The sequence below is a fragment of the Centroberyx affinis genome, unplaced genomic scaffold (genome assembly GCF_046629955.1).
Source record: "Centroberyx affinis isolate AG114_WGS23_722 - 3 ecotype Tasmania unplaced genomic scaffold, CSIRO-AGI_Caff_v1 ptg000616l_1, whole genome shotgun sequence".
Taxonomy (NCBI): Eukaryota; Metazoa; Chordata; class Actinopteri; order Beryciformes; family Berycidae; genus Centroberyx; species Centroberyx affinis.
Genome location: NW_027279246.1, coordinates 19443 through 80390, shown reverse-complemented (window position 1 = coordinate 80390; position 60948 = coordinate 19443). Strand labels below are relative to the sequence as shown.

General features: G+C 39.5%; 2 protein-coding genes and 1 pseudogene across 2 annotated transcripts; 1 reads left to right on the top strand and 2 right to left on the bottom strand.

Moving 5' to 3' along the window:
* Positions 1-4823: 4823 nt before the first annotated feature.
* Positions 4824-6708, bottom strand: LOC139643471 (interferon-induced protein 44-like; annotated as a pseudogene).
* Positions 6709-16025: 9317 nt separating this feature from the next.
* On the top strand, positions 16026-21015 carry LOC139643470 (interferon-induced protein 44-like). Its single transcript, XM_071518619.1, has 9 exons — positions 16026-16066; positions 16956-17003; positions 17258-17293; positions 17446-17479; positions 17796-17994; positions 18784-18936; positions 19103-19274; positions 19774-19874; positions 20041-21015. The coding sequence occupies exons 2-9, from the start codon at positions 16958-16960 to the stop codon at positions 20200-20202; spliced, it is 903 nt and encodes a 300-aa protein (XP_071374720.1). The 5' UTR covers positions 16026-16066; positions 16956-16957; the 3' UTR covers positions 20203-21015.
* A 9218-nt stretch (positions 21016-30233) lies between these two features.
* LOC139643472 (interferon-induced protein 44-like) lies at positions 30234-32975 on the bottom strand. Its single transcript, XM_071518620.1, has 7 exons — positions 32946-32975; positions 32762-32795; positions 32247-32445; positions 31299-31451; positions 30961-31132; positions 30724-30824; positions 30234-30557 (listed from the first exon to the last, which is right to left on the bottom strand). The coding sequence occupies exons 2-7, from the start codon at positions 32770-32772 to the stop codon at positions 30396-30398; spliced, it is 798 nt and encodes a 265-aa protein (XP_071374721.1). The 5' UTR covers positions 32773-32795; positions 32946-32975; the 3' UTR covers positions 30234-30395.
* Positions 32976-60948: the final 27973 nt, after the last annotated feature.

Below are 60948 nucleotides of genomic sequence, written 5' to 3'. Positions count from 1 at the left end.
GGTATGTACTGCGCAAGATAGCGTGTCATGCCCAACAGCCAAAGAAGGGCTTCCCTGTCAGATGGTGCAGGCAGCTGTGTGACCGCTACTACCTTAGAGTCATCTGGTCGAACACCATCTGCACTGATGATGTGCCCCATGTACTTCACCTCATTCACCATATACTGTATCTTGTCTGGGTTGAACTTGATGTTCAGTCTCTTAGCTCGCTCCATGACCTGTTGCAAAATCTGGTCATGCTCTGCTTTGCTGGTGGCTGCGATTATCATGTCATCTGCTATTATGGAGACATCCTCAATGTCCCCGAAGCACTCTGAGTTCATCTGCTGGAACACTTCACTCGCTGATTTGATTCCGAAAGGAAGGCGGTTGAACCTTCCCCATGCGGTGTTGAATGTACAGAGCTCAGAGGACTCCTCATCCAACTTTATCTGCCAGTATCCATCCTTCTCATCAAGGATTGTGAAGATCTGCTTACCAGACAGCTTACTCTGCACATCCTCAGGGGTGGGTATGTTGTAGTGCTGGCGCAGTGTGGCTGTGTTGAGATGACTGGAGTTGAGACAGACCCTCAGAGTGTGATTCTTCTTCTCTGTCACCACTAGACTGTTGACCCATTTAGTCGGTTTTGTAACCTTACTGACCACACCCTGTTGTTCCAGATCAGCAATAATCTCTTTCAGCCGATCCTGTACTGCAAAGGGAAACTTTCTGCACCTGTGAACGACAGGAGGAACAGCAGGGTCTGTGTAGATGTGGTGAGTGCCAGGGAACTCACCAAGACCAGTGAAGACTGACTTGTAGCGCTTGAGCAGCTCTCCTTTGGTGCGTGGGGCAGAATGACTCGGTGTGTGCACCCTCCTGACGAGACCCAGCCGCACACAGGCTTTCCTGCCTAAGAGAGCTATGTCAGACGCATCAGTGATGAAAAAGTCCAGATGTGCTTGTTTACGCTGAGTTTGCACATGCAGTGTCACCAACCCCTTCGGGATGATGCGTTGCCCACCATAGGCCAGAAGAACAGTCTTAGTTGGCCTAAGGTCCATTTTCAATGGTAGTTGGTTTGCTATCGCTTGTGGCAGTACATCCGCTGAGGCCCCTGTATCCAACTTAAAACAGACATTCCTACCCCCTATACGCAGGTTTGTGTGCCATGCTTCATCGTCATCTGCGGTGAGGGATTCTGATCCTGCGTGTGAGACCACTCCTATGAATAATGTGTCCATTTCCTCGATGTCAGTGTCAACAGGAGCAACATCCTTGGTGGACTTGCACATGATCACAAAGTGGTTTCTTTTTCCACACTTGTTGCATTCAGCATTGTATGCAGGGCATCTCTTCGGCTTGTGAGCTTTCCCAATGAAATGCAATGACATGTTACAATGAAACAGCTGCTGCTCAGTAGGTGAGCGCATGGCCTGCTTTGTCTGTTGTCCCGATTGCACGTTAGATTTCCTGTATTGGCGACCTGTCTTCTCAACAGCATGCACAAACTGCTCCCCTGAGCTGCTAGCCGACATGGCCTTAGACTGAGCAGATGTTACTTCCTTAGCACGGCACACATCCACTGCTTTAGCCAAGGTCAGATCAGCAATGGAGAGTAGCCTCTCCCTCAATCCACTATCAGTGACACTGAATACTATTTTGTCCCTTAACATGAGATTCTCTGTGTCTCTGAACACACAATTATGTGCTTTCTGTCTCAGCTCAGTAATAAATTTGTCAATACCTGCCTGCTCATCAAACCTGTGTGCCCAGAACTGATGTCTCTCAAAGACTGTATTCTTCATTGGGGCAAAGTAGGCTTCAAAAGCCTTCATAACTTCATCCAACTTTGGCATCGCTGCATCCGCATAATCAATCTCCAGCATTGTATATCTCCAATGGCTCTTCCCCTATGCAGTGAAGCAAGATGGCAATCTTCCTTGCATCCGGTTTATCATTCAGCCCCGCGGCAACAAAGTACAAATTCAGTCTTTGTTCCCATTTCCACCAGTTCTCCGCTAGGTTACCAGTCATAGCGGCAGCGGAGGTGTCAATGATTGCATTGCTGCGGTACGGCCCAAACACAATAGCTCAAAATGTCCAACAGGTCCTCACCACACAAGGAAAGCACATCCACTTAGCATTAGCCACACTGCCGTCGAAGCTGCATTGTCATTGTCCGACAAGCCAAGTGTGGCTTTGTCAGTAGTTTTGCTGTGGTGTATTTACACATGTGTTGTGGTTTCTGTCACTCTCTAGTGGTTGGAAAATTGCTTAGCACAGCTTTAACGATGGCGGCTCATTTTTGGATGCCGGGACAGCGAGGAGACGAGGCCGCAAGGACAGCGGTGAGGATGCATTTTAGCCAGATGGAACGCACATGCAGTGACCGCTGGGTGCTGATGAGGAACGTGATAGGATGCAAGGTCACCTTGACATCACCCTCCCAGAACTTCATGCAGGCATCACTAACTGATAAAGCTGATAAATCACCTATATGCTTAGCAGAAGTGAGGGCCAGTAGAAAAAATGTTTTTAAAGACAGTAGCTTTAAACTTATGCCTCCTATGGGTTCAAATGGTGCTTCTGTCAAGGCAGAAAGGACCACTGCTAAATCCCAGCTAGGCATAAGACACTGACGCGCAGGCCTGCATCTACGTGCCCCCTTGAGGAAACGTGAAGCTAGTACATGGTTCCCAGGAGTGTCACCATCAATGCCCACATGGCAGGCCGAGATAGCGGCCAAATACACCTTAAGCGTTGATGGGGAGAGACCTTTATCAAACAACTCCTGTAGAAATAACAATATGGTTCCAATGGAGCATTGAAATGGATCATGTGAATGCTCTCTACACCATCTTTCAAATACAGCCCATTTATATGTATATAGAGACCTAGTGGAAGGAGCTCTTGTACTCTGAATAGTAGCTATTACTGAGAGTGGGATTCCTTGCTCTTCCAGGCTCTGCCTCTCAGGGGCGAGACCCATAGTCTCCATTTGTCTGGTTGTGGGTGCCAAATCGTCCCCATGGCCTGGGATAACATGTCTCTGCATACAGGTATCTCCCATGGGTGGCCTGACACCATTGATGTTATGTCCGAAAACCAAATCTGGCTGGGCCAGTAAGGGGCCACTAATATGGAGGTATTACTGGAGCAAAACATCTGAGCACCTGTGACAGTGGAATTTGTAGTTGTAGAAAATACTCACACATGTGTATCAGTAAATTTGAAGTCACAGAGAAAAATGCTTTAAGAGTTGCAAACTTGTAGAATTTTTTTCTCTCCCACAAATACCACACAACAGTTACACCTTCTCAAATTCTTCATTTACAGGTGCACAAATCCTATTCTACGAATCACAAATTAAGAAACTCATACGCTCACATTTTTGCTACAGTTGCTGCAGTGAATATGGTGCAAAACACATTCACACACCCGTATCAAATAATGTGGACAAAATTTGCACATCTGCAAATCAGTATGTGAATTCATGCAATGAGAGTTGCACACCTGTAGAATATTTTCTCCCAAATAATTTTTTCTTCTTGGATATTTTTCTAGCACAAACACAAGTCAATAACTACAACTGCTTGAATCTGGCTACGTCTAAGTCTAAGTCTAAGTCTAAGTCTAAGTCTACGTCTAAGTCTCATTGCATGAATTCACATACTGATTTGCAGATGTGCAAATTGTGTCCATGACTTCACATTATTTGATACGGGTGTGTGAATGTGTTTTGCACCATATTCACTGCAGCAACTGTAGCAAAAATGTGAGCATATGAGTTTCTTAATTTGTGATTCGTAGAATAAGATTTGTGCACCTATAAATGAAGAATTTGAGAAGGTGTAACTGTTGTGTGGTATTTGTGGGAGAGAAAACATTTCTACAAGTTTGCAACTCTTAAAGCATTTTTCTCTGTGACTTCAAATTTACTGATACACGTGTGAGTATTTTCTACAACTACAAATTCCACTGTTGCTCAGATGTTTCGCTCCAATAATACCTTCATACTACATGGGCCTCCTTGGTTTGCTTTCCAGCTGCTTTTCCTTGTAAACCAGCTTCATCTTCAAGGGAGCTGATGCACTTCTCAGCATTCTCAATCCTTTGCTGAGCGGCTTTAGAGTCTTCCTTCAACAGTTGAATTGCTTTGTCAAGATCATCACATCTCTTTTGGAAAGTCTCTCTAACGCTCTGCATTTCAGAGAGCAGGTGACGGGCCCAATCGGGAGTTCCATCTGTGGATACCATAAAAGTGATGACCATCTCCTAACTCGTACCCTTGTACACAACAATATTCAATTTGTAGCAGTTCTCAACATGGTGCATTCATTTAGAACAGTGATAAGGACTATGTCAGAGTTATGTGGTTATCTGAAATTAAATCAACACCCCTCCAGCCAATCAAAATCAAGTATTCATCCAGGCCATTTTATAATAAATGTTAATGGATGATATTTTGAGAGCTGACTTTTTGTCATGTCATGTTTCCTCCAGCAAGTTGCGCCACTTTTGAGGGAATTTTGAGATTATTTTGATGTCTCTGGTATGTGGCAGTTATAGGTCTACTGTTTTGAACCTGCATTTACATGTTTAATGTAACATCACCTTGCTACATTTTGTAGCAATATGCTTGACGTAACATTGTAGGCTCTTTTAAATAGCTGCTATTTCATGACTATTCATTTTAAATATCATTGCATTTTTAATTCCACTGCTTTTGACATTATTATCCCTATTGTAAGATATAAAATATTTTTTGCGGGGCCCCTTGAGTATTTTTGCCCCTCCGAGATGAAACCCTTGCTCTGCCACTGTTCTTAACTGTTTGAAAATCAAATGACCATGAATAGGTTTACATACTGTAGAAGAGGTCTTCTCCAAAGTCAATCATCTGTCTCAGTGCACACAGTATCAGTGAATCAATGTCGTCATCTAAGCAGATTTCTGAGCTGTAGTTCTTCACAGGAAAGATGCAGTTCACTGGAATACCCAGCTTTGAACTGAATTCCTCCATCTAAGATGAAAGTAACATTTCAGTTGACAAATTAACGTGAGGTGATGACCTAAGGAGTTTTTTTTTGTTTTGTTTTTTATCAAATACTGAGATCTTTTGACTGTACAGCTAAATTATATTATAACTGTGGTACAATCTATTACAAAACCACCTTCAGAGACTCACCTTTGTCTTCAGGAGCTTACTGTGATAGACATTTGTTATACTTTTATAGACCTCAGGACAGGCTTTATCAATTTTGGTGAGAATAACCAGTTGGGGAATCCCTGCAGATACAGAACAGAAACCTACTCAGTCCTTTAAGCATACTGTTTTTCAGACAGTTTGGTTTGGTTTAACATTCACAGAAACCAATGTGGCACCAAGACTACACACACAAAGCAGTAAACACCCTGATGTTTGCTCTTACCCATGTTACTGGCTGCTACTCTGATGTCCATCATCTTCCCAACGACTTCATCACTCAATTGAGATACTGTGTCAGCAGGTATGACACACACCAGAACATGAACTTTGTCATCCAGATTGGGGCAACTGTTGTAGCCTTGGCTGTCCTTTGACAGTGTAGATAGAGAATTGAACTGGAAAAGAATACAAACTCCAGTTAAATAATGATACTCGCATGTAAACAGAGTTTTTGTTATGTATTTTTCTGTGAGCAAAAACTATTACATGCAAGACAGATCACAGAACTGGATTATTTGCCTGAATGATGTCAAACAGAGTTGAAAAAATGCAGTAATTTTACCTTGTAACCATCTCTCATACGTCCCTTCATGGCCAGTCTGATGTCTTCCACACGGACTCCTTTGTTAGCGTCTTTCTCAAGACCCATGATGTCATTGAAGATGAAAGGGTAAAAGGTCCTGGGGTTTCCTTTTTGGATTTTGTAGGTTGTGTACTGTAAAACACATATGGAGGAAATTGTTGTTTTTATCACAATGCTGCCATCTATTGACTGGTGGCCTTAGACAGTTTGTAATTTGCACAAGAATACTATTTGCATCACTGCTATGAGTTGATTCAGTGTACTGTAATTATCTTTGGTGGTGCATGATGCATCGTAGTCAATTATCATAGATAATGTTTTGTCAAGTTCCATGCAGGTTTGCCAAGTTTCTGCATGAAATACATAATGAAATAGGGATGGCTGTTGCTTAGTTAATCCACATAATCAAAAGTTATTCATACATTTTTGGTGAAACTGTCACCAGCAAAGCTGCACCTGTCATTCTGCCTTGCATGACACTGTTGACAGAGTTAAGGAAACTGGACTTTCCAGCACCAACTGGCCCATGAAGCAGAATTCTGAGATGTTTGACCTCTTCGTTGTGAGGTTGGTAATCCTTCACATACTGTAGGTCTCTCTCTTTGTCACTGTTCAATAAAGAAAAGACTTAGATTAGATGTACTTTTACAAATGGTGCATATATTTAATGGTTGGTTCTCAGTTGTCACAGACAACAACTGGTAAGTTAACCAGGATGTTACTGACAGTGAAAATGTACGTGAATATGTATGTGAATATGTATATTGTAGCCTTATTAACCTAGAACAAAGAGTAAATAAAGCCAACAAGGCAAGAAACATCAAATTATTCTTGTGCAGTTTCATTTTGTGTTAAGATACAGAAGTACAACATTAATGGCACAGTGGCATCACACAGACTATATGTTTACACGTACTTACCCCCATTGCATTTTCCTCCATTGTTCACTTAAAGCTGACATGACGTAAGTAATATTTTATTGGGTTAGGATTATAGGGTTATCTTCTTGGAATTTCCTGTGAATGATATCAATCAAAATTCAATTTTGAACAATGCTCCCACATCCACATCCTCCACTGCGGAGTGAGTATCAGTTTGTCTTTATGTATGTAATTAGTGTTTGTTTAAAAACCAAATAATATTAACAAGACAAAATAATATAAAATATGAATGGAATAAATAAATACACAAATACAAATTAGAAATAAGAGGATGTGAGGCAAGTAAGTAATGCAGGTTAATGTACATAGTAAATAAGAGATAGGATGTGACATGGGTAAAAAATAAACAAACAAATGTTCTTCACTCAATGGCAGGCTTCACTGGTCATATCCCTTTTCACACAGAAGCCTAGATGATATAAATTAGGAAAACATGCACAGGCAGCTGCTGTTGTGGTGTGTATTGGGTAGCTATACGAAATTGTATGCTACTTTTCCTTATATATATAATAATGTTATCACCTACTGGAGAAGGATTGAAAAGTGATGGCATGTCTAGTGAATCGTCCTGTCCAGCGAAGAATATCTTGGAAAGATCAACTTGAACATAATTTGCACATGATTGCAATATGTTACCATTTGTTAATGAGGTAGGCATTAGGCCTATATGCGCTTTCACAACTGGGCACAATATCATTCTATTATCCATTATTCTTGTGTAAACTATAATCCTATGTGTGTGTAAGTGTAGGGTTATCGTATACTGTAGGCTATCTTTAAATAAATTACTTCCAAATGGTCTACAAATTATAGGCCCTAAAACGCATGTTCTGTCAATAAAAACGGTGTCTCGCCTGCACGTTGCTAGATGCAGTGAAATATTGTTGTTCATGATTTAAAGATTCTACCTATGAGAGCCTATGTCTGCATGTATCTCAGCTCAAAATAAGAACTCCAACGTGAATCTGTCAATTCACTGCTATTTTTCTTCTTCAGGAAGAGCTGCAGCAAGTCACACATTTGTGGAATACCCACATTATCCGCAACAGCAGAAATACAGTAGCTCCAAGTGGACGTCCACTTTTCATGTACACCGTCCCTCGCCTATTTGGAGGACAAGACCACCTGAAAGTGGTCTCTCAGCAAGCAGTGGAGGCTTGTAAAGAAGAATGCCTTCAGAGAGGACCATATCCTTGCGATGAAACAGTATTCAACTTGTGTTGCCTTACAATGGCAGAAAATTTCTTACACTCACCCACCGCAGCAGATGAAGCCACAGAGCTGTATCTTTTCCTGAGGGCACACATACTTAAAGACTTATAAATTATCCCAAGAGCTCTGGAGCAGATACATCTGCTGGCCCAGCATAAGAGGAAAAAGAAAGTTAGGCTACAACAAAGAAAGCAGATTGCATCACCCTGGAGACCGTTGTGGATCTACCTGGATAGGATGAAATACGTAAAGACTGCATGGACCAGTTGGTTGCCTGCTGCCTCCAAGTGGTTGATGCTGGCCATTAATTTGGCTCCCCCTGGCCACACTCTACAGTACCTGAGGTATAACGATGTCATGGGCCTTTTCCAAGAGTGATTCTGAGATTTGTCATTCCAGTGTGCTAAGCAACTCACTTCTTTTTCAAGTTGGAGGGGTTTGATGGCCCTGCATGGTCTGAGAGGCCGATACCTCTGGTCACTGAGGTGTAAAAATATGTTAAGGTTTGACTTAAGGATCCTCTAAGGAAGAAGTATGTAGGAATAAGACAACTGTTCTGTAAAGGTATTTATACACGTGCAAGAGTGTGTTGGTCTCGTTATGTTTTCCAAGACACTGTGTGATTTGTGCTTCAGGAGAGAAAAGACCCATAATTTGAAGGCTCTCCCTCATCTTCCTCAGATAACTTGGGTTATTAACCCTTAAGTTTTGTTTTCAGAAATATAAAACACAAAAACATGAAATATATCAGTGAGACATTTCTGGGTGTTTTTTTTTACTGCTACTATGGACATTGGTCAACTCTTGAATTGCTCATGGATAGTTTTGCACATTATTGTTTTTAACTGGGATGAAAATATTCATGATAACCAGTAACCACCTCACTTTGTGGCAGATTTATCTGTTTTATTTTTGCACAATCTGCTGCTTAAGAGTTTATTAAAATATAAGGCATTTATCTAAAAATAAAAAAAAATATTTCTAAGATCAAGTAATTGGTTCTTTTTCATTTATGGATGACAAAAGAGGGATTTGATCATCTGTGTCCGGGAACCCACCCGTATAAGTTTAACTGGGCAATGCTAAATGTCAAGTGCTAAAAATATTGCATCACTATACAGCAAACCATGACATCTGGCACAAATTCAACGCCACACCATTGTGGAAATAATCAAAATCACCTCTGTAATAGCTAAATTACAGTATAGAATATAATTAGATTCACTCCAGGCCTATATTGCACGCAAATGCAAATGTTTTAATCTTTATTGAAATACTGTCTGAATATATGTGTAAAAACTAAAAATGACATTTTCATCAAGACAAGAAATGACACTGAATATTAATTTGAAAAAAAGTGCAACTGTTTATTTTCAGTTAACTGTAATGACAAAATGCTGAACAGTCATCACACGATATGAACAGTGAAGCCTGCCATCAGTGAATCTGGCAAAGATCATCTGGAACTCCTCATATGTTTGAGCATAAATGCATTATGTTTCCATTCCATTTCCATAAAACTCATTAACAGGTAGAAAAGTTAAAAAAAAAAAGCAATAGTAGTACAATACACAATTAGTGAGCACCTCCAAAGAACACACACACACACACACACACATACACATATGCACACACACACACACACACTAGTGTTGTACACATAGCTGTCTGTGGTTACTGAACAAAAATCATAACTCCTTAAGAGGTAAAAAAAATTTGAAAGGAACAGGCCTGCTAACAAACGTAAACAGAAAATTGCAAATAAAAAGCTGTGTGGATTTCTTCAGTTATGAACATTATGTGCACCTCCTGCACCCAAGCACACACAGGTACTTTACTTCTTCAACTTACTTGCAAAATATTAACAGGTAAAACCTTGAAATGTCCAAGAGTACCCTCACAATAAAACAAAATAACCAGGCAAATGCTGCATTTCTCACCACAAATTTGTTCAACATATCTCAAGATCTTATTTTCAGGAGTGCATTAATCCCCCCCCCCCCCCCCCCCCCCAGTTGTGCCTCTGCTTTGGCTGATCATACATTCATTAATGGAATTCTTGAGTGCCTTGATTGTAAAATTTTTGCCACCCTAGATAACATGCCTCCACCCATAAATACATTTAACTCCTCCTTTCCTTCTTCATATTACATAGGCTTTACCTTTTGTTTATACTTTGAATGGACCCAATCAATACTCTTCAGTGTTAGGGTAGTACTGGGAGGATGAACGTATCTCTGCTTAAACTATGCTGAATTCATAGGAGTTTTTAGCGACCAGTATACTGTCCATTTCAACACGTAGTTCTGGGTAGGAAGCGTATGTCCATGGTAGTTCCAGAACTGGCCCACAGGTATGCGCTACTGGTCGTCGTGCCAGTCCCTCTATGGGTGTGAACAGGACCTCAATCTTGTTAACACAAATAACATCCGACCCTGTAACAAACCTTAACATCCTCCTGAGGCCTGCATCATCCAGTCCTCTGATGTACTCTTGCAGAAATCGAAAGCTCTGGTTCTCTGCTTGAGTTGTAGGAGATGCATCCAACAACTTCAAAAGCTTTCTTGTTGTTGGCTTTTTATCCTCATACATTCTCTGAACATCTTGTGGCCTGACAAAAGTTTGTTTTAGGATGTGGCTAGCAACTGACATTTTTTCCACTGCATATCTTGGTTTTTGGATTAACTGCTTGTGTGCCACTTTTAGAAGAATGTCTTTCAGATTCTCTTGTGTTGGAACCGTTGTAACACCCATGCAATCCAAAAGATCAAGTAGCTCATCCCTGTCCTCACCTGAAAGATCTTCTTTTAAGGCGGTGGTAACCAGATCCCTCTCTGACTGACTCATGTACGGGAGAAGAGATTCAAACAACATATCAGTCGAGACTTCATGCTCCCCACAAATTAGTGCCACTGTACAAACTGGGGCAAGGCGAGAGGGGAAGTATCCATGGTCTTGAAATCCCTTGACCAGAATTCCGCCAGAATTCCGCCGATGGATTTCCACTCTTCTTCCTGCCATTTGGGAGACAGTGATGGAACTCTCAGTTCTTCCCCTTCAGCTGCGTGGTCCATGAACTCTGTCCAGAATGCAGCATACACATCTCTTGATACGCTATCTGCATCAGCTCCTTTTTCATCTATGTACGTGTATTTCAGGGGATGTTTGAGTAGTGCTGGATCCTTGAACTGGCTAATCATCTCATCCAGGAGACTGACCCTGTGAAGTTTTATGATGACACATACAACTTCATATGAAGCAGTAGTGCTGTTTGCTTCATCACCTGCAGATGCTGTGTCTGCAGTACTGAGTGCTTTGTCTGTCGGGGGAAGGGTAACGTAAATCATCATCAACCCCCTTCCCATCTTTTGACAAAAAGACAACAGTTTCAGTGAGTTGCTCATCTCCTTCATTTGTTTCTCTGTGTTGTGCATTATTGTTCACATCTGATTCTTCATCATCATCTGTCAGGCACTTACTATAAACATCGAACAAAAAGTTCGGAACTTTGTGTTTGGTAGATTATTTCTCTGTTGTAACAATGCTTCTTGGCAATACATTTTATACCGTTGGAAAGCCTGTCTATTTCCCTTTTAAATGGTGCCTCATTTGTAAGGAACATGCATTTGTGGGATGAGCAGCACAGCTGAGTATGTGGGTTGCGCTCATGAAAAATTTGCCAAATCTTCTCTGCCAATGCCAAACAGCTTATTCTGCTGTTGCTATTGACTCTTGTTTTGAGCTTCCGGTACCCCCAGGTGCTGACAATCAGGTACCTGATTGGCACCTGCACTGGAATCTGAACATGTGGAGGAACGTTATGTTCAGCGATGAGTCCAGATTCTGCCTACGGAAGTTGGATCGTAGGGTCAAAGTGTGGAGAAGACGGGGAGAACGCTATGGTGATTGCTGCACCGATAGAGTAACACCTTTATGTGGAGGCAGTGTGATGGTGTGGGGCGGCATCTCCATCACTGGAAAAACGAGGCTTGTCATCATTGGAGGCGATCTCAATGCAGAGAGATATCGAGATGAGATTCTGCAACCGGTGGCGATCCCATATCTCCACAGTCTGGGACCGAACTCCATCCTCCAAGATGACAACGCTCGCCCCCACAGAGCGGGGTTTATCAGAGACTACCTCCAGAATTTGGGAGTAGAGAGAATGGAATGGCCTGCCAACAGTCCTGACCTCAACCCAACTGAACACTTATGGGATCAGCTTGGGCGTGCTGTTCGTGCTAGAGTGACCAACACAACCACGTTGGCTGACTTGCGACAAATCCTGGTTGAGGAGTGGAATGCCATCCCACAGCAGTGTGTGACCAGGCTGGTGACCAGCATGAGGAGGAGGTGCCAGGCTGTTGTGGCTGTGTATGGTTCTTCCACATGCTACTGAGGCTCCTGACTGTTTGTTAAATGAATAAATTGTAAAATTGCCAATATGTCTTGTTTCTTCCTTGTTACTGATAGACTTCAATCATCCAATCCACCAAACAAGAGTCAATAGCAACAGCAGAATAAGCTGTTTGGCATTGGCAGAGAAGATTTGGCAAATTTTACATGAGCGCAACCCACATACTCAGCTGTGCTGCTCATCCCACAAATGCATGTTCCTTACAAATGAGGCACCATTTAAAAGGGAAATAAACAGGCTTTCCAATGGTATAAAATGTATTGCCAAGAAGCATTGTTACAACAGAGAAATAATCTACCAAACACAAAGTTCCAAACTTTTTGTGCGATGTTTATATAAAATCTTAACACTCCCAGTGTTAAGATAAAATCTTAACACTCCCATTCTTAGTGCCATGTACAGTTCCCCAACTGTGATATCTTCATCAAGTACAGTTTCCTCCTGATAGTCTAATATATCATGACTAAATGTCTCAAACCTTCCAAATTTAGATTTTCCATTTGGGAAGAAAAGCTCTTTAGCATACTGTACTATGTCAGTTTTCTTTGATTCTTTAGGTACATCAAGGGTCCTTGTTCCTCCTCCCCGGCGTTTTCTCACTTGTTTACCTTCGTGAATCCACCCCAACTCAACTTTTCTAGTTTTTTTTTCAGCCCCTTTGTTGTTTCTCAGATGGCTTCTTGTTCGCTTTGAAGCAGGAGTCTCCTCATGGTCAGAATTCTCACTATCTTTCCCACCGATGCCCATCTTTTTCTTTAGTTTTTCAAGCAGTGAATGTTTTTTGGGTTCTTTTGCACCTTTGTCTTTGTCCAAACAGAAGCGCCTTGCTGCAATCCGATCTCCATATGTTGGGATGTAGCCAGCCAGAGTGTCAACATCCATAAGTTCAATGATTGTGGCATCAATCTGTGAGCCTAGTCCTCACCATAATATAGTAGGAGCAAGCTACTACTAAGGTGTGTGTGTGCGTGTGTGTGTGTAGGAGAGAGAGATAGAAGGACAGACAGACAGAGAGAGAGAGAGAGAGAGAGAGAGAGAAAGAGAGATGTGGGAGGTATATAAATAAAGACATATTAAGCGATAAATAGCCCCTGGCCTTAATGCTGCTAGTCTGGAAAAGATTGCCCTGCTTCATGACTGTGCTTGGTTTTACAGTTTTTGATTATTTGACTGGATTACTTTTTATTTTGTCAGCAAATACTGGCTGGAGTAACAGGACTTTTACATCACCAACAGCACAATCAAAGCTACTTTCAGTTGTTAGGTCGGGTTGATTTTTTTTACCCCATTTTAGTTAGGATAACCTATGAATGTGCAGCCAGCGCAGCATGGTTCTGATTAGGCATGTTAGGCACGCCAACCATTAAAAAGAGAAATGATCTGTGCCAAAATAACATAGACTTAGGTTCTGACAACATTGGGCAAAGCAGCAAACACCTTGTCTTCCTCTGTTTGAAACGTCAGTAATGTTAGCAAACTATGGTAGCGTAGCCGACATCATTATCCTGCTGGGCATGATCTGATACCGCTGGCAGAGTTGGGAGCTTGTCTAGTTGGTTCTACTCAACCACATTATGTTTTGAAGTGTAATTCACTCTCCACTAGTTCGTCGAAATGATGCGACATAAGCTGCTAGCGAAATAGGCTAATGTTGATTGATAAACATGCTAGCACAAGCTCGCGTGTTGGCCATCATTTGTCCAAAAACAACACTTACATGTTCTTGTTCCATTCGTGAGAGACACTCTTCAGGTACACCGCAATTTCGTAAAAATATCAACAGTGGGGTATCCGTGTTTTGGGCCATGGTGATGTCTCAGACCGTTCCGGTGAGCCAAGTGCCCGTTCATGGGGAATCCACCACTGATCACTGGATCATGGAAGGTGGATCACGAGAAAACTTGGTATCACGAGAAAACTGTATCTCGTTATAACTAGAAAAGTTGGTATCTCGTTATAACGAGAAAGGTTTCTTGTTATAACGAGATAAGTTGGTATGTCATTATAACGAGAAAAGTTTCTCGTTATAATGAGATAAGTTGGTATGTCATAATAACGAGAAAAGATGTCATTATAACATGAAAATATCTCGTTATAACGAGAAAAGTTTCTCGTTGTAACGAGACACTGAGACGATTTTTTTTTTCCCACTGTGGCATCAATACGCTGCCATAATTTCCTTTCAAAAATGTTTTTCTTTTCCTATTCTTATCTTTTCCTACACTGTATTGGTTTTTATACACCAAATTATTTTAATCTGTTTTCTTTTAAAACCTGAGGATTTTATGACTTGTCTGTTTTATTTTTATTTTGCTGCCTTTGTGAAGCACTTTGTAACATGGATTTTGAAAAGTGCTCTATAAATAAAGATTATTATATTATTATTTAAACAAAGTGCTTTGATGGAAGACCAGGCAGTGCTTATTATCACAGTGCAATATATTCTCGTGTTGTTTTTTTTTACTTTGTTATATTTTGTTATACCTTGTTGTGTATGAAAAGCTATTTTCTTAGTTTGCATCTTCCTGAGCTCATGAGCACACTGCAGATTCAGCGTCTTGCTCAAGGACACTTCAGCAGGGTGGATTCTTGCTGACACAGTGGTTTGAACCTGGGTCCTCTGGTTGAGGGTGGTCTCCCTCCGCAATACACTAGACTGCTACCTCAGAAGAGACCAGTTTCAAAGAAATCACATGACAGAAAGGAAACTGAAAGGATATAAATAGTAGTTAATGAATGAATGAGCCTAGAATAAACATCAGAGTGTTTATTGCTTTGTGTGTGCAGTCTAGGGACATGATTACACTGTTACAGCAAGATAAGATCTGATTTTAAGGCTAACCCAACCTATTTTATTAGTGTGTGTGTATGTGTGTGTGTGTGTGTGTGTGTGTGTGTGTGTGTGTGTTTGTGTGTTAGTCAGTTTAATTCAAAACCAACAGATGAGGAATAAAACTGAAATTGTCTGAGACAATTGAACACAGCTCACAGTTTAACAACAATTCAGAGTTTAACAGAATGATACACTATACTGCTATTAAAATGACACTTTCTTGACTGAAGAATCAAGAGCAGGTGCAAAGAAGAAGAAGCAAGAGCAAACAAAAAAAGGGCATGTAAATGCTATGAACTAAACTGTCACTTAGGGCACAGATCAGTCCATTACTTCCAAACACTGATCAATACTTTGCTGCCCTCCAGTGGCAAGCTGGAGCTGTGTTACCAGTTCCCTGAAGAACACATCTCAGAGAAAAGGGAATGTAAAATATCTGCACAGCCTGTGAAATGATTTGCACAAATGAATGATGATTTGTAACTGCATCAGTACAAAGTAATTCATTTGTATTTTAATAAATTGGGCACATAATGATATTTTCAGGTAAAAGGTTGGACTCAATGATTCAGCGCTTCGAGAGGAGTCTACATGTGTCATTTTTTGCTTATGAAAAAAACATTCAGTGTTAAGTGCACAACCAATGCCTTTGTAATTCACCAGTCTGGAGGCATTTTGTTGTGCATCATACTCAACTTAATGGGTGTCAATGGGGACATGGCTGATAGTGGTCTACAAGAAACTGTGCTTGATTTCCTTGAAGTCACATGGTTTATTATAGTGAAAGTAAAAGTGCAGAGAAAGTGGGAGGGTATAAAAGGCTCACTTTCTCTTATCAGCATCATTACTTGAAGCTCCACTTTGTTCCAGCACCACAACAGCAGAGGTATGGATTTTCTATGATGTTTATGCTCAGGCTTGGTGGGAAAATAGAGTATGTGCTATTGTGATTGTGAAACTTTAATATTTTGTGTGTTTTACAATGTATTTCATTTTAATTTTAAGAATTAACTGACACTCAACAGGACAAGATCAAATGATGTTTTAGGTTGCATCTTTTTTGATATTTTAATTTTCAGTTCTGTGTCAGGTGGGTCTTTGAAAGTTAAATGGGACTTCAGCACCTCTGAGAAATCCTCTTTTTTAAGTTTTGTTTTTTTTTAGTTATTTTTCTGATGTTGAACACATTTTATTCAGTTTGATTAGGTTTACTTTTAGTTTCAGTATTAGTATGATTTACCCAGTATCTTTGTAAGAGGCATATTTTATGTACTTTATCAGTTAATTCATATAGGTGGACGATATTCAGTTTTTGTGTCTTCCATCCATATTTTTTTTCTTTTGATCAAAATATTTAAAGTGACAACATAGTGTTGACTTTTATTTCATTTTATTTAGTGAGTTTTAGTTAGCTTTGAAGATTATACTTGCATTTTCCTTTCAACTTGAACACACTTTAGTTATATTGTTTTTGCTATTTCAGTTTTTACACCCAGACTCCACTAAATATTAAACTAAAAACTTAATTTTAGTTTTAGTTTGGTATCATAAGCTTGGACTAAACAAACACAAATATTGTTGCAGCATACTGAGTAAATTTTATTGCAAGTTGAAACAATTGTGGGCTTTTATGAGACTACAAATTTTCTATCAAGGTATTCAGTCTTAAAATTATGCACATATACAGTAGTTGGTTTTAGGCAATGAATAAACTGTTCAAGTATTGGTCCAAAGTATTTCACGTTTACACATTCCATCATTTTCTTACTTTATAGCAATGGGAGGAGGAGATTCCCGACCAGCAACCCCCCCTCCCCCACCTAGTAAGATATGCAAAAACATTTTGTAGGACATTGTTCAAAATTCAATAATGATTATATTTTTATTAACAGAAAATGACAAATGCTTGCATGGTGTTGATCTTGTTCTTTGAAATATTGCTTGATACTATATTGCACATAGTTGCCTGTCAAGAGATCGTTGGGAGAAAACACTGTGACGCTGTTGTTCAAAACAGTCTGTGAAATGATTCCAAGGATTACACGTTTACATATTCTCTAACTATCTTACTTTCTAGAACCTTACCGACCTCCAACCCCGCCACCTTCTCCTAGTAAGATATGCAAAAACACTTTGTAGAACATTGTTCAAAATTCAATTATGATTATCATTGACAGAAAACAACAAATGCTTGCATGATGTTGACAAAGTTATTTCTTTACCTAAACATTGCTTATGTCTTAACATGTGAAATTTACTTATCAGCTTTTAAACAACCATGGAGGAGAATGCAATGGGGGTGAGTAAGTGTAAATTTAACAAAGTCTGTGTGGTGCCACTGTGCCCTTAATGTGTGTTTCTGTGTCTTAACACAAAACTGAATCTGCACAAGGTAAATTGTTGTTTATTGCCTTGTTGGCTTTATTTATTGTTTGTTGTAGATCAAAAAGGCTACAATAAATACATTTTTACTGTCTCAATAATATCCTGGTTAACTAAACAGTTGTTGTCTGGGACAACTGAGAACCAACCATAAAATGTGCACCATTTGTAAAATTGAAAGTAAACATATTTTAAGTCTAAACTCTAATCTAAGTCTTTTCTTTACTGAGCAGTGAGAAAGAGGGACACCTGAAGTATGTGAAGGATTACCAACCTCACAACGAAGAGGTCCAACATCTCAGAATCCTGCTTCATGGGCCAGTTGGGGCTGGCAAGTCCAGTTTCATCAACTCTGTCAATAATATCATGCAAGGCAGAATGACAAATGCAGCTTTGGCAGATTCAACATCTGGTGACAGTTTCACCAAAAAAGTAAGATATGATTAAATAAAATAAGATGTAGGCCTACTTTGTTCTCATGGAGAAATTTGTCTTGGGACTCATGATCCATGTGAAGTATGATGATGAATGAAGATGTGAAGTACACAGCATACTTCACATCATACATGCAATCATGCATACATACATCATCATACAATCAAACATGTACAATTTGACATACTTATTGCAATGGGGGCCTAATTGTAAAAACTATTCAGGTAGCCTTGTGCTAGCGTTAGCCTGGTAGCATTTTTGCACATTAGCATAAGCTTTTGTAATAATGTGTTTGCAAATAAGTTTGGTAGTAGCCATAAGCCCGCACAAATGGGGCATCTGTGTAATTGTGTGACTAAAGGCTGGGACACATTACACGTTTTTGAAGCCCGATTTGACAGCGATTTGAGATCGGGTAAAGTCGGCGGTAGTCCAGGGTAGTCGCATTGTTTAGTCGCACCTGTAATTGTTATGTGTGTGGAAGTGAAAGACTTAAATCTCTCTCCTATGATCCCAATCTGCAACGTTACAATTAGATCAAACATGTTTGATTTTATCGGGGCTCGTCTTTGCATGATCACTAGAAGACTCGAATTTGGCGAAACCATCTGTGATAGCTGACTACCATGCATTGTGCACCACCAAAGATAATTACAGTACACTGAATCAGCTCGTAGCACTGATGCAACTAGTATCATTGAGCAAATTACAAACTGTGTAAGGCCACCAGTCAATAGATGGCAGCATTGTGAAAAAACAACACTTTTCTCCATATGTGTTTTATAGTACACAACCTACAAAATCCAAAAAGGAAACCCCAGAACCTTTTACCCTTTCATCTTCAATGACATCATGGGTCTTGAGAAAGACACTAACAAAGGAGTCCGCCCAGAAGACATCAAACTGGCCATGAAGGGACATGTGAAAGACAATTACAAGGTAAAAGTACTGCATTCTTTCAACTCTGTTTGACATCATTCAGTCAAATGATCCAGTTCTGTGATCTGTCCTGCATGATTTGTTTTTGTTCACAGAAAAATACATAAGAAAAACTCTGTTTACATGCAAGTAGCATTATTTTACTGGAGTTTGCATTCTTTTCCAGTTCAATCCTGTATCTACACTGTCAGAAGGAGACCAAGGCTACAACAGTTGCCCCACTGTGGATGACAAAGTTCATGCTCTGGTGTGTGTCATACCTGCTGACATAATAACTCTACTGAGTAATGAAGTCATACAGAAGATGAGGGACATCAGACTAGCAGCCAGTGACATGGGTAAGAGCAAACATCAGGTTGTTTATTGCTTTGTGTGTTCAGTCTAGGGCTGCAACTAATGATTATTTTCATTGTCGATTAATCTGTCGATTATTTTCTCGATTAATCGATTAGTTGTTTGGTCTATAAAATGTCAGAAAATGGTGAAAAATGTAGATCAGTGTTTCCCAAAGCCCAAGATGACGTCCTCAAATGTCTTTTTTTGTCCACAACCCAAAGATATTCAGTTTACTGTCATAGAGGAGTAAAGAAACCAGAAAATATTCACATTTAAGAAGCTGGAATCAGAGAATTTTGACTTATTTTTCTTAAAAAATTACTCAAACCGATTAATCGATTATCAAAATAGTTGCCGATTAATTTAATAGTTGACAACTAATCGATTAATCGTTGCAGCTCTAGTGCAGTCTTGGTGCCACATTGGGTTCTGTGAATGTTACCAAATACTGAAAAACATTATGCTTAAAGGACTGAGTAGGTTTCTGTTCTGTATCTGCAGGGATTCCCCAACTGGCTATTCTCACCAAAATTGATAAAGCCTGTCCTGAGGTCAATAAAAGTATAAAAAATGTCTATCACAGTAAGCTCCTGAAGACAAAGGTGAGTATCTGAAGGTGATTTTGTGATAGATTGTATAATATAATATAATATAATAATAATAATATAATAATATTTACAGTCAAAAGATCTCAGTATTTGAGGAAAGAAACCTGCTGAGGTCAACACCTTGCATTAAGTCAACTGAAATGTGTTTCTTTCACCTTAGATGGAGGAATTCAGTACAAAGCTGGGTATCCCGATGAACTGCATCTTTCCTGTGAAGAACTACAGCTCAGAAATCTGCTTAGAGGACGACATTGACTCACTGACACTGTGTGCACTGAGACAGATGATTGACTTTGGAGAAGACTTCCTCAACACTATGTAAACCTATTCATGGTCATTTGAGTTTCAAACATTTAGTGTATGGCAATATGTACACAGTGAATCTTTCTTGACTGCAGCATGAAAAAATGTCAACAGCTCAATTGCATAATAAAATGCTGTTATATAGAGCTTTCAGTAAAATATCCTTTTGAGAGATTCAGCAGTATTTCTATGAAAAAAAACCAATCTGTTGTTTTGTTTTTTTATTGTTATCTGTTGTACTTATATATATTGTATATAGGCTATGTAGTGGACATTGTACGTAATACATCATGTGATCTCATGCCACTAGGTTCTTAGGTGAGAATTTGTTTCATCATTTTATCTTGTGTAGCACTTTCTGTACCCTTCTCCTATAGGTAGTGCCTTGTGTTCGTGAATTTAATTCCCTAGTTTGATTTAGTTAAACCCTTATGCCTATTTTCCTTTTGTTTTTAGAGTGTATTTTAATATCAATAATCAAAACTATGCCCTAACTTATTTTAAGGCTTCGCTGTGGTTATGCTTATAACTAACAGAAAACACAGAACAACTATGTCCCCACAAGTTAACTCAAAATGTATTAACTAAAAAGAAAAATGAAAAGGTCAAGAAATAAAGAACAGTACACCCAGGAAATAGCAGTCTACTGACGTTTCATGAAATTAAACAGGTTTGTATCCACACAAATGAATTTCTCTATGTCCCTTTATATTCCTACTATCTCTGTATTTTACCTGTTAATGTACCTCTTGTTTATCCATAAATACCATAAAGCAATGCCACAACATAAAATGAATTCCTATGGTACCTTCTACTGACACAATAACCTGTTGGGCCCACACACACACACTCACACACAAGCCGGCAACCAGAAAAGGGAAATTAAAGAAAACAAACCCCCTGTTGCAGGCCTGGTCGATGCTGGGGAACGTGGTGGTCAAAAACAGTTGAAGCCGTTTCACTCTAACTGAGCAAAAATAAAAGTTGAGTACTCACAATAGCAGAGTTCGAGTCACAGAGTCTGTATGTCGCACAGAGCCGGTCCTGACCTCCCTGGGGCCCGAAGCAAAATTCTGCTAAGGGGCCCCCCTACCTGACCCGTGAGCCATGTAAACCATTTGCCATTGCCACACAGTCACACCTGACACCCCAGTGCTCCCACTACTAGGGATGGGCGGTATCCAATTTTTGACACCGTTAAACCTTCCCCAAATTTTCCCGCGGTATACGGTATTACCGTCTGATTAAAAATCACATTGTAGGGCTTGGAGGGAGCCGCCAATTCCAAATGATGAATTTATGTAGTCGCTGCTATACCGTTTCCCGCCACAAGGTGGCTGCAGTGCACTTCAACTGTGATTTTCACACGACAAACATGTTATAGCGACTATCATTCATCTTCGAAGAATTGTCGAATAGTTCCCAGTGAATATTGAATAGTATTTTTGCTTGAAATGCCCATCCCAACCCGAAATGCTGCCAAATTGCAGCAGTTGCATTCTTTTTAGGGACCAACTCGCTTGCGCTCGCCATCTTTTTTTCTAATTCTCCCTTCTGAGGAGAAGCTGTCACATGACGCGCGATTATGATCGCTTCTACCTAGTTTGTCTTTTTTGACAGGTTATTTATTTGACAAATTACATTGTTTACAAAAAGTTCTGTCATCACTTTCATAGCATCTTCAACCACACAGACAGTGGTGCTGGATAAACACTCTTAAGGCGTTTATTATATATATGCGCACATTGGGCAGCAGAATTTTTTCTATGACGGTAATGAAACGGACACGTTGCTATTTTCAAATACCCCAGGATACCGTATTACCGTATTACCGCCCAACCCTACCCACTACAATCCAACAATTAAGCATAGCACCTGTAAATTATAGATAACAATAGCCTACTATTATTAATTTTATCAGCTGCATCAGGCCCATTCAAACTGGCTCCCCCAGATTTCCTTTATACATTTTCAAATATAAAATACTATTTATACTATGGCTTGGCTGAATACTTGATGGTTATTATTTACTGAGAAATGTGCATCCATATTGCCCAGTATGCCCAGCTAATCAACATTTTAAATTCAATATTTAATCAATAGTCAATGTCAATCCATTGCTTTCCACCTTGCATTAGTCCAGAGTTGTAACTAAACCTTGACTGAGAGACTAGATAATCATTGTCGTGTTTTAAAATGATGTGCGCCTATGAGGAGTGCCATCACGCCCATATACTGTCTGGACTGGTCCCCACAGAGGTTGCTGCTGGAAAGCGCGAGTTTCATTTTGTGCACGCGCATATGAACTCATGCTCATGCGCGATGCGGTTATCTTTTCCGAGCAGCAGTCTATAAACACCGTTGCCCGTTGCCGTTTATCAAACGGAATAAATAGTTGTATTTCACTCTCACTTTTGCCAGGCACAAAGTCACAGAACAGCCCTGGAAGTGGCTGGCAAGCAAGACACAGACAGACCAAGAGATGCACTGCCCAGCTAGGTTAGCAAGACAGCCAGACTAGAGAGAGGTGCACTGCAAGCAGCACATCAACTTAACGTTACTGTTATTTGCCGGGACATGATTACACTGTTACAGCAAGATAAGATCTGATTTTAAGGCTAAACCAACCTATTTTATTAGTGTGTGTGTGTGTGTGTGTGTGTGTGTGTGTGTGTGTGTGTGTGTGTGTGTGTGCTAGTCAGTTTAATTCAAAAGCAACAGATGAGGAATAAAACTGAAATTGTCTGAGAAACACAGTTCACAGTTTCACAACAATTCAGAGTTTAACAGAATGATATACTACCATGCAAATGAGTAGAAAGAATAGAGAATAGAAAACATCAGGCTATGCCGTCATCAATCTACAGGACCAAAAGACAGACAGCAGCATTCACCAGCTACCTACTCTAGCTTTCAGGGTGAGTGAGTGTAGGCAAGTCATTGGGGTTATCAAATGCTGTGAATACAGGAGGTGCAGCTCTCCTGACTGTTGCATCCTTAGATTCTGTCAGTATCATCTCCAGTCTTACCTTTGCATATTTACACTCCTCTGCAAGGTTAGATATAGGGAGTTCCAGAATTCCTTTCCCATACAAAGCTACACTATTAAAACAGATTAAGATTTCCTGACATATGAGCTGACCAGCCTCTATAACTTCTCCACCTTTGATAAGGGCATCTCATATCCCACTATCAAGGACCATATTAGCCGAGGCAATAGTCCAAATTGCAAACACCACAACTTTAGCTTTCCTGGTAACCTTAATCTCTCTATGTCCTCAATGCCTCCAACTAGCTGCAGCTTTATCTCCCTGTCACTCAGATTTGTATCATAGCCCAATTTATAGGTTATCATTGAATTTATTCAATTCTATACAAGGAGCTGCTGTTATGGTATGTCATATCATCCATGGGTACATATAGATTATATAACTACACTATCAACCATGATGCCTTTCCCCCTACCACCCACTTTGATGCCCTAATAATTACTTCCATTGCCATAGTGAAAGCTAAGGGGGAAATGGTACACCCTGCCATAATTCCTGTCTCAAGTGTTGTGAAACACATCTGAATATCTTGAAAATATTCTCCAACTACATTATTAATGCTACTTGGAACCCTAAAGAAATCGAAAGCCTCCCACAATATATTATGTGGTACAGAGCCAAATGTTATTAGCAAGGTCCAAAAATCAGACCCATTCAAATTTAACAAATTTATATGGATCTTTATAAAATGCAATCCTTCTTCTGTTTTTCCTTCAATTTTCTGCACTCCTTAAAACTGCTAAATGATTCCCTAATGTTGTCTGAAGGACACTGATGCCCTCTTTCTCACTATCACTCCATTGCCTCCTAAGCTGCCTTCTTTCTTGGATAAGTCTGTCAATCTCCTGCTGTTGCCTAGACTTAACTGGTTCTGAAACTACTGTCTTCCTTTTCTCAAAAATACCAAACCTTGCTATCCCGTAATCAATAATAATGTCACGGGGTCAGACCAGTTATCCTCTGATTCTAATTGATCTCTTTTTCCTTCCCTGTCCTGTAGTGTGTATGTAATGCGGGTATGTGAGTGCTTGTCTATGTGGTGTGTATCTAGGTCCTTCTGTGTTCATCTCCGCCCATCTAGAAGAAGCCACACCTCACCCTCAGTTACCAGCTGTTCTTGATTTCCCATTACATCTCAGGTGTATACAGTATATACCTGACTTTGAGCTTAGTTCTCTGCTGGATTTTCTAGTGTGATTTTGGACTAGCTGTCTCGTTAATTTTTTACTGTTTTTGTCAGTTTGTATTTTCTGCTATTCTGCCTGCCTTGATTTTTGGATTTGTATTTTGTCTCGTCCTGTTGGCTTGGATTCCTGGGCCCTCATTTATCAAGAGTGCGTAAGTACAAATATGTGTGTAAACCATGCGTACGACCATTCCCAGCAAGCAATTTTGCGTTTAAGACGTCTAAAAGCCGTCTATAGGTAGACCTGACGTCTAGGCTAAAACTCGGCTACATTTGGGCTGTCAGTGAAAGTTTAGTAGACGTCTAACCATAGCCCAGGTATAGCCTAGCCATCAATTAGACCGCTATTAAACGACTATATATATACGTCTCATAGACAAAATAGCAAGCCAATCTCGCGTTTAAAAAACGTCTAATAGGCGTCTATACATAGACCTGACGTCTAGGCTAAAACATGGTTAAATATGGGCTGTCAGTGAAAGTTTAGTAGACGTCCAACCATAGCCCAAGTATATAGCCATCAAGTAGACGGCTATTGAACAACTACATATATAAGTCTAATAGACAACAAAATAATGGCTAAAGGATTATTTTTACTCAAATATAACATGTTCTGATAATAAATGTCAATCCATCCAACAAACAAGATAAATATATAAAGCATTTATTACAAAAATTACATACAGGAACATTTTAAACAACTTAACATATTAAAACATGACAAATATATAAGTAATTCATTACAAAAACTACAATCATGGAACATTTTAAACAACAACACAACTGCTAGGCAGGCTAACACTAACAGGCACGTTTTGAACGGCCACTGCACTAGTTTTAGGAAATACACAAACAGATGCAACTTGAACACACATCGTCTGCTGCTGTGAAATGTGCATGAATATTGTGCCAGCACATGTGCTTTCTAGGTAGCATGTTAAGCTAACCACACTATGGCTTACTCACTGCTAACTGCTAAAAATGGCACGGTTCCTGCACATGATAACAAATAATGTAGATACATCATGAACACATGACAAGACGAAAACACAGCGACTTACAAGATAAACCAAATAAGCCGTAAACGTGGCGTGAACTGCTCAGTTCTGCTCTGCCTCTGACTGCTTCTTCAACCGGGCGGAGCATTACGCCTCCTAACTGTCAAGTCTCGCGTTGTCAGTCGTCATGTCTCTCAAGCAGTGCAGCTGCCCTCTAGCGGTCGAGAATCGTAATTGCATTTTGAATTTACTTGTAAAATGAAAGAAAGTCAAATACGGAGAATGGTGTATATGAATGTGTAACAGCAAAAAATAATGCTAATTCAAAGGTTAATACTAACTTCGCCGGATGGGCTTAAGCAGGCTATATAGCCGGTCCAATTCAGAGCTAAATCATGGCTACACATAGACCATTTCAATGAAATGATACTAATCTCAGTTTGTTTTCATAGTTGACTTGCTAACATGATCTGATGCCATGCACCTCACAAGTTGAGTGGGCGAAAACTACCAATTTTAACACTATTTTGGCTAGAAGTGGGATACACATAGCCCCTGATCAGGGCTACAGCCAAGCCGTTGAAATGACGGCAATTGATAGCCTGGATTTCGCCGGATGGGCTTAAGCAGGCTATATAGCCGGTCCAATTCAGAGATAAATCGTGGCTACACATAGACCATGTCAATGAAATGAAACTAAACACCTTGTATTTATTATTGACATTGCAAACATGATGAGATATTATCAATCTCACAAGCTGCCTAGGCAAAAACTACAATTAAAAAGTTTTGGCTAGAAGTGAGCTACAAATGGACTACAAATAGCCGGCCAATTGGGAGCTAAATCGTGGCTACGCATAGACCATGTCAAAGAAATGAAACTAAACACCTTGTAATCACTGCTGACTTTGCTTACGTGGTGGAATATCATACATCTCACAAGCTGCGTTGGCAAAAACTAAATCTAACCAATTTCAAGATCATTTTGGCTAGAAGTGGGTTGCACATAGCCGGACTAAATCGGGGCTTTATCTAGCCGAGACGTTGAAATGACGTATATTGCTTGCTGGGAGAACAACAGTGTGATGAGGCGAACAGAGCTCCCGCACATGTCTACCATAGTCTATGTCTAGTTTAATACGTCCATGCTGTCTACACGGGACAGTTTACCTTTCAAGGTAGCTGGATTCGCGAGATCACGATCACGCGAGAATCCATCTTGCCAGGCTTCAAGTTATGCGTTTGTGGCCGAACCGCAGTGGTGCGGACCAATCAGCGTCCTATGAGGGCATCTACGGGCGTGGTTTAGGTGTGGAGCGAGAAGCGACTGTTCATTCACAACAATGCCGTTGATAAACTGAATATTGCACTTCTGTATTTCCATGGGATATCCAAACATGAATATCGACAGCTACTCATCAGAAACACTTTTTTCAGACAAAGCATGCCAAGCAGCCGCTTCAGAGAAATCCAGTGAGTGTGTGTTGTCTGGGTCGGAGGAATAGAGGAGAGAAAATGAGTGAGTAAAGCACGTACCCAAACGGATTTAATGGACAGAGCTCATTATAAATGTATAAATATTTGACATTTAACGAATGTTCTCCATATTGGTTATTTCCTGATATTTAATACTATATAACACTGTAAGATAGGCTATAGTAAACGTGAGATAAGTGTGTGCATAATAGCGTATTCCAGGAATTCCATACAGTAAATTCACAACAATTTAACAATTCTGTCATGTTTTTTTTTAAATACCTTATAGTTTGGTACTTTTTATCATGTAATTGCACGGTTCTTTTTGCCATTTGCTTACTCAAGTGCGTTTGGAGAGGTGCCTATACTATTTTAGATGATAAAATATTGCCTGCGCCTCCGTTTCCCCCTGTATATATTGTATTTTAGAAATAAATACACAGACACTGATTTCGTTGTGTTGCTTTTATTGCAAAGATGAATTTTTGAAGCATTTTCCCCCTTATTTTAGGCTACATTAGGTCCTTTGATCAGCTGATGCGGTCTCTTGGCGTCTTTGAGTCACCTTATTCCTTTTGGTTTCAATAATAAGTATTCATCATGGACTGATGAGTAATCATAAACATTCCAATGACAATTTTCTGTCTATTTTAACTTTTATTTAGGCTACAAAAGCTAACTGGGCTATATAAAAAAAAAACGTGTATAGCGATTCCTTAAATAACAGAAATAATCACTTGTATGAATATTTGGCTATGCAGCTAGATCTATGTGAGAGCATTGTTGCTGCGTCGAGAAGCGATGAAGGCTGCTGCTGATAAAGGCAAGCGATCTGGGAAGGACGGCAGATTTACTTGTTCCAGGATCTCCCGGTGGAGCTGCAACATCAACGCAACATAATAAAAGACTTGCGGATGAGGCTGTGTACAGCAAAACTTCGATATGGTGTTCTGTATCCTGCAAAACTTATCGTGATTATAGGTGAAGAGAGCCTTACATTTGAAGACCACAAGGAAGCTGTTAAGGGACTAAAAGAGAAACGTCCTGATTTATTCAGTGACTGTTCAGTGACGTGAAATCTCCTGTCATATGTCAAAGGAGACTAAGTAGACCTAGGTCCTATAGCAATCTGGTTGCCTGAGTATGTATGATTTTGTTGATTTGGAAATGAATAGAAATTAGTTTGAAGTCTGATTATAGGCTACTTTATATTTGGCTAAGATTGATTTACAGTATTTTGTAGCCTAAAAAATATTGTTTGAAGCTATGAATAAGATTATCTGTAAGATAGTCTTATTGTCTTGCAATTATGAACTGGCCCTTTTCTTCACAGATGGAGATGGACACCTATCTATGTCAATGTGTGTTTTTTTGGTTACATTGGCCTTAGGCTATGTTCTCTTTGTTTTGGTGTGTGCATGTATTCTTTTTTTTTTCAGAAAGCAACTCTCAATCATCTTCTGTCATCTCTTTTAACTCTAATTTAGCTATGGGTAGGCCTGCCATAGCATTTATGTTGTGTCTGTATGGTTCCTGGTAGTGTTAATATGATTACTTGGAATGTGAATGGGATACAGAATAAGTTGAAGAGTTGTATCAAAATCTTGACACATTTGAATTCTCTAGTGTGACATTGCTATGCAACAAGAAACCCACCTGAATTAACGTGAATCTCAAAAACCGAGAACCATGCGCACAGCCATTATATCACTTATACAAAAACCAGGAAAAGATCTCATGGAAATAAGCAATTGGCGTCCACTAAGTATTCTCAACAATGATAATAAGATATTTGCAAAAATCCTGCTTTATGTTTAACTAAGGTTATACCATCTTTGATTAATTTACCAGGTTGGTTTCGTCCAGGGATGCTTATCTTCAAGTAACTTGAGAAGATTATATCATATTATTCACAAAGCTAGCTCTTTCCACTGTCCAGCAATAGCAGTATCGCTGGATGCGGAAAAAGCGCTTGATAGGATTGAGTGGCCCTTTCTCTTTTATGTCCTATCCAAATATGGCTTTGGTCCCAATATCTTAAAGTGGTCAAATCTTTGTACAATGGCTCTATGTCCTCTGTAAAAACTAATGGTATGATATCTGACCCTTTTTGTCTCTCTCTTTCCACATGTCAAGGTGTCCCGTTTTCCCAATACTCTTTATGTTGGTCCTTGAGCCTCTTGCAAGTGCCATTCGTGCCAAGCAAAGTATAACTGGAATTGAAATTGAACTGAATTCAAGATTAGTCTAGGCTGATGAAATTTTACTCATTGTGTAAATGTTCCAAATCTATACCAGATACACTTAGTGTTATTAGCTCATTCAGTTAAGTTCTCAGGTTACAAAATAAACTGGAGCAAGTGTGAAGTAATACCACTGAATTGCAATACATTTTACGCAGATCTTGGTAATGCACCGTTTGTATGGAAGCCTAAAGGAATGAAATATTTAGGTATTATATTTAGGCCTAAGGCCCCAATCTCCAAAATCTATGAACTAAACGCTCCATGGTCACTGAGGACTAAAAGAGATGACTTTACGAGATGGACATTGCTCCCTACGTCCTTGTGGGGCGTTCCTCCCTAGGTTGTCATTCATTATGTCAGCCTTACCCTTTCAATTTCCTCCTGGTTGGCTCAAGTTAAAAACCTTGTTTTCTTCCATTTTATGGAGCAATAAGAAGCCGAGAATAAGCATCAAGAAATTTTATATGTCCAGATATAAGGCTGGCTTTGGTGTACCTGATGTCTATCAATATTATCTTTCATGTAATGCTAGATATCCCATCACATGGGGATATAAGACAGAAATACTGATAGTATTGTTGGGAATGGCTGGAGTAATGATAGCTAATCTAAACAATGGCATTTCTTTGGAGTCTATGTGGTATTATCCAAAACCCCCTGCAAATCTTGATAACCCAATTATTAATTTCTGTTGTAGAATTGCAAAGATGGTACATAAAAAGTTGGGAATATTAGTTGTCAGCTCTCTCCCCTCGTGCCCTTTTTGGCACAATCCTCTGTTTATTAGAAAATGTATTATGGCAGCGATCTAAGATTCATTTTTTAGGTGATGTAATTAGGGATGGTAAACTATTACCATATAGCAGCATAAAATACATATATAATCTAAATGCCCCTTCCTTCTTGCCTTACCAGCAATCACAATCTATCCTAAAGTCTAAAATCTATAAAGGTATGCCTATTGCATCAGACAAAGAAATGGATGTAAAATTACAGGAAGTTACTGTTGGGAGAGGTGCAGTTTCTAACCTTTATAAGGTACTTATTATGTACAATGTCCACTACATAGCCTATATACTAAATAGAGAAAATATTGCTGAATCTCTCAAAAGGATATTTTACTGAAAGCTCTATATAACAGCATTTTATTATGCAATTGAGCTGTTGACATTTTTTCATGCTGCAGTCAAGAAAGATTCACTGTGTACATATTGCCATACACTAAATGTTTGAAACTCAAATGACCATGAATAGGTTTACATAGTGTTGAGGAAGTCTTCTCCAAAGTCAATCATCTGTCTCAGTGCACACAGTGTCAGTGAGTCAATGTCGTCATCTAAGCAGATTTCTGAGCTGTAGTTCTTCACAGGAAAGATGCAGTTCATTGGGATACCCAGCTTTGTACTGAATTCCTCCATCTAAGTTGAAAGAAACAACATTTCAGTTGACAACTTAATGCAAGGTGTTGACCTCAGCAGGTTTCTTTCCTCAAATACTGAGATCTTTTGACTGTAAATATCAATTATATTATTATTATTATATTATATTATACAATATATCACAAAACCACCTTCAGAGACTCACCTTTGTCTTCAGGAGCTTACTGTGATAGACATTTTTTATACTTTTATTGACCTCAGGACAGGCTTTATCAATTTTGGTGAGAATAGCCAGTTGGGGAATCCCTGCAGATACAGAACAGAAACCTACTCAGTCCTTTAAGCATAATGTTTTTCAGACAATTTGGTAACATTCACAGAATCCAATGTGGCACCAAGACTGCACACACAAAGCAATAAACACTCTGATGTTTGCTCTTACCCATGTCACTGGCTGCTAGTCTGATGTCCCTCATCTTCTGTATGACTTCATTACTCAGTAGAGTTATTATGTCAGCAGGTATGACACACACCAGAGCATGAACTTTGTCATCCACAGTGGGGCAACTGTTGTAGCCTTGGTCTTCGTCTGACAGTGTAGATACAGGATTGAACTGGAAAAGAATGCAAACTCCAGTAAAATAATGCTACTTGCATGTAAACAGAGTTTTTCTTATGTATTTTTATGTGAACAAAAAAAAATCATGCAGGACAGATCACAGAACTGGATCATTTGACTGAATGATGTCAAACAGAGTTGAAAGAATGCAGTACTTTTACCTTGTAATTGTCTTTCACATGTCCCTTCATGGCCAGTTTGATGTCTTCTGGGCGGACTCCTTTGTTAGTGTCTTTCTCAAGACCCATGATGTCATTGAAGATGAAAGGGTAAAAGGTTCTGGGGTTTCCTTTTTGGATTTTGTAGGTTGTGTACTATAAAACACATATGGAGAAAAGTGTTGTTTTTATCACAATGCTGCCATCTATTGACTGGTGGCCTTACACAGTTTGTAATTTGCTCAATGATACTAGTTGCATCAGTGCTACGAGCTGATTCAGTGTACTGTAATTATCTTTGGTGGTGCACAATGCATGGTAGTCAGCTATCACAGATGGTTTCGCCAAATTCGAGTCTTCTAGTGATCATGCAAAGACGAGCCCCGATAAAATCAAACATGTTTGATCTAATTGTAACGTTGCAGATTGGGATCATAGGAGAGAGATTTAAGTCTTTCACTTCCACACACATAACAATTACAGGTGCGACTAAACAATGCGACTACCCTGGACTACCGCCGACTTTACCCGATCTCAAATCGTTGTCAAATCAGGCTTCAAAAACGTGTAATGTGTCCCAGCCTTTAGTCACACAATTACACAGATGCCCCATTAGTGTGGGCTTTAAGTATGGCTACTACCAAACTTATTTGCAAACACATTATTACAAAAGCTTATGCTAATGTGCAAAAATGCTACCAGGCTAACGCTAGCACAAGGCTACCTGAATACTTTTTACAATTAGGCCCCCATTGCAATATGTATGTCAAATTGTACATGTTTGATTGTATGATGATGTATGTATGCATGATTGCATGTATGATGTGAAGTATGCTGTGTACTTCACATCTTCATTCATCATCATACTTCACATGGATCATGAGTCCCAAGACAAATTTCTCCATGAGAACAAAGTAGGCCTACATCTTATTTTATTTAATCATATCTTACTTTTTTGGTGAAACTGTCACCAGATGTTGAATCTGCCAAAGCTGCATTTGTCATTCTGCCTTGCATGATATTATTGACAGAGTTGATGAAACTGGACTTGCCAGCCCCAACTGGCCCATGAAGCAGGATTCTGAGATGTTGGGCCTCTTCGTTGTGAGGTTGGTAATCCTTCACATACTTCAGGTGTCCCTCTTTCTCACTGCTCAGTAAAGAAAAGACTTAGATTAGAGCTTAGACTTAAAATATGTTTACTTTCAATTTTACAAATGGTGCATATTTTATGGTTGGTTCTCAGTTGTCCCAGACAACAACTGTTTAGTTAACCAGGATATTATTGAGACAGTAAAAATGTATTTATTGTAGCCTTTTTAATCTACAACAAACAATAAATAAAGCCAACAAGGCAATAAACAACAATTTATCTTGTGCAGATTCAGTTTTGTGTTAAGAAACAGAAATACACATTAAGGGCACAGTGGCACCACACAGACTTTGTTAAATTTACACTTACTCACCCCCATTGCATTTTCCTCCATGGTTGTTTAAAAGCTGATAAGTAAATTTCACATGTTAAGACAAGCAATGTTTAGGTAAAGAAATAACTTTGTCAACATCATGCAAGCATTTGTTGTTTTCTGTCAATGATAATCATAATTGAATTTTGAACAATGTTCTACCAAGTGTTTTTGCATATCTTACTAGGAGAAGGTGGCGGGGTTGGAGGTCGGTAAGGTTCTAGAAAGTAAGATAGTTAGAGAATATTTAAACGTGTAATCCTTGGAATCATTTCACAGACTGTTTTGAACAACAGCGTCACAGTGTTTTCTCCCAACGATCTCTTGACAGGCAACTATGTGCAATATAGTATCAAGCAATATTTCAAAGCACAAGATCAACACCATGCAAGCATTTGTCATTTTCTGTTAATAAAAACATAATCATTATTGAATTTTGAACAATGTCCTACAAAATGTTTTTGCATATCTTACTAGGTCGGGGTCTGTGGGCAGGTTTGGAACCTCGTCCTCCCATTGCTATAAAGTAAGAAAATTATTGAATGTGTAAATGTGAAATACTTTGGACCAATACTTGAACAGTTTATTCATTGCCTAAAACCAAGTACTGTATATGTGCATAACTTTGAGACTGAATACCTTGATAGAAAAGAGATGATATCTTTTATATCATTGTAGGCTCATAAAAGTCCACAATGGATTGTTTCAACTTGCAATTAAATTTACTCAGTATGCTGCAACAATATTTGTGTTTGTTTATGTTTGTTTAGCCCAAGCTTATGATACCAAACTAAAACTAAAATGAAGTTTTTAGTTTAATATTTAGTGGTGTAGCACCCAATAATGTAATAATTTCCTGAAAATGTAATAACGCCTGAAAATGTAATAAAATTTGCACTTAACTTGATTGAAAATGTAATAAAACCCAATAATGTAATAACTTGACCAATAATGTAATAAAATGTCCTCACTGATATTGTAATAACATTTTACCGATAATGTAATACCTTTCAATATAATGAAACCCAATAATGTAATAACTTGACCAATAATGTAATAAAATGTCCTGACTGATATTGTAATAACATTTTTACCGATAATGTAATACCTTTCAGGTGGGTCTTTTTTTTTTTCAAAACTGATGATGTTCATTTTCAGTCCAGAGTTCTACACTGTAAAAACTCATAGTGCAATTTAGTGAAATCAACTCATCTTTATCCATTAACACAATGTATATAGATGTGTTTGTCAATTTCAACTTAAAAGTGCTAGTTATGAGCTTCATGACTTAAAATCATGAGTTCACATCTTGTGACTTAAAATTGTGAGTTGAAAGAACAGAAAAAAAAACAGAATTTATCCAAGCACACCATGCAAACCTATCTGACATTCAGGTACTAGCCCTGACCGAAACCTGGATCCGTCCAGAGAACACAGCCACACCAGCTGCGCTTTCAGCTGACTCCACTTTCTCCCACACACCCCGTTCCGTTGGGCGTGGAGGTGGCACAGGTGCCCTTATTTCCAAAGACTGGAAATTCACTAAGCTTTCTCCTCTAAGCAATAACTCATCCTTTGAATACCATGCAATCATGGTTACCGCTCCTGTCAAACTATTTGTGGTTATCATATATCGCCCACCAGGGCTACTGGGGAACTTTGTTGTTGAACTGGACATGCTACTCTCAGCCATTCCTGAAGATGGCACCCCACTGATTGTCATGGGGGACATGAATATCTATCTTGACAAACCCCAAGCAGCTGACTTCCTTTCACTAACTGTCCTCATTTGACCTCAAACTGGTCTCCACCGCTCCCACACACAAAGCGGGCAATACTCTTGATCTGATTGTGACTCGAAACTGTTCCACGGCAAATCTGACTGTCACCCCCTTACATCTGTCAGACCACTTCTTTGTCCAATTCATGGTTTCCTTGCCGGAACATCCTCACGTTCCGCCACAAATGGTCTCCTTCAGACGGAACCTCCGGTCCCTCACACCGGCTCGGCTCTCCGATGAGGTCTCGGCTACCATGCCCCCTCATAAAGAGTTCTCCTCACTCCATGTCAATGAGGCTACAGACACACTCTGCTCCTCACTAGCCGTCTCTCTAGACAATCTCTGCCCACTCTCATCCAAACCTGCTCGTAAAACCCCCACTAGCCCATGGCTCACTGGTGTCATCAGAGAGCAACGGGCGGGACTCAGAGCAGCTGAGAGAAAATGGCGCAAATCCAGTGATCCCACTGACCTCACTGACTATCAAACTCTCTTATCGGCATTCTCCTCCCATCTAAAAAGTGCCAAGACCACTTACTATCAGGAGAAAATCATCAGCGCCAAGGACGCTCGGAAATTATTTTCAGCTTTTAATTCACTCCTCAAACCTCCACCACCTCCACCCTCAAGCTTGCTCACGGCTGACCTCTTTGCATCCTTCTTTACTGATAAGGTTTCTACCATCAGTAATCAGTTCTCTAAGCCTGACCAACTCAGTATGCTGCCACCAGCTAACAGGACCTCACTCCTGTCCTTTTCCCATCTCACTGAGGAGCAAGTCTCCAAACTTCTGCTTGACTCTCGTCCCACTACCTGTCCGTTGGAACCCATACCCTCCAACCTCCTGCAGGCCATCTCGCCCACACTTATCCCTGCAGTCACGCACATCATCAACTCCTTACTTACAACGGGTGTGTTCCCCACTGCTTTTAAGCAAGCGCGGGTTAGCCCGCTGCTAAAGAAACCTACACTCAGCCCATCTCAGGTTGATAATTACAGGCCGGTTTCACTACTCACCTTCCTTTCCAAAACACTTGAGTGTGCGGTCTTTAATCAAGTCTCTGAATTCCTTTCTGAGAACAACCTGTATGATCCTAACCAGTCTGGCTTCAAACGTGGACACTCTACAGAGACTGCGCTCTTGTCTGTAGTGGAAACACTGCGATCAGCTAGAGCTGCCGGTCAGTCCTCTGTCCTACTGCTACTTGACCTATCGGCCGCCTTTGACACGGTTAACCACCAAATCCTCCTCTCCACACTCGCTGAGCTTGGCTTCTCAGGATCTGCTCTCTGCTGGTTTGAGTCCTACCTCTCAGGGAGATCCTTTAGAGTGTCTTGGAGAGGGGAAGTGTCTAAATCCCACTGCTTGTCCACAGGGGTACCTCAAGGGTCAGTGTTTGGATCCCTTCTCTTTTCAATATACACCACCTCACTGGGTGCAGTGATCCGCTCACATGGCTTCTCATACCATTCATATGCTGACGATACCCAGCTCCTCCTATTGTTTCCGCCAGACGACCCCACAGTCTCGGCATGCCTCGCCGATATCTCGGCTTGGATGAAGGAACGCCACCTTCAGCTTAACTTGTCAAAGACTGAGCTCCTTGTCATCCCAGCCATTCCCTCTGTACAACAACAGATCAGTATCCAGCTCGAATCAACTCAGCTCATGCCCACAAAGTCTGCCAGAAACCTGGGTGTCATGATTGATGACCAACTAACCTTCAAGGAGCATGTGGCTTCTGTTGCTCGGTCATGCCGATTTGCTCTGTACAATATCAGGAAGAGCATGCAGCACAACTCCTGGTACAGGCTCTTGTAATATCACGTCTTGACTACTGCAACTCCTTACTGGCAGGGCTCCCGGCATGTACGTTCAAACCTCTGCAGATGATCCAGAACGCGGCGGCGCGTCTGGTCTTCAACCAGCCCAAAAGAGCACATGTCACTCCGCTGTTCATATCCCTCCACTGGCTCCCAGTTGCTGCCCGCATCAAGTTCAAGTCCTTGATGCTCGCCTACAAAACAATAACCAAAATGGCTCCGACCTACCTGAACTCCCTCATTCAGGTCTATGCTCCCTCCCGCTCACTACGCTCTGCCAAGGAGCGGCGCCTGATGCTGCCACCACAGCAAGGCCCTAAATCTCTAGCCAGACTCTTCTCTTCTGTGGTTCCCCGGTGGTGGAACGAGTTACCAAACTCCATTCGATCCGCAGAGTCCCTCTCAATATTTAAGAAAAGGCTGAAGACCCAGCTCTTTAGCGAATACCTTCTCACCTAATGGCCCGGGTAACCAAAAAAAAAAAAAAAAAAAATGTTGATTCTATGCACTCTATGCATTGCCTCATAGCACTGCCTTGTAGCACTGCCTTGTAGCACCTATGTCCTGTTGGACCAGGACTTAGCTTTATAGCACTGCCTCGTAGCACCTATGTCCTGTTGGACCAGAACTTAGCTTTCTAGCACTTACTCTCGTTGTTCTCTCCTAACTAGAACCTTGCTTGTGTTGTATGAAAATCTCACGTGTAAGTCGCTTTGGATAAAAGCGTCTGCCAAATGTGAAATTGTAAATTGTAAATTGTAACACTTTATAAAGCATTCACTAAACTCAACACTGTTAGTTTATTAGCAGACTTCCTTCCCAGTATGCATTGCATTTGGTTTAACTCTCCAGAAACTCTTCCTTCTTCTGGTTTGAATGAAGTTACAGGACAGAGACTTGTTATGCATGTATGTTTGGTGAATCATAGGTCAATTTCTGATAAAAAGAAAATACAAAACCATGATAAAATCTACTATCTATCTTATCTAATTTATGTATCTGGGAATTCACAATCAAGAAAGTTTCTCTCTGATGCACATGGCAAGTACAATCCACTACAAGTAAGTGTATTGCAGCTGCATACTATATGCTGAGCTGTGTATTAATCATGTGATACAAGAGGAACTTAAACCTAGCAAACCTTGTGAAAAAATAAATAACACTGGATTTCAGTTCATCAGTTAATGCATTCAACTTGGAAATCAGAATCAGAATCAGAATCAGAATCAGAATCAGAATAAGTTTATTGCCAAGTAAGTTTTCACAGTACAAGGAATTTGCTTTGGCATGGAGGTGCATACAATAAACATAAAAATAATAAAATAAAATAAAAATAATAATAATACAATTAAAAATATAATAAAAAATATAATAAGAAATAAAAATATGTACAAATATATATGTGCAATATAACAATATAACTGTAACTGTTTTGGTTTTTTTTCCAAGTGAATGAAATGTACAGTTTGTACAGGTATGTGCAAAATTTTTTCCAAGAATGTGCAAAGGTATGGGGGGGGGGATAAGGGACTGTGTCAGTGGGGGTCCCGGGCCTTGTTGATGAGGCCAGCTGCAGACGGGAAGAAACTGTTCTTGTGGCGTGAGGTTTTGGTCCTGATGGACCGCAGCCTCCTACCAGAGGGGAGTGTTTCAAATAGTTTGTGTCCAGGGTGAGAGGGGTCGGCCACAATCTTTCCTGCTCGCCTCAGGGTCCTGGAGGCGTACAGGTCCTGGAGGGAAGGCAGATTGCAGCCAATCACCTTCTCAGCAGAGCGAATGATACGCTGCAGTCTGCCCTTGTCCTTGGCAGTGGCAGCAGTGTACCAGATGGTGATGGAGGAGGTGAGGATGGACTCAATGATGGAGGTGTAGAAGTGCACCATCATCGTCTTCGGCAGGTTGAACTTCCTCAGCTGCCGCAGGAAGTACATCCTCTGCTGCGCTTTTTTGGTGAGGGAGCTGATGTTCAGCTCCCACTTGAGGTCCTGGGTGATGATGGAGCCCAGGAAGCGGAAGGACTCCACAGTGTCGACTGGGGAGTCTCTCAGGGTGATGGGGGTGAGTGGGGCTGGGTTCTTCCTGTAGTCCACAACCATCTCCACTGTCTTCACAGCGTTGAGCTCCAGGTTGTTCAGTGCGCACCAGGACACCAGGCGGTCGATCTCCTCCCTGTAGGCTGACTCATCCCCACCAGAGATGAGCCCAATGAGGGTGGTGTCGTCCGCGAACTTCAGGAGCTTGACAGACTGGTCAGCATGACTAGACATTTGTTGATTGAACTTATTGTTTTAAGTTCACTCAGTTAGCTTTTCTACATTAGAACAACTAACTAATGATCTTTGACCTAACTATTCAGTACTACTTCAGTCAACTCACAATTTTAAGGCAGCACAGACACTAACTTTTTTAAGTTGAAACAATAAGGTTTCTTTACAGTGTACATTTTGTGTTTTAAGAATTTAAGAATGTTATATACAGTACTGTGCAAAAGTCTTAGGCATATGTCAAAGATATCCATAAAGCGAAGATGCTTTCAAAACTAATGAAATGAAAAGTTTCTGAATGTCAACAATTTACAGTAAACAGCAGTCTAGTAACACACTAATGCAGAAAACAAATAAACATCTAAGACTTCTAAGAAATGTATATAAAAAATCTAGGGTGCCTAAGACTTTTGCACAGTACTGTACATTGGATTTGAAATGAAAGAATGACTATTAGGTTAAAGTGCAGACTTTGAGCTCCATACAGCCATATGCACATGGGCAGAAACTCAGGGACATGCAACTACATCTTGGTCTTATTGAGTGGGTGATGGACTTCCTCCTTGGGAGACCATTCCAGGTCAGATAAGCTTCTGAGCAGCACTGGGGACCCCAGGTAACTGTTCCCTAACCCCCCCCCCCCCCCCCCCCCCCCTTTAAAACTAGAAAATCCGTGATTGGATCCCCCCATCATAATCCGTGGGGGTGCAATTGAGTAAAAGTCAAAAAGTTTCTACTTTTTACAAATCTTCTGATGGTGTCTAATCTAAGATCCACTCTGGTCTAATGGACGATCCTTGCACAACGACCAATCAGCATGGGTATGGGCGGGTTCATTTCCTATTGATAGGGATTTTAGTTTAATGCATCTTTGCCTGATAACAACGTACCACTTGCTATCTGTTGTAAATTTCAAACTCTGCATAAAGCCTAGAGTTTACATTTCCAATCATGAAATATAAAAATAAACATAAAAATTGTATTACAATATCAGTCAGGACATTTTATTACATTATTGGTCAAGTTATTACATTATTGGGTTTTGTTATATTGAAAGGTATTACATTATCGGTAAAATGTTATTACAATATCAGTCAAGACATTTTATTACATTATTGGTCAAGTTATTACATTATTGGGTTTTATTACATTTTCGACATTTTTCTTAAGTGCAAATGTTATTACATTTTCAGGCGTTATTCCATTTTCAGGAAATTATTACATTATTGGGTGCTACAGGAGTCTGGGTGTAAAAACTGAAATAGCAAAAACAATATAACTAAAGTGTGTTCAAGTTGAAAGGAAAATACAAGTATAATCTTCAAAGCTAACTAAAACTCACTAAATAAAATTAAATAAAAGTCAACACTATTTTGTCACTTTAAATATTTTGATCAAAAGAAAAAAAATATGGACGGAAGACACAAAAACTGAATATGGTCCACCTATATGAATTGTGTGATTGCTGAGTCAGCAATCACACAGGGGGGCCTGTATCCATAGCAACTAGTGACTCAGTCTCTGGGCAGAAATTCTCACATCTGCTCGTGATTGGCTAGGTCAATTTACAATTACAATTTACAATTTCACATTTGGCAGACGCTTTTATCCAAAGCGACTTACACATGAAGTATGTAAGCTAGGTCGACAGTTAATACTGTTTAATACTGTTTAATACTGTTTAATACTGTCATACTGTTTGTGTTTGTGTGTGTGCGAGGGATGGAGATGCGCACCAAGCAGCAGACACACTCAAAATTTCCTGAAATTTTCTAGTTATTTTTCTTATTCCGTACATTTTTTGGCACTTTTCAACTCCCCGATACTTTCACCTAGAGACTCCGTTCAAACTTTAAAATGTTCAGCTTCATTAGGAATCGATTGCTATTACTTTTCTCAGTGATCTGACTTTTACTTTTTAAGATATTCTACTTTTTTTTATAATGGAAGTCTATGGGCGGAATGTTCAAACCATGCCCTCTTTGAACTCTAACTACTCCTTCATACTTTAAGCTAGAAACTCCATTCAAACTTTACACGGGTCACAACTTTTAGTACTTTATCACTTTAATTCAGCTTTTTGATATCTGTTGTACTTTTTGAGTAATTGCAGTTTATGTTTTATACTTTTTTCAACTTTTATAATGGCAGCCTATGGAGCAGGCTAGAGTGCGTTATGACATCACACACTCTAGCAGACTCTACAGACTGTAGAGGCTGTGATTTTCACTAAATATTCAATTTTCTTAAACTATCATGACTCCCACAACTTTCACACTATATCCACATATTAGATATCAAACTGTTCAGCTACTTCTTGTGCCACTCACAATGTCAATATCTAACTCATAGCTTTTATACTTTTTGAGTTAGAGACGTTTGTTCAACACTCGTGCAAAACTGTGTTTTACAGTACTTTTCTCTTCTTTGAACAGCTTTGTCTTCTACACATATTTAAACTGTCACTATTCCCACAATCTTCACTCTACAGACATATATTATATATCAAATTGTTCACATACGTCTTCTGTCACTCACAATGTAAATATCTAAGTGATAGCACTTGTAGTTTTTGAGTTAGGGACATTTGTTCAACACTACTTCCTTACAGTAATTTTAACTACTTTAAACAGCTTTTTCTTTTTATACTTGTAGTATTCAAACTGTAGTACTTCCCACAATTTTCACTCTACATACTTATATATCAAACTCTTCACATACTTCTTATCTTTCTCACATTGTAAATATCTAAGCGATGGGATTTGTAGTTTTTGAGATATGGATGTTTGTTCGACACCAGTGCTTTTCCATGTGTGCCTTTTTTGAACAGATTTTTTCCTTTAACCTTCAATCACTTCCACAACTTTAATATTACATATATATATTACACATCAAAATGTTCACCTGCTTGTTCTGTCTCTAAAAATGTAAATAACTAAGTGATAGCATTTGTAGTTTTTGAGTTATGAACGTTTGTTTCAGAGGTTGCCAGTCTCCACACTAATATACAGTGTGTGTGTGTTTAGACCTGCACCTGCTCACTGGCAGGAACCAGGGAGAGAGGCAGAGAGGGAGACACACACACACACACACACACACACACACACACACACACACACACACACACACACACACACACACACACACACACACGTGTACTTACCACTACGTCTACAGTGACTGATGCTACTTCCATTACAACTACTGCTGCTACTACTACTGCTACGACTTATAATACTACTACTAATAATATGGCTACTACTACTACTGCTAGCTAGCTTTTTAATAGACTTTCAATGGCTCTACTACCTCTCTCTCTCTGTCTCTGTCTCTCTTCTCTCTTTCTCTCTCACGTTGTTGGGAGGCTTTATACTTCTAATACTACTGCTACTACTACAGTTACTTCTAGTACTACAAATACTTCTACTACTACAGCTACTACTGCTACTACAGTTTACTACTACTATATACTTTTCATTCTCTTTCTCTCTCTCTCTTTCTGTCTCACGTTGTTGGGAGGCTTTATACTTCTAATACTTTTACTGCTACTAATTCTACTACTACAGCTACTTCTAGTACTACAGATACTTCTAGTACTACAGATACTTCTACTACTACAGCTACTACTGCTACTACAGCTTACTACTACTAAATACTATTCATTCTTTCTCTCTCTCTCTCTCTCTCTCTGTCTGTCTGTCTGTCTGTCTGTCTGTCTGTCTGTCTGTCTCACTCTAGCTTTTTAATAGACTTTCTTTCACAGTTTTTGAGATATGAATGTTTGTTCAACACCAGTGCTGTACCGGGTGTGCTTATTTTGAACAGATTGTTTCTTTGAAACTTCAACCACTTCCACAACTTTAACACTACATACCATGACAGCCATAGGATAAGAAAGAGGGAAAGAGGAGAGTGATAGACCGGTCACAGACAGCCAACAGAAAGGGTGAGCTGTACCCACACTAAACTGCACCAGTGCCACAGTCTGCACTCTCAGCAATCTCTTTTCTCCAGAAAATGCACCTTTCTAGTTAACTGATAAAGTACATAAAATATGCCCCTTACAAAGGTACTGGGTAAATCATACTAATACTGAAACTAAAAGTAAACCTAATCAAACTGAATAAAATGTGTTCAACATCAGAAAAATTACTCAAAAAAGAGGATTTCTCAGAGGTGCTGAGGTCTCATTTAACTTTCAAAGACCCACCTGACACAGAACTGAAAATTAAAATATCAAAAACGATGCAACCTAAAACATCATTTGATCTTGTCCTGTTGAGTGTCAGGTAATTTCTTAAAATTAAAATGAACTACATTGTAAAACACACAAAATATTAAAGTTTCACAATCACAATAGCATATAGGCCTACTCTATTTTCCCACCAAACCTGAGCATAAAAATCATAGAAAATCCATACCTCTGCTGTTATGGTACTGGAACAAATTGGAGCTTCAAGTAATGATGCTGATAAGATAAAGTGAGCCTTTTATACCCTCCCGCTTTCTCTGCACTTTTACTGTCACTATAATAAACCATGTGACTTCAAGGAAATCAAGCACAGTTTCTTGTAGACCACTATCAGCCATGTCCCCATTGACACCCATTAAGTTGAGTATGATGCACAACAAAATGCCTCCAGACTGGTGAATTACAAAGGCATTGGTTGTGCACTTAACACTGAATGTTTTTTTCATAAGCAAAAAATGACACATGTAGACTCCTCTCGAAGCACTGAATCATTGAGTCCAACTTTTACCTGAAAATATCATTGTGTGCCCAATTTATTAAAATACAAATTAATTACTTTGTACTGATGCAGTTAAAAATCATCATTCATTTGTGCAAATCATTTCACAGGCTGTGCAGATATTTCACATTCACTTTTCTCTGAGATGTGTTCTTCAGGGAACTGGTAACACAGCTCCGGCTTGCCACTGGAGGACAGCAAAGGATTGATCAGTGTTTGGAAGTAATGGACTGATCTGTGTCCTAAGTGACAGTTTAGTTCATAGCATTTACATGCCCTTTTTTTGTTTGCTCTTGCTTCTTCTTCTTTGCACCTGCTCTTGATTCTTCAGTCAAGAAAGTGTCATTTTAATAGCAGTATAGTGTATCATTCTGTTAAACTCTGAATTGTTGTTAAACTGTGAGCTGTGTTCAATTGTCTCAGACAATTTCAGTTGTATTCCTCATCTGTTGGTTTTGAATTAAACTGACCAACACACAAACACACACACACACACTAATAAAATAGGTTGGTTGAGCCTTAAAATCAGATCTTATCTTGCTGTAACAGTGTTATCATGTCCCTCCTAAATCTAGGCTCATTCATTCATTAACTACTATTTATATCCTTTCAGTTTCCTTTCTGTCATGTGATTTCTTTGAAACTGGTCTCTTCTGAGGTAGCAGTCTAGTGTATTGAGGAGGGAGACCACCCTCAACCAGAGGACCCAGGTTCAAACCACTGTGTCAGCAAGAATCCACCCTGCTGAAGTGTCCTTGAGCAAGACGCTGAATCTGCACTGTGTGTTCATGAGCTCAGGAAGATGCAAACTAAGACAATTGCTTTTCATACACAACAGAAGGTATTATAAAATATAACAAAGTAAAAAAAAAACCATGAAAATGTATTGCACTGTGATAATAATCACTGCCTGGTCTTCCATTAAAGCACTTTGTTTAAATCCTCTGACATTATTTTAATCATGCAGCTCACTTAAGAATAAACTAAATCTATCACACAACATTCCACGGTAACACTTTATAATAACCATCATTAATAAATGGTAGTTAATTAAACTTTAGTTAATAGTTATTTTACTGTTAACAAACAATGAAATGATCATTAATAATGTTTACTAATTATTAGTAATGCTATAATTTATGTTATTTTATCATTGTTTGTGTAATATAAAATCATTTGTTTATAAATTATATATTGTATCATAGCTTTTTACCCTTTTTACCGTCTCTTATCAGCTATGATACAATATATAATTTATAAACAAATGATTTTATAATAAATGATAAAATAACATAAATTATAGCATTACTAATAATTAGTAAACATTATTAATGATCATTTCATTGTTTGTTAACAGTAAAATAACTATTAACTAAAGTTTAATTAACTACCATTTATTAATGATGGTTATTATAAAGTATTACCCATTCCACAATTATGATTGTTTATTATGGTTTTATACAGCAGTAAACTTCAACACCATGAATCACCACCTGAATCAACACAACATGGCTAACAATCTCCATAAAACTTAAGTCATAATACATGGAGAGAGTGATACAGTCCCACTCTGGGCACATCCAGGTGATGTTATTGTAACTGATCTGTCCATACCTTGTTCATACTTAATCAAATCAAATCAAATCCAATATATTTATACAGCACATTTCATACATTAAAAATGCAATGCAAAGCGCTTTACAGATAGAAAATGCATAAAAGAAAACAATTAAAATTACTTTGAATAAAATGCAAATAAAATTAATAAAATTAAATTGAATAAAATGAAAATAAAAATTACATTGAATAAAGTGAAACTAAAATAATAAATTCATTTATTTGACAGCAGATGCAAAAGCCAGGTTAAAGAGGTAGGTTTTAAACTGACGTTTAAAGGACTCCACTGCCTCAGCTGTTCTCAGATAGAGTGGGAGACTGTTCCATAAGCGGGGGCCATATGAGTTGAAAGCAGCCTCCCAGAAGGTTTTAGTCCTGGTTTTGGGAACCAGTAAGAGCAGGGAGTCTGCAGATGATCTGAGGGCTCTGCTAGAAGTGTGGCTAGGAAGCAGGTCAGTGATGTATTCAGGGGCAAGTCCATGAAAAGATTTAAAAACTAATAATAGAATATTAAAACCAATTCTGAAGTTAACAGGTAGCCAGTGTAGGGATTTTATAACAGGAGTAATATGCAATCTTTTCTTGGTATTAGTTAAAACTCTAGCGGCGGCATTCCAAATGATTTGCAACCCATTCATCTTTTTGGGAAGCCCAGAGGGAAGTGCATTACAATAATCAAGTCTGCTTGTAATAAAAGCATGAATGTGTTTCTCTGTGGTATCTTGGGTGAGGATAGGTCTGATTTTGGCAATATTTTTCAAATGGTAAAAAGCTGTTTTAGTCATATTTCTGATATGTGGTTCATTCGAAAATAACACCTAGATTTTTAGCTTGACTTTTGATGTTCTGTGATACAGACTTCAATTTTGTCATAATTTTCTCACAGGCTGCCTTAGGTCCAAATACCAATACTTCCGTTTTGTCCTTGTTTAACTGAAGGAAGTTATGCGGCATCCAGTTGTTAATGTCAGTGATACATCTAATAAGTCTATCAACGGGGCTAAGGTCATCAAGGGTAGCAGAGATAATTGCGTGTCATCCGCATAGCACGGTTGAAAATAAAAATCTAGGATTGTCATGATTGCTTAAAATTAGGGTAGAAAAGTAAGCTTGTGTTGTGGAAATTCTGCAATGAAGGACAACAACAACAAACTTGTCTTTCTGGCTTTTATTTAGCATTTGCAAATGGGCTCAAGCATACAGAGAGCAAAGGTCCCCACAGCAATGAGCAATGATCTGCTCTCAGCACAGTATATTTATACACCTCAGTGAGCCTGTAAGAAAAGAACTGCTACAAAGTATAATCTCCTCCAGTCGTGTCGTCTGTCTATTTACGCCTCAGACAGTCAAACAGTTTCACCTACACCCCAATCACAGCTTCCTCCTATCCCTTATCTCTAGACAGCTTGGGGAGCGGTGATCTCATTCAAACTGGTTCTGCTCATGCGGACACAACGTGACCTGTCGTGGCCTTGTCACACAAGTGATTATACAGACACTTACAGTACACAGTCTAAGTTGTATTTTTCCAGCACAGCTTGCCTAGCAGCTTTAATGCCAATGTTATAGTTTGCACGACTATTTTTTAAGATATCATAATGGATGCTCAATTTGGTTTTCCTCCACTGCAGCATACCCTCTTAAATTCAGCTGTCTCAGTTGTCAGTTGTCACTAGAACGTAATTTTGCTACGTTATTACCGAGAGGTGGGACTAGAGGACTGCATTGGTATTGGGATCCCACGGGCCCCGGCGCAAATCTCGCGGGAGCCGGCGGTTTTAACTTTGCTGCGGGCGGGAGTGGGCGGTAATGGTCAGAAATCCAGCGGGAGCGGGATTAAAAAAACAGTCTCGCGCAGGGCTGTACTACACAGTACATTAAACACAACAAATTTCCAAACCAAAAAAAATTTGGACAAACCAACTGATAACAAAAACAAGAGACTTGGAACACAAGTCTATGCTTTACAATCCTGCCGACTACGCCAGAATGTGACCAGGCTTACTAGTGGCTTTGATACCTTGAATTACGACTACGCCACCTAGGGAATTGCACCCCAGGAAATGATGTTCTATACAATACTCCTTTTCTATGAAATGCACACAGGTAAACTTGTAATGAAACAGAGACGTGGGTTCAAGCTCAGAAAAAGAGGTTTATTTATTAAAGTTAGCCTGGGAATGAGGGATGCCGGAAGCTGCTAGGGAAAAATAGTTTAACAAATTTGTAACTACAATATAAAAATATCTTAAGATTGTTATGTTAAAAGGGGAAGTACAAAAATAGAGAATTTCTTATATAATGAGGATTTGCATACCCAAGGGAAGTGGGGAATTGAGGGAGGAGGCAGATGACAGGGGAAGACTCGCTAACAGGACAAGGCCAACAACGTACCTCACCACACGTGTTTGTGTCCAGGTCACACACACTGCAACAGGTGAGCAAGAGGTGTTTAGTGCAAATTTAACTCTATAGCATGCAAGTGATTCAGGGAAGGGCCCCCCTATGCTGCCAGTCCCCGTCAACACGGCCACACTCTCCTCAGGGTCCACAAAGGGCAGTTACCTACAGCTGGTTTGTCAAACAAAATGAAAAAGTACACAAAACAGATTCAATAAAAGGTATTCCCAGACCAGACAGGAGGTAGCGCCACACTACTACCACACAAGTGGCAATACTGGACCACATCAGGTACTTAAGGCAAAAGGAAAAACTAAACCATAAATATAACTAAGGCAAAACAGCAGGGGCAGTAACCTACAAAAAGAAACATACGTAATTATGTAGTCTGAAATCCAGTCCTTTACATTACACAAACTAGAAAAAAAGAAAAATACCTCTGGCACCTCAAAACACCACCTTGTAACAGGAGTTAGAATCAGGGGAATTCCTACACTCCTCTGGAGTGCTATACTGGGTCTCGGCTTTGCTGCATCATCCCTATTAGAGGATAGCCATTAATCGGAAGACTTCCGGCGGACACAATGGAGTGAGGTCACGGTTCCCGAAGCTCCGCCAAGTAGTGGTGAAAGTTATTTAATGTATAGCACAGTTTTACCTTACTTTATGGGAATACTACTTTGAAGTATATTATTAGTATCTGTCGATCCCCATTGCTCTTTCGAACGACAACTAATGGCCGTAAACCACTTTTGAGTTACTACCGCAGCAGGCTGCAGATAAAGCCTGGGACTTTCTGGAGCCAGCTAAGGAGATGCGGACATAATTAACCCTCACGACCACGCTCTGTGTCACGTTGGTATTTGTTTTGCTCGTGGAGGAAGCTCTTCTCATACTCTCCTCCAAAACGAAGAAAGAAGTGAGTAAATTGCGACGCTAAACAAAGGCGCTACTTCCCTGCTAGCACTCCCGCTAACATTGCTCGCTAGTTAACATTAGTTAACGCTAGTTACTACATTCTTAGAAGCATAAACAGACCATTGACCACCTGGGAGATCACTAAAATGGGTGATAAGAAAGAAACCTCCAAGACTCGGCCTAAAAGGAACCCTACGGAGGCGGGTCTCGGCGGAGCCCCAACCTTGCTTAAGCAACCAACCCCGCAAAACAACTCGCCAAGGGGGGAGGAGAATCGTGAAGACCAGGGCCCGCCACTCAACCTGGAGACTTTCACCAAAGCACTTGAAGGACTGAAGCGGGACATATATGATAAACTGGACTCAAAAATTGACACGTTTTCCAACACGCTCCGCTCGGAAATGACTTTAATAAAACATGAGCTAAAATCGAGAGACAACAGTGAACTCACAGGGTTCTACCATAAAGGACCTTGAGCTCTCAGCTACCACCTGCAGTGATGACTTAGCTGTTCTCAGCAACATAGTGAATACTCTCAAAGGTGAAATTAAAGTGCTCCAAGCTAAATGTGAGGACCTAGAGGGAAGGTCGAGACGCAATAATATTCGCGTGGTGGGCGTCCCAGAGGGTCTGGAGGGTTCCCGCCCGAGAGAGTTCATCTCTCAACTTCTGCAGGACATGCTTCATCTGGATGAAATGCCCCTCTTGGACCGCGCCCACAGATCCCTTCGAGAGAAACCCAAGGATGGGGGCCCACCATGACCTTTTATCATCAGAGTTCAATATTTTCACGTCAGAGAACAGATCCTGCGCTGGGCGGGGGAAGCTGCCCCTCTCCTGCACCAAGGCAAGAGACTGTCCATCTTCCCTGACTTTGCCCCATCCGTGGCCAAGAAACGCTCAGAGTTTGGAAACGCTAAGCGCCTTCTGCACTCCTGCCCAGGTGTCAAATTTGGCCTCTTCTACCCAGCTGAGCTGAGGATCACTCTACCAAACGGTGTTTTCCGCAAGTTCACTGACCCAGCTGCTGCGGTTGACTTTATTAACAGGGACTTGAGGAAGGCTGCCCCTCCAAACCCAGAGTGACGGGATCGACGGTACTGACAATCAACCCTTAACCAATATATCCTTTGACAGTCAATATTGGTAAACCTATGTTAAATTAACCTTTTTAATACAACTTTCATATAGGATGTACTCAGTTATTTAAAAAAAATATCATTAAGCCTGTGTTAAATTAACCATTTCAATACAATTTTTGGATAATGTGTATTCAGTTTTTTATTTTTTTCTTCAATAAGATCCTGGCTATCATCTTTTATGTATGCTTGAGGAGGAGATTTACTTATTATTATAATTACTATTATACTTTTAGGCCACAAGCTGTCATGCTGCCTGTGTTATTGGTTTAACGCACCCTATCTAACTTATAGGTAATATTGGTAAACTGTTTTTTTTTTTTTTTTGTAGTTTACTACTATATAATTGTCGCTGCCTCTGCCTGGTAGGAACTTTGATAGGCTACTAGGTCTTCTATGTCTCTTAGGAAGTACTCAGGAGCTTGTATAGGGGGGGGGGGGGGGTGCGTGCATCTTGTTTGGGAAGATGCTTCAGCGGGAGAAAGTTCATTAGTTCACTTGTTCTTGTTCTTTGTCATGTATGTTACATTTGGTCTTCTAATGCTACTTAAAGGGCTACACTCACCTTTTTTCTTTTCAAAGGATGACTCAAAAACCTAATTTAAAAGGGCAGTCAACTGAGAATACACTTAAGTTTTGTAGTTGGAACTGTAAAGGTTTAAACCAACCAATAAAGCGTAGTAGAGTGCTCCACCATCTCCAGCATTTGGGAGCTCAGATTGCATTCTCGCAGGAGACTCACTTGAAGGTCTCGGACCATTCTAGATTGCGGAAGGGCTGGCATTCTGCTTTCCAAAGCAAGGCTAGAGGCCCTGCTATTCTAATACATAAATACATAAATCTGTACCTTTTGTTTCCTCCGATGTCATCTCAGATGCCAATGGTAGATATATTATCGTCACTGGAAGCATCTATAATACTAAGTTGATTCTTGCCAACGTATATGCGCCAAATTGGGACGACAATAACTTTTTTCACACTTTTTTTTCTAAGCTTCCAGATATGTCTTCACACCTTCTTGTCCTCGGGGGATTTTAACTGCTGGTTGGGTCCTTTAGATCGGTCCTCCAGTAAACCTAGCAATCCTTCTAAATCTTCTAATATTATCTAAACTTTTCTTCAGGAATTTTCTGTTAGGGACTCCTGGCGTTTTTTTAACCCCACAGGCAGGGAGTATTCATATTTCTCCCCTGTCCACCATACTTACACCCGCATTGATTACTTTTTCCTAGACAATAGACTCATACCTGCTGTTCGTTCATGCTCTCACAATTCCATTGTCATATCAGACCACGCCCCCCTGACTTTAGATTTAGTGGTAGGTGGAGGACCTGTGTCCTGTGCATCATGGCGTTTCAATCCACGCTTGTTGTCTGATGACAAATTTGTCTCATTTCTGACTGCTCAGATTGATTTTTTTAGAGCCACGAATGAGACACCTGGTGTCTCACCATCTCTTCTCTGAGAGACCTTTAAGGCCTACATCAGGGGACAAATTATGTCATATACTAGTTTTGATAGGAAACAGAGGAAAAAGAGACTCTCCGAGCTGATGACTCGGATAATCAGCTAATTAATGATCAATTTAGGGGCTTCTATGCATCGCTCTATACTTCCGAACAGTCAGCTGACCCTTCGGCTTTTGACTCTTTTTTCAGCGCTCTTACTGTCCCCACCGTTGATACAGCTTCGAAGCTTCAATTAGAGGAACCCATAACAATTGAGGAAATTTCACGTGCGGCGGGTGCAATGCAGTGTTCCAAGTGCCCCGGGCCAGATGGGTTTCCTGTCGAGTTTTACAGGAAGTTTATGGTTAAAGTGGCCCCTCTTCTGATCAACATGTTCACCCATTCATTGGACACCGCCTCTCTCCCTCAATCCTTGTAGCGGGCCTCCATTTCATTAATACTAAAAAAGAATAAAGACTCCCTTTCCTGCGGATCCTACCGCCCAATTTTGTTACTTAACGTGGACTATAAAATATTAGCTAAGCTATAATGCTATGCATTTGGAAACGGTCCTGCCATCTGTAATTTCCCCTGACCAGACAGGCTTTATTAAAAACAGACACGCTTTTTCGAATGTTAGACGCTTATTTAATGTTATGTACAACCCCTCAAACTCAAAGGACCCCGAACTTGTAATCTCTTTAGACGCCGAGAAGGCTTTCGACAGAGTGGAGTGGGGTTATCTTTTCCGTACTTTGGAGACATTCGGCTTTGGCGAGAGGTTCATTGCTTGGGTCGAATTATTGTACACCTCTCCACTTGCATCTGTTAGAACGAACAACAACCACTCGGACTACTTCCCTCTCTTTAGGGGCCAGATAAATAATTGAACATGCTTACTTCCAATATGTGCCAAGGTCCTGTTTAGATAAAAGGCTTTATCATCAGAAAGGATCACAAACAAAAAGTGACCTAAGATCACTCAAAAACATGCATATAAACAGCCTCACTTGATGTCCCAAAAGTAAGATTTTTAAAAAAAGATGGCGATGCTTGTTTCATACTTTACAACCTTCTTTGGCTTAATTTGAGTAGGCCTACGCCTTTCCCAAATACCCAAATAAATAAATAAGTGAACACTACATCTGAATACATATGAATTTACTAACTAGTGAAAAGGCCATAACACATCATAAAGAAGTTAGTTATGGGAGCTTTTTCCAGAGATGTGTCATGGTGATGACTGCTTCCAATTCTTCAGGTAGAGTGGCGAGGGCGTCCCATAGTTTGTCAATTTATTTCTACCCTCCCCCTTCATCCGAAGGCACCTCCACAGCTGCGAGTGTAACTTGATTTGGAGTGACACTTGGTGGTGAAGTGGTAGTGGGTAGGGGCTAGTTTGAGATTGGGCCTTTCATTGCCTCATTGTCGAGGGAACGTCGGAGGGAACAGCCACTCACCCTCGCTTCATTTGACTCACTTGGTAATGACGGCGGCTCGCGGGAACGTGCAAATTGGAGGTGTCTAGGCCAAGTGTTTAGGGGCAGAAATGGGACAGGGAGTTGTCTGAGCAACACTTGGGGATGTGCAAGGAGGTGCAGAGAACGGATATGCTCACAGGTACGAGGCTAGCAAGACCGGGGGAAAGCGCAAATCTTATTCCAGGCTCGAGCCCCGACAGCCGCTCCTGTCTTGTTCTTGACAACATGAGTGACAGTTTATCTTTCGTTTTCATGTTTGGACCTTCGGGCCAATCACAATGCTTAAAAATGAAAAACTCCACACGGCCAGGAAGCCGGGCCACGTTAAACAAACACACAATCAAATGACACATGACAGTTTGATCTAAGCAGCAGAGCTGCCAAGTTGTGTTGCGAAAATGTCGGGAAATAAGAAACTAGACATTGTCTTGTTTTCAACCCAGTGAGTGATAAAGCAATGTGGTCAGCAAGCTTATCCCACAGATCATCCATTCCCTGATCAAAGTCTCTTAGAAAGGTTGCAGCCCTCTCTATGCTTACTAAATCAATGAAGTCTTCTAGCCGGCTGTATAGGCTGAAACATGCTGGAGCTCTAGACCTCCAGTTCATTACTATCCTCCGAGAGGCAAGCCAGTGTTACAAACCTCATCTGTTTAGGAGACAATTCGAATATATTTTGCCCAATTAACACAATACAGGGCATTTAGGAATGGGAACCTGTAAGATCTCACTAAGACCTTTACCAACAACTGACCAGAAGGAATTTACCACAGGGCATTGCCACAGACAGTGCACTATGGTGTCTACTGAACTGCAGCCATGCCAACAGTGGGGTCCATTTTTTTTTTTTTTTTACATTTCACTGGTGATATATATACCCCAAGCACAATTTCATCTGGATTAATTTATATGTAACACATTTAGTGTTAACTATAGAATTTTTCCATATTGTTTCTCACACGACTGCAGAAAGGGGCACCCCAGTGTCCTTCTCCCAACAAAGATGTACTGCTGCGCTGCATTATTCTGTGAGGAGGAAAGACTAAGTACCTTATAAAGGTTAGAAACTGCACCTCCCCCAACAGTAACTTCCTTTAATTTACATCCATTTCTTTGTCTGATGCAATAGGCATACCTTTATAGATTTTAGACTTTAGGATAGATTGTGATTGTTGGTAAGGCAAGAAGGAAGAGGCATTTAGATTATATATGTATTTTATGCTGCTATATGGTAATAGTTTTACATCACCTAAACAATGAATCTTAGATCGCTGCCATAATACATTATCTAATAAACAGAGGATTGTGCCAAAATGGGCACAAGGGGAGAGAGCTGACAACTAATATTCCCAACTTTTTATGTACCATCTTTGCAATTCTACAACAGAAATTAATAATTGGGTTATCAAGATTTGCAGGGGGTTTTGGATAATACCACATAGACTCCAAAGAAATGCCATTGTTTAGATTAGCTATGATTACTCCAGCCATTCCCAACTACCTATCAGCGTTTCTGTCTTATATCCCCATGTGATGGGATATCTAGCATTACATGAAAGATAATATTGGTATCAGGTACACCCAAGCCAGCCTTATATCTGGACATATAAAATTTCTTGATGCTTATCCTCGGCTTCTTATTGCTCCATAAAAAGGAAGAAAACAAGGTTTTTAACTTGAGCCAACCAGGAGGAAATTGAAAGGGTAAGTGTTAGGATGGAGAGTGGATAGGAGAGGAAGGCACAGGCCGAGGCAGGTTTCAATAGCACCACGTGGAATTTATTGTGGAGTAACCAGGAGTATTTACAAGTTGAGTTGTCAGAACACAAAAAGAATGAAAAATACTCAAAAATGTTTTGAAAAGAAAAATAAAGAAATAGATAATAAGTCAAGAAAACTAAAATGACAAGGCAGAACTAAACCTAAATATAGGCTAAGCACATGACATGGGCCCTATGCTCATAGGCCAGCAGTCCTGGTCCCATTTCTGGCTGGAGCGAGGCAGAGTGAGCAGGCACCCATGGGTGCTGGCCTCTTATATACCCTAAGCCCCTCCTATGTATACAAAACATAATTAATGTTCAATTAACACAGCAATACCTCAAGGGTCTGATTCAATACAATAATTATGACATTGACCATGTAATAAACATAATAAATTGCAATGACCCTTTTATCAGTCTGAAGCATTAAAAATAGCAGTATACATTTATCAATTTGGACCCCCCCCCCCTCTCTCAACCACACTTGGCACATTCCACTGCCACCCCTCTCTACAAATGAGGTTGGACTCCTCCGCCTCAGTTTCGCACTCCGGGTCCAAAACCGGAACTGCCAAGTGCAGAACAAAAATACACGGGGTAAGAGTACCCAGGTGAAAAAATATTATACTTCAATTATACATTTTAAAGAATGTACTAAGTACACTTAACTGTACTTTGTGCTTTTTTTGTCGCCTTCAAGTATACCTAAGTGTACTCAAGTAGTCCTTGAGTACTACTCGAGTACTACTTGAGTATACTTGAAGTGTAAATAGTATGCTAAACTGGCACAACTTTTTACAAACTTTAAGTGTACTGAAGTACACCAGTGAAAATAGGATTCCTGAGCATTTGAAACACACTTGCAGTACAATTGTATTATATCACCAGTGTGTTGGAAATATACTTAAAAAGGCATTACAGTTCAATTGATAGTTGTGTAGAAGTGTATTTTGAACACACTGTTATCATACTCACTATTATTCCTCTGTAATATTTCAAATGAACTTCAAATGCACTTTCTGACTGTATTTAGTACTTTTAAAGTGTGCTATTATGTTAATAAGAAATGTATTTATAGTGAAGTTCTATCACAATTTAAGCATCATAAAGGCATGTACTCTAAGTATAATGTTATTATACTATAATGTAGAGTAGAGGTGTATTTTATCACTGCTTATACTACATGATAGAAGTGTATTTTAAGTACAATACTGTTATACTGCAAGTATTGTATTAAGTGCTACAGAAGTATACTTACAATACGTTGCTGTTATACTTAACATACACTTTAAACTACTTTCTGGTACCATTTTAGTACACTCAAAGTGTGCTATTCTGTTCCATGACAAATTGCACTTCAATTATGAAAAAAACACAATTTTATTGACATTAAAAGATTAATACAAATTTTACACACTTTACAGCTTTGTAAAACAAAAAAACACAATCTGTCTTCTGCTGATTCTTTGGTAGAGGCGTTTAGAGACCTGGACTGTAGAGTTGCCCAGGAAAATCTGTAAAAATACAAAGAGGCAAATTAAAACAAGGTAAATTACAACATTACAAGACATTACAGTGTACTCAAGCACTACTTGAGTACACTTGAGTACTGTCTTCATGGTAGCCACCAATCCTGGCAGCTCTAAAACAAGGATATAAAAAGGGTTCCAGGTGTAAATAACAAATTGAGACACAAAATAGCACATATATAAATGTCATTATACAACAGCGAAATCCGACCGAGTAATATGATTGACCAAGGTGCATTCCAACAGTGCTGATATTCAGCAATTACACTCTCTCTTTCTTTTGCACTCGCGCACCGTTGTATAAATGCAATAGATCACTCATGGTTAGTGCGTTCTTGGATAATCGCATCACTGCAGAGAGTACCTCCACCTACGGTCTCGCTGTGATGTAAACAAAAAAAAAAAGACTGACAGACAGACCAACGGACACACACACACAAACAAACAAACACACACGCTAGCGGTGCACAGGTTGACTCTGTCCTTCCTTTGAATCGTTTTAGATTGTCTACACAAACCAACCCATGTTAAACATGTCAATTAAATCAATTAACAGTGGAGAATGACAGCAAAGATGGGAGAGAGTCAATTGGATTATTTTCAAATTTGTAACGTGGGAAGTCTGGTCTGGAATCTGAGACATAACACGCACATGCATGCACATGGGCTTCAAAATAACAATGGGATGCATGTCTTGAATTCATGAATTTCACTTCATAACCTCAATTAGAATGGTTGCAGGTGGGTCAGTAAACTGTGTGGGAGGGTTCAGGTGGCTGCAGAGCTAACCCAGGCATCACTAGCATACACATGCACCCACCCACCTTTCAGAGCCTTCAAAGTCTCCTCATCTAATTCCACCACAAAACTTCTCTGGTTGCTGCTGGCACTCTGGCTCCTCCTGCGGAAGGATGCTATTGTCACCCTCCTCCTCACTGGTCATGATCACCTGTGCAGAAAACGTTGACTTAATTACCTTAAGCAAATAAGGCAGCTATACACTCCTAAGCATACACAAGCCAAGACACAGTGTTTTCAGGGTGTGAGTGTATGTGTGTGTACATCAATAGTCTTGCCCCCACACTCTTTAAATACATATATATACATATTTCAACCGTCCCGAAGTCAGTGTAAACCATCCAAAATTCTAAATGTTATCCTTTTACTTTGTTATTGACATCTAAAGTGGTTATTTGCATAAAAACACACGATTCAAATGATTAGGAAATAAATGATTGTATTTTTATTTAAATATTTGCTTTGATTAAAAAAACAATTCTTGGCATTAGTAGTTTTAATTATGTATTATAAGCTGCTTAGAACTAGTGTTAGGAAGTTAAACAGGGCATAATTCCCTCTCTAATATCTATTTTATATTGCTGTGAAAACATCAACAAATTTCGCCTTCAAACAACTGTATTTATTCAAGTTTCTCGCCAAAAACTAAATTTTACAAGATTACATTTGAACACATCATGATAACGTTATAATTTACCTTCGCCCAGTACTCATTTTTACTGAATAGAGCTTGAACACATCATAATGTAACTCAAGCCAACCTAACGTTAGCTAGCTAGCTAAAGCTGGATAGCAAGCTAACGTTAGCTAACGTTAACTAGCTAGCTAGGATAAAAACAACTCTTTCTACTAGGTTATCATCAGTAACGGTACATTTCTAGAGACTATAGCCAAAGTTAGCTAACGTTACAAAGAGTATTTCAGAATCATTTCACTACTGTTTTGGAACTTACCTCCCATGAATAGCACTTGGGCTGCAACTAGCTTCGACTGTTGTTGTCTCCGTTTGGCAGGCCAAATCACTTCTATCCAGCCTGGCTCCGACTCGAGGTCTTCCCTGCAGGTTACTGTAACTTTTACATTCCTGTATACATTCCGTATGACGGATGTATTTTCTGCTCTAACGGACCCGTCTTGAAAATAGAACAATCCAAACATTGTTAGACCCTGAGACATATTGATATCTTCCAGAGTTTAGGTGCTCAATTTCAAATAATAACCGCCAATGTATTTGGCTTCACCGCCCAAACTACTACATTGTGATTGGACCCAGTTCAGTGGGTGTGATTGCACCCAGTGATGCCGCACACTGATTGGATGTGGGAACCTACGCAGCGCCGCTGGCAAGAAAAAAACACATAGGCCTATCGGCACATGCCGAACAGGGACTAATAGACTACATATAGATACTCCGTCCCATATTAACACCGATGCATGTAAACAGTTAGTCCAGTAGAGCATTGTAATCGGGTTGAGCAGATAATACGATAGCAGCCTCATGTAATCGTAGCCACTGTGTAGGCCTACATCCAGAGTCACTGAAATGCAAATGTATCATGATTAAGTCAAGGGAGAAGGTGTAATTCCTCCATATTGAACAAGATTTATTTGACGGGCCATCAAGGAGGGCCTCACCCTTTCCAGAGAACTGCCAACCAGTCCTGATATTTGTTACTAATAGGGTTGAAGTCAATAACTGTGATAAAATGTGGTACCAGATAATACTTCTAATGTAAAAATCCCTCGTAGATTGACTTGTTAAGTACAGAGTACCTGTACTATAATGTTACAGAGTGGGATGTACCAACGTGTTTTACAAACTGTTCTGAACCTGACATACATAAAGTGATATCCTTCTGTCAAGCAAGTCTTTGTGCATTAATGCATGATGGTAACAGTCCAGACCTATACACTTCTATACTTCTTCCTATACACTTCCCAGTGGTGGAAACAAAGTGCACTATTCACAAGTGTACTGAAATAAACATTTTGAAAGACTAAAAATGAAAAAGTATATTGAAGTGCACCTTTAAAGCACTTCATTAAAGTAAACATTCTATTATTGTACTAATAATATGATATCCAAGCATGCAAATAAAGTACACTTATTATACGTATACTAAAACACTACTATAAATATTTGAGATTGAGTAGGCTACATGTATTTGAAGTGAACTAAAGTACAACTTAAAACTAACTTAGAATAAAGTATCCTTCATGTAGGTATACTACAATACACTTTTGAATTTCATAAGTACACTAAATTACCACTATAAGTATTTGCAATTTATTATACTTTTTCAAAGTACACTGAAATACAGCTTAAGATGAATTTACATTAAAGTTCACTTTTTGTAAGTATACTTAAATACACTTCTAATGAAGTGAAATTAAAGTACACTTTAATAAAGCATACTAATAGTGTATTACAAAGGACTTGAAAATAAGTATACTTTTTATAAGCACACTAAATTACCCCTATAAGTATTTGCAATTTAGTATACTTTTTCAAAGTACACTGAAATTCAGCTTAAAATGAACTTACATTAAAGTGCACTTTTTGTAAGTATACTTAAATTCACTTCTAATGAAGAGAAATTGAAGTCCACTTTAATAAAGTATACTAGTAGTGCATTACAAAGGACTTGAGAATAAGTATACTTTTCATAAGTACACTAAATTACCACTGTAAGTATTTACAATTTTGTATACTTTTTCAAAATACACTTACGTACAATTTACAATACACTTACAATAAAGTACACTTTTTATAAGTACACTATATATACCACTTTAAGTATTGCAGGATTAGTATATTTATTTTTAGTACACTGAAGTTGAACTTAATGACATCTATTTTGAAGTACACTTTTTAAATTAAGCACAAAAAATAAAAGTATACTTGTAATAACTTTTTTATACTTAAATTATATTTCCAACACACTAAAGTATACTACTTTTTGGCCTGGGTAATTTGTGAACTGTATAATTAAATGTCTCCGCTTCGTTATTTAACTTTTGAATGAATTATGATGTGTAAAGATTGCGGAGTCACGTCAACAAAGCAGGCGGAAATATTAAATAACGCCAATGCCGGTAGGCCTCCCGGTATGGCTGGAACACTGCAGTGAGACAGACGAAAATGCATGAATCCAATAATCAAAACCAGAACACAATAACACTTAACTATCTCTTAATGGCGCCAAGATGTAATCTATTGTAAAGAAATGAAAGTTAATGCAGGGAATGTTTGGCTGTTAATATAGGGCATCGGGCATCCCCGTGACAGTAAGGCTGACATAATGAATGACAACCTAGGGAGGAACGCCCCACAACGACGTAGGGAGCAATGTCCATCTCGTAAAGTCATCTCTTATAGTCCTCAGTGAACATGGAGCATTTAGTTCATAGATTTTGGAGATTGGGGCCTTAGGCCTAATTATAATACCTAAATATTTAATTCCTTTAGGCTTCCATACAAACGGCGCATTACCAAGATCTGCATAAAATGTATTGCAATTCAGTGGTATTGCTTAACACTTGCTCCAGTTTATTTTGTAACCTGAGAACTTAACTGAATGAGCTAATAACACTAAGTGTATCTGGTATAGATTTGGAACATTTACACAATGAGTAAAATTTCATCAGCATAGACTAATCTTGAATTCAGTTCAATTTCAATTCCAGTTATACTTTGCTTGGCACGAATGGCACTTGCAAGAGGCTCAAGGGCCAACATAAAGAGTATTGGGAAAACGGGACACCTTGACATGTGGAAAGAGAGAGACAAAAAGGGTCAGATATCATACCATTAGTTTTTACAGAGGACATAGAGCCATTGTACAAAGATTTGACCACTTTAAGATATTGGGACCAAAGCCATATTTGGATAGGACATAAAAGAGAAAGGGCCACTCAATCCTATCAAGCGCTTTTTCCGCATCCAGCGATACTGCTATTGCTGGACAGTGGAAAGAGCTAGCTTTGTGAATAATATGATATAATCTTCTCAAGTTACTTGAAGATAAGCATCCCTGGACGAAACCAACCTGGTAAATTAATCAAAGATGGTATAACCTTAGTTAAACATAAAGCAGGATTTTTGCAAATATCTTATTATCATTGTTGAGAATACTTAGTGGACGCCAATTGCTTATTTCCATGAGATCTTTTCCTGGTTTTTGTATAAGTGATATAATGGCTGTGCGCATGGTTCTCGGTTTTTGAGATTCACGTTAATTCAGGTGGGTTTCTTGTTGCATAGCAATGTCACACTAGAGAATTCAAATGTGTCAAGATTTTGTACCTCTTCAACTTATTCTGTATCCCATTCACATTCCAAGTAATCATATTAACACTACCAGGAACCATACAGACACAACATAAATACTATGGCAGGCATACCCATAGCTAAATTAGAGTTAAAAGAGATGACAGAAGATGATTGAGAGTTGCTTTCTGTACTTTCCAGTGT

Excerpts from the sequence above, each read along its gene's own strand:
- LOC139643470 (XM_071518619.1), top strand. The coding sequence starts at position 16,958 with ATGGGAGGAGGAGATTCCCGACCAGCAACCCCCCCTCCCCCACCTA. Across the intron at positions 17,480-17,795 it reads TGGAGGAGAATGCAATGGGG|TGAGAAAGAGGGACACCTGA; the intron begins GTGAGTAAGTGT and ends TTTACTGAGCAG. Across the intron at positions 18,937-19,102 it reads ATGTGAAAGACAATTACAAG|TTCAATCCTGTATCTACACT; the intron begins GTAAAAGTACTG and ends ATTCTTTTCCAG.
- LOC139643472 (XM_071518620.1), bottom strand. Across the intron at positions 31,133-31,298 it reads ATGTGAAAGACAATTACAAG|TTCAATCCTGTATCTACACT; the intron begins GTAAAAGTACTG and ends ATTCTTTTCCAG. Across the intron at positions 30,558-30,723 it reads GTAAGCTCCTGAAGACAAAG|ATGGAGGAATTCAGTACAAA; the intron begins GTGAGTCTCTGA and ends CTTTCAACTTAG.